The 69,210-nt window shown below is 53.6% G+C and overlaps 3 protein-coding genes and 1 long non-coding RNA gene across 9 annotated transcripts; 2 read left to right on the top strand and 2 right to left on the bottom strand.

The window, feature by feature from the left end:
* The first annotated feature begins 3,316 nt into the window (after positions 1-3,316).
* FCMR (Fc mu receptor) lies at positions 3,317-16,866 on the top strand. 6 transcript variants are annotated; one of them, XM_089311378.1, is made up of 8 exons: positions 3,317-3,497; positions 10,592-10,921; positions 11,501-11,632; positions 12,546-12,762; positions 13,929-14,059; positions 14,215-14,370; positions 14,475-14,533; positions 16,376-16,866. In XM_089311378.1, exons 1-8 carry the CDS (start codon positions 3,461-3,463, stop codon positions 16,547-16,549), a joined length of 1,236 nt encoding a protein of 411 aa, XP_089167504.1. In that variant the 5' UTR covers positions 3,317-3,460; the 3' UTR covers positions 16,550-16,866. The 6 variants fall into 6 exon arrangements, with proteins under 6 accessions (XP_089167504.1, XP_069911051.1, XP_089167503.1 ...); XM_070054950.2 differs by having other exon boundaries at positions 11,498-11,632; XM_089311377.1 differs by having other exon boundaries at positions 11,468-11,632.
* Positions 16,867-39,551: 22,685 nt separating this feature from the next.
* Positions 39,552-43,953, bottom strand: IL20 (interleukin 20). The gene is made up of 6 exons (XM_002717436.5): positions 43,853-43,953; positions 43,557-43,744; positions 43,218-43,283; positions 42,965-43,117; positions 42,254-42,328; positions 39,552-41,422 (listed from the first exon to the last, which is right to left on the bottom strand). The coding sequence occupies exons 2-6, from the start codon at positions 43,713-43,715 to the stop codon at positions 41,312-41,314; spliced, it is 564 nt and encodes a 187-aa protein (XP_002717482.1). The 5' UTR covers positions 43,716-43,744; positions 43,853-43,953; the 3' UTR covers positions 39,552-41,311.
* Positions 43,954-55,595: 11,642 nt separating this feature from the next.
* On the top strand, positions 55,596-56,513 carry LOC149122515 (uncharacterized). Its single transcript, XR_016219306.1, has 2 exons — positions 55,596-55,778; positions 56,283-56,513. It is a non-coding gene; the product is annotated as an uncharacterized LOC149122515 (long non-coding RNA).
* A 2,746-nt stretch (positions 56,514-59,259) lies between these two features.
* On the bottom strand, positions 59,260-65,348 carry IL19 (interleukin 19). Its single transcript, XM_070056205.2, has 5 exons — positions 65,083-65,348; positions 64,902-64,967; positions 62,315-62,467; positions 61,375-61,449; positions 59,260-59,501 (listed from the first exon to the last, which is right to left on the bottom strand). Exons 1-5 carry the CDS (start codon positions 65,224-65,226, stop codon positions 59,406-59,408), a joined length of 534 nt encoding a protein of 177 aa, XP_069912306.2. The 5' UTR covers positions 65,227-65,348; the 3' UTR covers positions 59,260-59,405.
* Positions 65,349-69,210: the final 3,862 nt, after the last annotated feature.

The following is a 69,210-nucleotide window of genomic DNA, read 5'->3' as shown; positions in this document are numbered from 1 at the left end:
CCCCGGTTCGTGTCCTGGCTGTTCCACATTCTGATCCAGCTCCCTGCTAATGGCCTGGGAAAAGCAGCAAAGGTTAGCCCAAGTGCTTGGGCCCCTGTCTCCCTTGTAGGAGACCCGATGGAGCTCCTGGCTCCTGGCTCCTGGCTTCTGCCTGGCCCAGCACTGATCATTGCAGTCCTCTGGGGAGTGAATCAGTGGATGGAAGATCACTCTCTCTCTCTCTCTCTCTCTCTCTCTCTCTCTCTCTTTAACTCTGGCTTTCAAAATAAATAAGTAAATTTTAAAATAAAGAAGGGAGCAGTCAACGCTTTCTCTTGAGAGCCAAAACTCTTTGTCCTAGACATGAGAACCTGAATATTCTAAAATCCAGAGTTTTGCTGATTAAGCACATTAAAATGTGTCCAAGATGCCTACCTGTGTGGGGTTTCAACCTTTGAAGACCAACAGGAATACTCCACATTCAGGAGACAGATCGTAGTCACTGACATTCTGCCATGTTTTTCTAGAAGAAAGTCATAAGCAGGCCCGTGGTGAGGGGTCCTGCTCCTATGGAGTGGCTCACTCTGGGGCAGGCAAGGCTGCGCTGAGTCCCTGGAAGGATGCCGGAGCCAGGTGCCTCTGCTAGGGCAGGAGGGGGGGCTCCTGGGCACGTCCATCAGGCGAGGGGATCCTCATGGTCTCTGCTGTATGGAGCAGGAGGGCTGCTTATGGGTGGTGGAGTCCCTCCACTTGGAAAGGCCCAGGAGGTGGCACTTTGGAGCCTGCCCACGTGGGAGCCCAAGGGAGAGAGATATAAGCATACCACACTGCCCACCAGCACACACTCACATGCTAACATCATACACATCGCCTGCTTACACATCACACATGTTGACACATCACACAACATGCCTCATGTGCTCACAACCACATCACACTGCCCACCAGCACACACTCAGGTGCTAATGTCATACACATCACATATATACTTGTGGCTGCACATCACTCACACAAAGCACAACACACATCACAGAGCACACACACACATACGTACACATTCACACCCATAGTCACACACATACATCTCATTCATTCATTCCTTCATATTTGCTCTTTCCCTCCCTCCTCCTGGGTCTCCAAGCAGAGCCCAGCTGCGGCGTGTTGAAAGCAGTATACTCAACAGGGAAAGGAGGGAGCCGACCCCACTGAGACCTCGGGCACTTGGTCCCCTGACACCTTTGGCCATTTGGCGGCTGGAAGATATTACAACTACAGCTGCTTGGCCAGTGGAGGCCCAGAGAGGGGTGGGGCAGGGCAGGCCCATCACCCCCACGCACGCTTCCTCTGCACCTGCTCTGAGCACCACGTTCAACTTCCACCCTGACCTTGTTATTTTGTGCTTTGGACAGCATGTGACAAATCTGGCACATGGGAGCAAGTGCGGGGGTGTGTGTCGCACGCTGTGCCCGTGACTGCTCAGGAGCCAGTGGCCCTGGCAGCCTCCCCCTGCTTTGCCCCACCAACCACGTGGGAACAGCCTGAATCCCCCGTGGGCACAAGAGGCGCCAGATCTGCAGGCACTCAGAACCACCATCCCGGAATGAAGCATCTGGGAACAAGGCTCTGGGGCCCCCATAGGTAACAGCCCTGCACCCCTCCACACCACACGGATCTTAAAGCACTTCCACGGTTGTGGTGTCTGCTAGGTGTTCCCAAAACTGTGGGGGGGTGGGCAAGGCAGGGGCCAGCCCTGTTTGGTCAACGACAAAAACTAAGGCCTAGGGAAGCTTACCCACAGCCAGAAAGTGCCAGGCCAGGACAAGAACTCAGGTCTCTACCCAACATCCAAAGCTGTTTGCCTGGGGCCAGCACTGTGGCGCAGTGGGTAAAGCCATCGCCTGCAGGGCCCTTATCCTATAGGGGCACCAGTTTGAGTCCCAGCTTCTGTACTTCTGACCCAGCTCCCTGCTAATGGCCTGGGAAAGCAGTGGAAGATGGCCCAAGTGTTTGGGCCCCTGCACCCGCATAGGAGACCTGGAAGAAGCTCCTGGCTCCTGACTTCGGATTAGCCCAGCTCCAGCCATTGTGGCCATCTGGGAAGTGAATCAGCAGATGGAAGACCTCTCTCCCTCCCAATCTCTCTCTCTCCCCCACCCCCACCCCCCGCCTTTCAAATAAATAAGTAAATCTTAAAAAAAATAAAAATAAAAAAGCTGTTTGCCTGATCCTGCATGGCCTTGGCAGCTCCCTCTGTCCTCCGACCCTCAAAGGGCTCCGCTCGTGGGCCCTGTGGTCCCAAAGGATGGTGGCCCTGCCAGGCCACTGAACCTCAGGCAATGCCCAGCGGTCATGGGGCAGCAGTGTGGGCCCTGCTGGCAGGCAGCACTCAGGGGACGGTTGGGTGAGGGGAGGGCTGAGGGGTGGCGAGGTGCTGAGTCAGCTTAGTGAGGCCCAGGGATGCTGTTGGCGGGGTGGGAGTGGGGGGCTCACACAGCCCCACCCCCATTTATTCCCCACATGAGAAAAGCGAGACTCACAGAAGAGCCGAGAATCGCTCAGAGTCCCTGCTCAGCATCCCCACCCGTAGATGCCCAGAGGACTTTGTCCACTGGTTTACTGGCAATGGGGTAGGGTGACAAAGAAATCATCTGACTTGAGTCCCAGGCCATGCCAGGGTGTCTCTACCAGCTGAGGCAGACTGGCGATGAAGCTCTTTCATCCTGAGGTCGGGAACAAGGCAAGGCCTGCAGCCCAAGAGTCCAGTAATATCTCCTATGGGGCAGGCACTGTGGCGGGGCAGGGCAGCCCACAGCCCACACCAGCGTGTCCGTGTTCGAATCTTGCCTCCACCTCTGATCCAGATTCCTACCAATGCACACTGGGAGGCAGCGGTTGATGGCTCCAGTACTTGGGTCCAATGCCACCCAGGTGGGAGGTCCAGATGGAATTCCCAGCTGCTGGTGTTGGCCTGGCCTAGCCCTGGAGATTGCAGGCATTTGGAGTGTGAACCAGCAAATGGAAGATGTGTGTGTGTGTGTGTGTGTGTGTGTGAGAGAGAGAGAGAGAGAGAGAGAGTCTGCCTTTCAAATAAATGAAAACAAACACTTGAAAAATACACGCTCCTAAAAAGCATGAGATGCCTGTCCAAGAAAAAGTGCCAAGGCAAAGGAAGGCCAGGCCTGCACTTGCCACCAGCCTTGAGGGTGTCTAGAGACACCTTGAACCCCGGTGACCTGTGCTCACACAACACAACATGTTTTCTCAACTCCTGACTTCCGCTGTGGTTTGATGGCATTTTCTTTTTTAGCCTAAGACAAGCTAGCAAACAAGACAGGTTGTCATTTCCTCATTTGCAAGCCTTGTTCCTCAACGAGGCCAGAGATCTCCTGGAGGCCCCGCTCTGTGGAGGACTCCGGGCGAGCAGCAGGTCTCTCTCTGCTCTCCAGCGCCTCTTGGATGGGATCCTGCCCGGGAAGGAGCCATGGACTTCCGTCTCTGGCTGCTTTGCTTCCTGCCAGGTAAGTACTTGGGGAAGCACCTGAGACTCCCCGGGAGGCTGCAACTGACCACAGGCAACCTCCAGCTCAGATGTTTCTGGACAGATTCAGATGCAACCTGGAACCGGGGCAGGACAAGGTTGGGAGCCTCCCTCTCCCCCTCTCTACTCCAGACGGTTCTCCTAGGCGCGCCAGGTGTTAACTCCTGGGCTGCAGGCGTCACCTGTCCTGCACAGTGCAGCCCACTCTTAGGGATGGAAAGGCAGGTACCTCCAAGGTTCTTTCCTTGCACCTCCACATCCTCAAACCTGAGTTTCCAAGGCGCCACTCTCAGGCAAGACTCTCTCCCCCTTTCAGTGGCTAGCACCCAGTTGCCGAATCCCGCATCTCGGCTTCCAGCTGTCATGGGGCACCCCGACTTCAACAGCATCCCCTCCCAGCACCTGAACTGCAGCACCACAACACTTTCTCTCAAATTCCTCCTTTCTCACCATCTGAACCGACTGTGTGTCTGCCCTGTCTCTGACATTAGCCACGGATGCCAGGAGGCCTCTTGACCACCTGCCCCGGCTTTGATTCACCTCACAACTGACTCACAATCTGCCCGTTTCTTAACTATCCCTCCCACGCCTCCAACTCAGCCTGCGTGCAACTCCTGATGAGTCTTCCTAAGGCTCCATGCTGATCATAGGATTCCCCTTACCCAGAACCTTCCACGGCTCCCAGCACCCACAGAGCTAATCGCACACACTTTGGACTGCCCTTTGACCCACCCAGCCTATCACACCCCCGCACTCTCCCAACCTGCAGCCAGCCTGGACTCACCCTAGGACAGGCGCCGTGCACCCCTGCCACCCGGCCCGTGCTTGCTGTGTGGCCTCCACCAGCAGCAGCACCCCTGCTCTCACCTGCACCTTTTATGGGTCCTTCAATGTTCCTCTCAAATTCCATCTTCCTCTCGTAGACTTTCTGAGCCTTCTCTTCCGAACTCCAGTCACCGATCGCGTTCTGTCTCGGGCCGTGGCTCGGCACGTGTCCATCTCACTTGGTTTATGAAATGATAAGTCGCTCGCGCCTTAAAATGGTTGCTCTTCATTAGCTTTCCGTGTGGTATCTTGAGTGTGGAAGAAACGCAAATATTTGTGGCATTCGGGATGGAAAAGTGCTAACAGTCCAAAGGAACAATGCTTTACTGGTGGGGAGAGACCAGCCCCTGGGGGCGGCACAAGGTGGAGGGCTAAGCAGCCCAAGGCCTGATAAGGAACAGGGCAGGGGTGGTGGGAGAGGAAGACCCTTAGGGGAGAGGTGTCCCTACATAGTGCCACCTCAGTCTCTCCTGAGCAGGGTCACCATCCCAGCTGGGCCCCTTCCTTCTCCAGTGATGCCCGACCCCCCGGAGGGGTGAGTTCTCAGGCCCACGGGAATGCGTCCACCCCATGCCTACATCCACAGTCCCTCAGCTCGAACTGCAGTTTGCTGTCCGGAAGACTCTGGATGCAGTTTCAAAGCTTCTATCCCGGTCTCCTTATTGAGGTTGACGCCGACGCTTGTAAAAGGGGCACAGGTGACCCTTCGGGGAGGGGTGGATGTGTGTGTACACGCATGCTGCAGACCCAGTGTGTGTGTCCCCCTGTCCCCGTGTGGGGCAGGCAAGCGTCAGGGCTGAAAGGAGAAGGAAGATGGCAGGAGATGGGGGCAGGAAGCCTGCAGAGCCGTGTTTTGGACTGGACATCCATGGAGTGTGTGGATTTGTCAAGATAGGAGAACTTTTTTTTTTTTTACAGGCAGAGTGGACAGTGAGAGAGAAAGAGAGACAGAGAGAAAGGTCCCCCCTCTGCCGTTGGTTCACCCTCCAATGGCCGCCACGGCCATCGCGCTGCGGCCGGCGCATCGCGCTGATCCATCTGAAGCCAGGAGCCAGGTGTTTCCTCCTGGTCTCCCATGCGGGTGCAGGACCCAAGGACTTGGGCCATCCTCCACTGCCCTCCCGGGCCACAGCAGAGAGCTGGACTGGAAGAGGGGCGACCCGGACAGAATCCGGCACCCCGACCGGGACTAGAATACAGTGTGCCGGCGCTGCAGGCGGAGGATTAGCCTATTGAGCCACAGTGCCAGCCAAAATAGGAGAACTTTTTAAAGGATAGGGAAATACAATTGCATTCAATAATTTATTTGCTTGATTTATTATGCATTTTTTAATTTTTTAAATTTATTTGACAGATAGAGCTAGACAGTGTGAGAGAGAGAGAGAGAGAAAGAAAGGTCTTCCTTCCATTGGTTCACCCCCAAAATGGCTGTTATGGCCGGCGCTATGCAGATCTGAAGCCAGGAGCCAGGTGCTTCCTCCTGGTCTCCTGTGCGGGTGCAGGGCCATCCTCCACTGCCTTCCCGGGCCACAGCAGAGAACTGGCCTGGAAGAGGAGCAACTGGGACTAGAATCCAGCGCCCATATGGGATGCCGGTGCTGCAGGCGGAGGATTAACCAAGTGAGCCATGGCGCCAGCCTTGTATTTTCATTTTGTTCAAAAGGTAGACAGACACAGAGTAATCTCCCATCTGCTGGTGTACCCCCCAAAATGTCCATAACAGCCCAGCCCAAGTCGGGATCCCAGACGTAATCCAGGTCTCCCACACTGAAGGCAGGGGTCCAAGTACTCAAGCCATCATTGGCTGCCTTTCCAAGCGCACAGTAGCAGCAAGCAGAATTAGAGGCAGGGGAGCCAGCACTCAACCCCGCACTCCAGCGTGGGATGTAGGCGTCCCGAGCGGCATCCTAACCATGCGCCAAGACTCCTCCTGGGTTACAACTTTAAAAGGCTCAGATACATGATATTTGGGACTTCATTTTCACTCCTCTCCCAGGTCTCAAAATGTTGGGATGAGCCTGCTCCCCAGGCATGATCCCCCACTGACTGCTCCCCAGACCCTATATGGAGTTCCATTGCAAAGCAAGGAGGCAACACAGAGTGTGGGCTTTCAAGTCTTTTTTGTCTTGACCTACAACAATAACACATGCACACACACACACACACACACACACACACGCAGCCCTAAGATGTAGTCTTGATTCTGTAATACAAGGATAGGTGTTGGCCGCCACAGTTGGATGGAGACTAGTCCTATTTTCTGAACTGGGAAGAGTGTTCAAGGAACTGTTGTGTGTTGTGAGTTCGCCATACATTTTAGGTACGCGAGTGACAACGTCCAAGAGGAAAAGCTGGTCTCTGGGATAGATACAAATTCATGTTTAGGTGATGTCTACCAAGATTTGGCACTAAAAGCCACCAGAGTCGAAAAGCTAGCAAGGGGAGAAGGGGGAGAGAACCATGACTGGGCCTACGCCTCTCCCAGCTGGGGAGAGGGACAGGGAAGGAGCACCAACGGCTGATATGGTGTCTCAGAAGCAGGAGGGGACAGTGTGAACTTGATTTCGCACCCAGGAAACGACACAGAACCGGGGTCTCAGGTGGAAGGGAGGCCAAAGGTCCACTGCAGGGTCTTCAAAGATGGGTGATGGGAGTGCACAGGGCAGGGGCTCACAGCAGTGCCGGGGGAGGAGGGGGACCAACGGTGCAGGCAGAGAAAGGGATCAATGTGGGAGAGAAGTTCTAAGCCAGGTGAGAAGGGCAGGCTCAGGATACTGGTGAAAGAATGACCTTTGATGGGAGGTGGGACTGTCAGTCATTGGACGCACCAATCACTGGGACAGGATAGGAGGTCAGCAGGGCCTGGGCACCTGAGGTTACAGTACACAGAGGAGGAGGCTGTTTCATAACCCTGGGTCCCTTCTGATAAGCAAAACCTTGGCCGGCTCTCCTCTTGCGGAGATGTTGGCCTTATCTGTGTTTGTCAGGTCCCCCTCCTTCTCCCGCTAGGAACCCTGGAGCAGAGCCCATCACCAGTGCGTCCTCAGCCACCCACGGACCTCACCTTACTACAGGGCGGTTTTGTGCTCCCCACCCACTTGCATTTCCAGCCCATCTGTAACGATACCCAGAGCCGCTCTTCAACGCACATATGTCCCCCTAGCTTTACCCCGGAAAATCAAGTCATCAGTTTAGAGATTAATGCCGCCTGCTTAGTAGCTTTCTAGAAGAGTAACACGAAATGGATTAGTGCTAGTAAACACCTTCTCCTGGGCCTCCCTTTCTTCCCTGGAATTTCTTGTGCGTGCGGTTATAACTGAGGGTACCTTCCAAAGTTCTTGGGGCCGGCACCGCGGCTCATTAGGCTAATCCTCTACCTGCGGCGCCGGCACACCGGGTTCTAGTCCCAATCGGGGCACCAGATTCTGTCCCAGTTGCCCCTCGTCCAGTCCAGTTCTCTGCTGTGGCCCGGGAGTGCAGTGGAGGATGGCCCAAGTGCTTGGGCCCTGCACCCCATGGGAGACCAGGAGAAGCACCTGGCTCCTGGCTTCGGATCAGCGCGGTGCACTGGCTGCAGTGCGCCGGCCGCGGCTGCCATTAGAGGGTGAACCAACGGCAAAAGGAAGACCTTTCTCTCTCTCTCTCTCTCTCACTGTCCGCTCTGCCTGTCAAAAAAAAAAAAAAAAAAGTTCTTGGGAAAATAGCTTATTTCAGCACAAAAAGGATTTGAAAAAAATGCGTGCAGAGATTTTTCATAATGTGCATTTTCTATGAACTTTTTGAAGACCTCGCACATCCCAGGACTGCAGAAATGCAGGGCACTTGGGACGCCTTCATATGTCCCAGCCCAGACAGATGTAATCCTTTGCCACAGGGTAGCACTAGGTGGACTGCATCTTTGAACATTCCCCTAGATGAATTGTTTTCTCTCTCTTTCTCTGGGGGAGACAGAGAGAGACACAGAGAGATCCTCTTTGCTGATTCGCTCCCCAAATGCCCCCAACAGCCGGGGCTGGATCAAGGCTGGAGCCAGGAGAGCAATGCAGGTCTCCCCCATGGATGGCAGGAACTCAATTATTCGAGCCATCACCACTGCTCCCAGGGTCAGCATTAGACAGGAGCTGGAACTGGGAGTAGAACCCAGGAGGTCCGAGGTGGGACGTGGCTGTCTTAACCTCTAAACACCTGCTCTCTCTGGTTGAAATCTTGGGCAACACTGCCGTCTTAGCATTGCAACCCAGGAGGTTACACTTATGTCCATCTTTTTCTCTTCAAAGTCTTGGGCATAGGTCAAAAAGCTACCAAAAACTCCAAGGAGAGCTTTTTCGATTTTTTTGTTTTCATTTCTCCTGGACTCTGGTCATTTTCACATCACAAACAATGTCCTTGTTGACAGGAGCTCACTGTACCCGGCAGCTTGCCCTGTGCGTCACACAGCACCCAACTGGTGTTTGCTCAGTGAGGACCCAGCAAGGCAGGGCTGCCCCAGGCGGTCAACCCTGAGCAGACTGAGCTGCCAGAGGTGTCCACACAGGCAATGACCCCCTCTCTGCCCAGGGCACCCGTTTCATAACACCTTGCTCCTGGGGAAGCGCCGCTCACGCCTCCTCTCCGGCCAGATCGGCCTCACCCAGAAACACCCATGCGCTTGCACACGGAGTGCTCAGCTTCCCACATGGGTGCAGGCCCTCCAGACGCTCAGGGCGAGCCCCTCACCCCCTCACCCGGAACATTGTGAACGGGTCACCCTTTCCTTGCCACGTTCCCGTCGTGAGACTAGCTGGGTTTTTCGTGTGAAAGTTTCCATGTCTGGTCTCGAGTTTCGGGCAGGCCCCTCTGCCTCTCCCTCCCCCGTCAGCACCCCTGCCCTCTTAGACCTCGGCGCTTGCCGTGACAGCCACCGATGCCCCTCCCATGATCCTTTCTGGCTCTTGACCCTGCTCCGCGTTCTCCCCTCCACTGGACGTCCACAGGCAGAGGCCGGAAGTCCCTCCTCTCTTCTAAAGATTCCCTTGGCGCTCTTTTGGACTGAAGTCTTCGGAGTTGCTTTTTTTTTTTTTTTCGACAGGCAGAGTTAGACAGTGAGAGAGAGAGAGAGACAGAGAGAAAAGTCTTCCTTTTTCCGTTGGTTCACCCCCCCAAGTGGCTGCTATGGCCGGCCCGCTGCGCTGATCCGAAGCCAGGAGCCAGGTGCTTCTCCTGGTCTCCCATGGGGTGCAGGGCCCAAGCACTTGGGCCATCCTCCACTGCACTCCAGGGCCACAGCAGAGAGCTGGCCTGAAAGAGGGGCAACTGGGACAGAATCTGGTGCCCTGACCGGGACTAGAACCCAGTGTGCTGGCGCCGCAAGGCAGAGGATTAGCCTAGTGAGCCGTGGCGCCAGCCCGGAGTTGCTCTTAGCACATGCTCTGTAGCTTAATCTCAGGAAGTCTGAGGACTCTCTTCTGCCCAGGTCACAACTTCCATACCACACTTCTCCCAGAAAGTCCCTCTGAGACTGACTGCACCATCCCTCTGCAAAGCCTGGGTCAGGCACCATCCCTGATCCATTCCCACAAGGATGCCTGTGCTTTTTCCATTCTGATCTTGATCATGAACTTTGTGACACTGTACTATCATGGTTGTCTACTGTGCCACTCAGTGGACCATTCATTCTGGGAGGGAGGGACACCAGCTATCTTATTAAGATATGAAAAGCAGTCAATGAACACTTGGTGAGTGATTTAATAAACAGAGCTGTGCAGCGATGCTTGGACCACTGGATCCGAGCCAAACAAGCCAGGTGAGAAAACCCGTCTGGGTGTGGCCCTGCTGTGCCTCCCAACACTGCAAGTTGCTGAAAGCATAAACAATGTTTGGAGTCACCGGGGCGTATTCTTTCCCCTTGGAGAGTGTGGTGGCTTTAGCTATATCCTCAGGGTTTGATGTTCGGGTCCCTACATAATTGGGTTTGGCAATGAGGCTGCTGCTGAGGGTTAAGTTAAGGGTTGGGCACGGGGTTAGGGATGCATGGACAACTGGCGTCAGATTGTGAAGAGAAGCTAAGAGGCTGAGAAGCAGACGTCGGGAGAGGGCGGAGGTTAAGGGCTGGCTGACGCCGGGCTCAGTGGAGCAGGGGCTGGATCTGGGAGTGAGTATCCAGCTGGGCAGGGCAAGGCTGGGGATATGGCAAGGCTGCAGTTGAGGATATGGGTTGGGACAGAGCAGGGCTGGGGCTCCCTGTACATTAACTTCCTCTCCCTGCAGTAGCTGGGGCTCTGAAGCCCCTCCCAGAAGTCCAGCTGGAGGCCGAGCTGGGTGGATCCGTGACCATCAAGTGTCCACTTCCTGAAGTCGAAGGGAGGATGTACCTGTGCCGGCAGATGGCTGAGTCTCGAGCATGTGCTACCGTGGTATCCAACCACTACACCAAGGATGAATACAAGAGCCGCGTCACTCTGACGCAGCGCTCAGAAAAGCATCAGTTCCTGGTGAAGATGACCGAGCTGACCGAAAGGGACAGCGGAATCTATGCCTGCGGAGTGGGTATTAACACAGACCGCGGCAAGACCAAGAAAGTCGCCCTCAACGTCCACAGCGGTAGGTGCCCCGGCTGCGCGGAGCCTTGGCCCGCCCAGAAAGCATTTCTAAGCGGGAAGATCGGGGCAACCGTCTGAGTGCCACAGTCCCCCGGGCTCTCAGTCCAGTAAGAACTGGGGTCCACACGGGTGAAACTGCAGGCTCCATTAGCTTCACACTCCAGGATTTTCTAGAAGGTCGTAAGTGTCCCATGTAACTGTGCCGAGAGAAACATCAGGGATGCGTGCACAGCAAAGACACAGTCATTCATAGGCCAAACACACTGCTTTAAGGGCTCGTCCTGGGTTTCCCCCGCACCCTGCCTTCCTCCTCTTTCCCACTGATGCCCACACACACTCAGCCGGGATGCCACAGCCACCTCTGATGACCAGGGCTGGGAGAAACAGGGGCATGATGAACAGGGCTGGAGAAAGAATATTTCCTTCCGGGAAAACCCCGCCTACATCCTTTTCTGCTTCTCTCGGTGGACACTGCCCTCCTTCCCCTCACTGCCATCCACCCTGGCTGGGTCAGCAGCCGCTTCCCCAGGCCCCCGTCTGCCCCTAGGGATCACCCCCGTCTTCCTCTCGCCTCCAGCAGAGTATGAGCCATTCTGGGAAGAGGAGCCGACAACCAAGCCTCCGAAGTGGCTTTATAGACTTCCCCACCTGCAGATGCCTCACGGGTTCCGGATGCCTGTACCTGGCAGTTCTTTCAGATTAACACCCAAAGGTCAGTCTGCCACCGTGGGAGTGGGAGATGCGTGTCACTGCGAAAATGGAGGGTGGGGTATGTGTTCCGTTCACAGCATGGCTGGCAGAGCAGAGATGATTCGCAGCCGTGGACTGCCCTGCCTTAGGAGCCGGTACCTGGCTGCGATCTGCCTTCCGTATCCTTCAAGCCTACCCTAGGGCCGAACAGCGAGCCCTGGTTGTAGAACTTACACATCACCACCAGGGGGCACCACAACGAAGGAAGTGCGAGCTCCATTCACAAAACCTACCTCTTTTTTATGAATGACTGCAAGAAACCAAGACCAGGCAGACGGTTCCCAGCTGGAGGATGCTTTGTCTTTGCTTCCCAAAGCGCTGACTTCTACCTGCTATTCCCTGGCGATTTTAACAACTCTATTTTTTTTTCTTCAGTAAAACGAGTAATGATCATACTGACAATACCTTTTCATTTTGGTGCCATTTTCCAATTTTAAACGCATTTGACACGTTCTATTTCCATCACACCCTCACATACATTTGGGGAGGTAGCCAGATTACACTAGGAGACCCTACTGGGAACTAAGGGGATGCTGTAACCTAGAAGATCATATAGCCAGGGTTGTGACAGATCAGGGAGGATAAAGCCCCCAAATACAGCACAAGGCAGACTGGGATCAGAACTATAAGCAAGGTTTTTCTCCCTGCTCAGAGGAGTGCAAATTCTGCCTAGGAAGTCAGAGAAGGCTTCCTGGAGGAAGTGGTATTTGCAGCAAATATAGAAAGAATTGGCTGGGTACAGATAGGAAGCATTTCAGACCACGGGTGGTCTGGGTAAAGGGAAGAGTGCACTGGGGAAGAAGGTGGTGACCCAATCCTGCTGGGCCCAGAGCCGCAGCAGGTACACAACAGCAGTTCCCCTCGCATCTCCACAGTAACCACACCGGCTCAGAGCACCGAGGCCCCTGCAGCCCACCGGCCCTCCCCGACCACCGCGCCCGCTCGCCAACCTCGAGTTTCCAGAGCGTTCTCCGGAGCAGCCGCCAGGCCCCCCACCCTCCCGCCATCTGCCTCAAAGTTCTCGGCTCAAGGGGGGCCGCTCAGGCCCTGGACGGCCAGCTACAGCCGCCACACCCGGCTGCACAGGCAGAGGTAAGAGGCCTCCTCCAGCCTGGCCCGGCGGGAACCCAGGCGAAGCAGCCGCCGCTCAGAGACGACCCACGCATCTTCCTAAGCGCCCTCTGTAGAGCCCCTCCCTGGCTTCTCTCGCCGACGCCCCCGCGGAATACCCTGCCTGGGCGGGCGCACTGCTCATGCATGCACTTCCCCAGGCTCCCGCCCCACCCTGAAGAGAGAGGGGGGACCCAGGGCGTTCAGTCACTCAGAGGATCCGATTCTGTTTTGATGGGGAAGAACCAAACAAGGAAAAAATTAAAATGGACTGCTAGCATCACTTTCGCCCACTTAGTATCGTTTTTTCAATGTGGCTACTAGGAAGTTTACTGCTACCTGTGAGGCTCCCCGTACTTACGGAAGTTCTGTAATACACCACGAGGGGGCAGCAGGATCGCAGACGCCAAAGAAAACCTAGCCTACTTGGAGAGACTTTTGCCTAAGCGAAGACCACACACGGTAGTAAGGAAGGGGCCTCCGACGTCAATGAAGTTTTGTAGGTGGGGAAACTGAGGCCACGAGCGCTAAGGGGCTTCAAAGAGAACCAGTGAGTGCTAGCTCAGTCAATCACCGACCTGCCCGCAGAGGCGGCGCTGAGTGCACCTGGCCAGCACCTTCCTGGCCCTGCTGCGTGCGCGGGGCACCCGCCGTCCCCAGGGCGTGAAAAGACCGAGCCACGCATCACCGCGGTCTCTAGAGATGCCAAGTCTGGCGAGGACAGGGGCTGCCCCCGGCACGCACGCAAGGACCGGGACCTCAGGGCGCATGGCGCCGGCTTCCCACGGGGGAGCGGGGTAGGGGAGACAGGATTCCAGCGCCCTCCCCGCAGAGGGCCCGCTGCGGGAAACTCCCGCGCTCCCGCCCACGGAGGTGCCTGGAGCATCCAGGCCTCGCTGTCCGCGGCTCCAGTCCGTCCCGCGGAGCTGCGCGGGCAGCGGCTCCGTGCGCCCACTTAAGGGAGATAAGATCCGCGGCCAGGAACGCGCAGAACCCAAATCCGCACCCGATTCCCGCCTCCACAGCCAAGTCTCTGCGGGAAGAGGACAGGGTTTTAAGCCCCCCACCCCCCAGGGGCCACGCCTCCGAGTGTCCTCCCGAAACACGGGTCCCGCCGCCGACCTCCTCTTCCTCCCTTCCCCCCGCAGGGCCCTCAGCCACGAGCCGCCGTCCGGCACGGGGGACCAGGGCCTCCACATCCTCATCCCCAGCGGCCTGGCCTTTCTCCTGCTAGCCCTGTTGGGGCTGGTGGTGAGGAGGGCCCTGGAGAGGCGGAAGGGTGAGCTGGGGGCCCGGGCGCGGGCTGGGCTGGGCGGGGGTCCCCGGGCCTTCGGCGCCGCGCGAGCCCGGCCGGGGAGCGCGGGAGACGACCCCAGCTCCTCACGCCTGCTCCTCTCTCCTCTCCTCTCCTCCCGCTGCGGCCCGGCCGCGAAGCCTTCTCCAGGCGGGTCCGCAGGCTGGCCGTGAGGATGCGCGCCCGCGACGCGGCCCGACGGCCCCGCGCGCAGCGGTCCCGCACCTCGCCGCGGCCGCGCTCTCAGAACGTCTACAGCGCCTGCCCGCGCCGCGCTCAGGGGCCGGACGCTGCGGGTAAGCAGCCGGGCGGGCGGGGCGCCGCGACCCGGGGCGCGGGGTCAGCGGCTCCTCCCCGGGAGCGCCGCCCGCTCTCACCTCGACCCTTCCGTTCCTCTTAGGGGCACCGGACGCCCTGCTCGAGGAGCCGGCAGCCTCCGGACCGCCCACCCCGCCGCAGGTAAGCCCCGCCCCTCCCTGATGGGCCACCGCGGCCCCGCAGGTGCAGGGGAGCGGGTCCCCGCTTTTCCAGCAGCTCCTGGCGCCTGGGCCGAGGCGCGTTCTGTGGGCCTCCCGACAGGGTGCGGGCGTCTGCCGCTGACTCCCCGGGACCTGTCGCGGGGCTGTGGGCGCGGCCTGGCTCGGCGATGCATGGGTGCTGGCTGCCCGTGGCTCAGCAGAGTGACAGCCGTAACTGCCATTCCTGGAAGGGCTTGCACGCGGGTGGAAGCCACGCGGTCTCACCTTGACTGCGAGAGAACGTTCCAGCAACCTCTCCAAGGCCAGGATAACCTGGCCCAGGGAGGAGTCCCTGGGCCGAGCTCCCAGAAGCTGCCTCACCATTCATCTCCCTGTCCCCAAGCTGAGAAGAGAAGGCATTTTCTCTGAAGTGGCCCGCAGTGGCTAAGAGGCTGCCTACCCCAGGGAGCCGGGAAAAACAGTGTTGTCAGGAAAGTGCCCACTGCACTAATGCAACAGACTCAAGAGCCCGGACCCAAGACATGGCAGGACAGTGGCCTCTCAAGGGAATGCTAGGGGCAGAGGGACCGGCGCAGGGGGCCTATGCCACCCGGCCTTGCAGGCACCCGCTCCCTGTCCGCCGTCCCCTGGTTGGTGCCAGGCCCAGGGTGGGTACGGAGTCACCAGCACACGCGCACACGCCCGTGCAGGGAGGGGACCGTGACCTGAGGCTCCGCACGTCGCCGCCATCCTTGGCCCTACCTTAGTCCTGTAGCCGCCCCTACCTTCCAGGGCGGCTGGACCGTTCTGCCCGTTGCTAAGGAGACGGTGGCACCCAGCAGTGAGGAGCAGCACCGCCCAGGTGCCTTGAGCTTGCCCTGAGCCACTGCCCCTGGGCGAGGTCACTGCAGCCTAGGGAAGCCTGGCAGTGCCTGTCCACCCTGCCCCTCCCAGCAGCCTCCTCTCTGGAACTGCCCTGGGACCACACAGACCCCGCACTGAGCTTGCCCCTTGCTCACTGCGCTCACCCTGCTTCCCTACTTGACACTCCCACTCCCGTGGGACTCCTGGGCAGCAAGGTGCACGTGCTTACTGAGGGAACCGTGCAGTATGTCCATTCTCTAGGTCACGGGCGTTAACCCTGAATGAGGGTCCGTAACAGGCAGTGGAAGGTGCATTTGTGGGGCGAGCCGCTGCTGCTTCCCTCTGTCAAAGCACCGCGCGTTGCCATTCCTCTGGGGGAGTGCTTCCTGAGTACCTGCGGCACTGCCGTGGACTTCCAGTGCTGAGACTTCTCGGGGTATGGTCATTGTGCTACGTGGGGGTCATCGGCACAGCCCTGTACCCCAGGATCGGACCATCGTGGTGTTGGGCGATCCCGACACTTCCAGCACTGCTGTGCCCACGTGGCCGCCTCCCCTTCCACACCCAGCCCATTCCTGGAACGCACGGCCAGGCCCAGCCACGGCCGGCCCAGCCCTGGCAGAGGGGCAGGAGGTGACTCACGCATCTTCAGAATCCCTTCCTAGGAAGAGGCATGTTTACCCCAGCCGTCATGTCACCTTGTCCCCAAGGCTATCCCCCTCTGGCAGCTGGGTCATCTCCAGGCCCCATGCTTGGGTGATGATTGTAGTCTGAGGCATTTCCTGCCCACGTTAGGTCCAAGGGTTTCCCAGCCATCCGGGGTGAGGCACCACCCTAAATATCCCCAGGACTGGCTCACCTGCGGGAGCTCAGCCACCTCTGTGCCTCCGCAACCAAGACCAGGTTCCTCGTGTCCCAGCGTGAGAGACACCCAAGTCACCCCATGCTGATCCAGTGACGCCTCTTTGGTTGCGCCCAGGTGCCTGAAACTCCCTGGCTCCAAGCTGCCACTCTGCAGACCAGCTGTGAATATGTGACCATCTGTCACCAGCCTGCTGCCAAGATGGAGGACCCTGATTCAGACGACTACGTCAATATTCCTTACCTGACTCACCTCCCCAGCTGTGCCCCGGGGCCCGGGGCCTGGTGCTAATGAGCCTTATCTGTCTGCTGATCTTCTGCACCTGCTCCCCGTGTTCTTGGAACCCGGGTCACCTCCCATGCCCCCTCTCTGGGTGCCCTGAGCGTGGCCCTGCTCCCAGCTCCTCTTGCACACCTTTGCACCCAGCCGAGGAGAAGGGCAGGCAGGGGCGTGGGGGCGTGGGCCGGAAGTGGAAGACCGAGTGGGAATCTGCTTTGCACAGGGCTCTTTAACCTACATTTGATCTTCTGTCATTTACATTTCAAACTGGTGCCCTTCATCCACCCCCAGTGCCCTGGCCCTGCACTTATAAAATGTTGTGTTCTCCAGCCCTGCGGTTCTGTCGTGTGTCCCTGCCTTCTTTGTTCCTCTCAATCCGAAGACAGGCCCAAAGTCCAGTTTATTAAGCAGTCACCGAGCGCCAGCCCCTGCCCCACTGTGTGGAAGGGCGGTGGGGAAGATTAAAGGCAAGCCCAGAACGCTGGCCCTGGCTGCCTCTGTGGAACTGGGAGCTCATGCATCATTGCAACTCTGGTTGCAACCCAGGCAGCAGTTAAAGCTGTGATCAATCCAGGATCCACTGGGCAGACGGTGTGCAGCATCCCAAGGAACCTTCCAGGCCTGTCCCTGGAATCATGGATCGTGACAGCCCTGTGGCCATCATGTGCAGTGCCCATGGCGAGGACAGCAGAGGAAGGGACATTCACGTGACATGACACAGAGGAGGGAGCAGGGGGATTACTCCAGCCAGCTCTGGAGAACCTCCACCTCCCCAAGGCTTTGATCAGATGGGAAAGGAGACTGAAGCTCAGCCATGTTCGCTCTGAGTTGTGTTCTTTCCGTGCCCAGAACAGGCCCGACTCCAGGTCATGGGCCAGATCCCCTCCGGGGAGGCCTCTCACCCTCAGCTGCCCATCCCTTGTCCCCCTCTGTGTGCATCAGAGGTGAGGACAAGCAGACCAGGGAGTAGCAGTGGTCAAGGGCAAGGGAACAGCATACAGCCCCCTAACGAGCCCACCATGGAGTGTAGCACAGGGTGAACGTGGCCCCCAGGAGTCCACCGTGCAGAGGAGAACATGAGCTCCTTCCCCGCTGGGACACGGGCCAGTGTGTGTGTCCCTAAGGCTATCGCAGTCATGTGTGGAGGGAGAGAGCTGGGGATGGAGTTTGGATTCTCTTGTCATACCTTATAGAATGGTGCTATAGCTGGCGCCGTGGCTCAATAGGCTAATCCTCTGCCTTGCGGCGCAGCACACTGGGTTCTAGTCCCGGTTGCCCCTCTTCCAGGCCAGCTCTCTGCTGTGGCCCGGGAGTGCAGTGGAGGATGGCCCAAGTGCTTGGGCCCTGCACCTGCATGGGAGACCAGGAGAAGCACCTGGCTCCTGGCTTCAGATCAGCACAATGCGTCGGCCGCAGCGGCCATTGAAGGGTGAACCAACGGCAAAAAGGAAGACCTTTCTCTCTGTCTCTCTCTCACTGTCCACTCTGTCTGTCAAAAAAAAAAAAAAAAAAGAATGGCGCTATAATTTCCATCCTTCTTTTCCCAAACTGGACAACTTGAGCATCCCGGAAAACACTGAGCGGTGTATGAAGGGGAGGTGATGTCTCCTCACTCCTCCACTCCTGCCTTCAAATTGCCCAGCTCAGGTGCCCAGGAAACCCTCCCGCAGGGAAAGTCCCTGAGAGAGAAGTCACCTTGTAGGAAAATCAAATCGCATTGGAACTGGAAAATTAGCAGAGTCTATGGGGCTTATGCAAAGCGTGTGCTCAGTGAGGAGCGTGCACCTGCGCTCCTGCTAAGTCAGGCTCGGGGGTGGCGGCCTCACCTGCAGTCACTTCTGCTTTAGGTCCCTGCAGCAGCTCCGCGTGATGCTTCAGCAAGGCTCCGAGCTCTCAGCGCCTGGTCTCACCTGTCTGAATGCTCCCCGGGACAGCAGAAAACACCTGTTCCCACTCTCACTCGTTTTCCCACTGGATAACAGAAAAGATAGAAAGTTGTGCCCTGTGTAAGTTGGGAGCAGAGGCCAAGACTGAGCCTTGTGTCCTCGAGGTGATCAGTGGCCAATTCCTAGCATATGCCTGGGGCTCCCTCCTTCAGTCCAGGGAGGAGTGACTGTCCCCACTTCACAGGGAATGAGACGGAAGCCCAGGGAACTTAAATGCATCACCAGGCGCACCTAGCTATGGGGAGGATCCACAGGGCCCACCCTTGATTCAAAATAGAGCTAAACTTGAACTCAGAACTCCAGTGTCCAGGAGTCAGGAGTAAAAGCCAGGCCCCGGGAAGAGGCGTGCACCATTCTCAAAGCCCAGAATGTCCCGTGTTCTACTCTCGATGGCTTGATGGTGACATAAGGTTGTTGGCCAGAGCAGAGAAGGACTTCAGGATCCTGAACTCACTGTTTTATTGGGGTTACTTTATGAAAACTGTATTCAAATAGAACTGCAGCGGAGTGTGGATGAGACAACAGCTCTCCGTGTCCTGGGGAGGGAGGTCTGGGCCCTCCTGGAGGAACCCACCTGGCACTTCCGGGCAGATGAGCACAGAGAGGCGGGGGCTTCTAGGAGAAGATGGTGCTTGGTAGGTTCAAAGTGGCCTTCAGGGACCAGGCGGAGCAGCCCCTGCTTCATAGGAGGAACCCAGGCCCAGAGAGGGAGGTGACCCACCTGGGTCACATGGCTGCTCAGTGGCAGGCCCAGGCCTGCTCCCAGCACTCCTGACTCCCCATCCAGCTAATAGTCTCTTTCTTCCACACCACAGCCTCTCTAGTAGCTGTGAGGAAGTGATGGGCCCTGAAAAGCACTTGAACTTGCACCTGGTGGTTGACAGTTGGCTGGAAAATGACTGGGAGATGAAAGAAAAAGAGCAGAAACTAACGGCCTCACACACAGAAATTATACTCCAGCCTCCTGGCACTTCTGAAGCTCAGTGCAGGGATCAGGGCTCAGTGCAGGGATCCGGGCTCAGTGCAGGGATCAAGGCTCAGTACCTTTGTGCTCACTGCCTGGATAAAGGATGAGAAGATGATAATCGATGGGATAAAAGGATGGGAATGGAAGAGGGTGGGTGCACTTGGTAGATGCCCTTTGGGCCCATACAGCTAAAGAGAGAAAAATTGGCAGCAACTCTGGGTAAATGTGAGAAAATGTCTTGCCAGGCTGAGTCCCATGCCCACCATGGTACCCCACCACTGCCCTGCCACTGCCAGTCTTGTCTAGGCCCAGCCCAGGGCAGAAGTAAAGGGATCCCATCACCCTCCCTAAGACCACCCCCACCCCCCAGGTAGACCAGCGTCAGGGGGTGAGGGTGGGGGTGGGGAGCCATCCTTCCCCAGGGTCTGACTTCCAAGACATTCTACAGTCTCCCTCTGCAGCGTGATGCTGTCCTGAGCTTGCTCTGGGAACACAAAGAAAAGCTTCCAGGTCAGGGATCAGCGTGGGCACACTCGCAGGTGTGTGCCGCTCCCCCAGCTCCTGAATCCACCCAGTCTGTGAGATGTCAAGGGTCAGAGAGACCAAAGGAGGAGCCAAAGGGGCTGTGCTGGCCTGGGACCTAAGCCTGGGCCCCCAGAAGCCATAGACTCCCAAGAGGGCTAGAGCCTTGACACATCCTGGATGAGGGCCCTGGGCCCACTAAGGGCAGGGTTTTGCCTCCATAGTTCCCGTGGTAAGAAGAGGTGTGGGAGGACCCAGCTGCCTCTTACCCTGGAGTGTCTCATTCCAGTCCTTGAACTTGGAGCCAGAGTCTGCCCAGGACGAAGCCTGATATGCCAGCTGTGTTCTTCATTTCCCTTGGGCTCTGTTTATCTTGCTGGAGACTGACCATATCCTTTTTTTTTTTTTTTTAAGATTTATTCATTTATTTGAAAGGCAAAGTTACACAGATAGAGAAGAAGAGGCAGAGAGAGAGGTCTTCTTCCATCCGCTGGTTCACTCCCTAGATGACCACAACGGCTGGAGCTGTGCCAATCCAAAGCCAGGAGCCAGGAGCTTCTTCCAGGTCTCCCACATGGGTGCAGGGGCCCAAGCACTTGGGCCATCTTCTACTGCTTTCCCAGGCCATAGCAGAGAGCTGGATTGGAAGTGGAACAACTGGGACTTGAACCAACGTCCATATGGGATGCTGGCACTGCAGGCAGTGGCTTTATCTGCTATGCCACGGCACCAGCCCAACCACATTCCTTTGATCCTCATGTGTCAAAACGGGGTTGGTGGAGCCTTCTGACCTCCCCCCCCAGCCCCGGTAGGAGAGGGGAGGAAGTGGGGCTGGTGTTGCGGCGCGGTGGGGGATGCCCGTGCAGCCCATGTCAGAGCGCTGGTTCCAGTCCTGGCTGCTCTGCCTTGCACCCGGCTCCCAGCGAGTGTGCCTGGGAAGGCAGCAGACGACGGCCCAAGTATTGGGGCCCCCACTACCTACGTCGGGGACCAGGATGGAGTTGCTGGCTCCTAGCTTTGGCCCAGCCCCACCCTGGTCATTGCAGCCTTTTGGGGGGAGTGCCCCAGCAGATGGAAGATCTTTGTCTCTGTCTCTCCCTCTCTCTCTGTCACTCTGGTTTTCAAATAAATCAATCCCTAAAATGGGGCTCAAGTTACTAGAAAGCAGGAAAAGCTGGGAAGAGCTGCAGGACCACAAAATTGTGTCCTCCCACCTCACAGCCTGGGCCCAGGGTCACACTCCGCTGGGGCAGGGGCGGGGGGGGAGGGTCCGCGGCAGGGCCCAGTCGGAATTCTGGGCCCCCCTCCCTGGCTCCTGGCTCCAGAAAAGCCGCATCAGACAGGGAGCAGGAGGAGGGGCCTCCATGTGCATTTCAGAGCCCAGCTGTGGCCACGGGAGGGCCCAGAACCTGCTCCTGGGTCTGCCCAGGCCAGCTGCAGGAGCACACAGAGGGCTCCGGGCCAGCACGTGGCGGGAACTGTGGCCCGGGGTGGCGCCGAGGCCCTTCTACCCCGCAGCTTCTCTCCATCTCTCCATCTGCCCGCCCCACGCACACACCCAACACCTCCTGCCGTCTCCCTTACGGTGCTCACTCAGCTCTGAGAGGCTAGTCAGAATTTGTCCAGGGACAGTGGGGAGATCGTGGGCGTGGGGCTGGGGGAGGTTCCTAACGTGTGAAGTAATGTGTGTGGGGCGCCCAGGCTCCGGAGGGCGCAGAGCCCCACCAGCCGCCAGCACACCGCGCAGGTCTCCTGCTCGTGCCCAGGGGGCGCTGTCCCGGAGCCCAGCGGTTCATCCCGGCCCGCAGGGCGGGGCACACACTCACTGGCCCCTCAGTCGAGGGATCGAGGGATCGGCTCACTCGGTCTCCAAGAACTCCCTTTTCAAGGCACTGTGCCAGAAGGAGGGATTCGGAGCCCCAGTGAATCACCTCGCAAACCTGCCCGTGAAGTGCCGGGTGGGGCGTGGCTGGGGGCCGGCTGTGGCTGGCGGGGCGGAGGTCCTGTCTCCAAGCCAAGGCTTCCGGACAATCACAGGAAAAACAGCCACAAGAGACAGGCAGCTCTGGAAACTACACTGCCTCCCCAGAGCCAGGCCCCTCCTGCCCCAGCCTGCAGAACGTCCCCTGTGGGTCCCTTGGCATTGTGCAGGGTGGGGAAAGGAGAGTCGCAAAGTCACCCAGGAAGGTGCAGCTGAGGACCTGGGGCCCATTCTGGAAGGAGCCAGATCCCATTCTCAGGCGGTGATCGGGGTCCATCTCCTAAAATAGCGCCCCCCTCCCCACCTGATCCATCTTTACAGCTACAAGGAGCCTTCCAGGTTCCCGGCCTGCGCTCCAGTGGAGGGGTGCTGGTCTCTCTCAGGCACTGACATCTCCCCCTGTGCCCTGGTTGTCCTTGTCACCAGGCTGTGAACTCCCCAGGGACCAACTCAGTTTTACCCATCTCAGAATTCCCCTCCGAACCTGGGACAGGCAGAAGCTTAGTCAGCATTCACTGGACAAGTGAATTTCCTGTGACTGCAAAGACTCCCTCCCTTTCCTAGCAAGCAACTGTTAAAACCCTAGGAATCTCCAAAATGACAAATGTCTTTTTTATGCTAATGAGCTGACCCAAGGGATGGGTTCCTGCTTGCCAATGGAACCGACCAGGTGATTGGGTGGAATGTTCAGCTCCCAGCCCTTCACCCTGGAGAGCTCCCCTGGGAGCCCTGGAGGTGCCTGGAGGGTGGGGCACCCAGAAGAGAGAATGGAAGCTCTGCGCCCCTGACCCATCACCTTGCCCTGTGTTCCTCTTCCATCTGGCTCTCCCTAGATCATATCCTTTCATAAGAAGCGGGTAATGTAGACAGTGCACTGTCGTCCTGAGTTCTGTGAGCCATTCTGGAATGTGATGGGTGAGAGAGGGGTGCTGTGGGAACCCCCAGTTTGCAGCAGGAGGGTCAGAAGCACAGATGGCGACTTGGACTTGAAAATAGTGTCTGAATTGGGGGGCATCGCATGGCCCTGAGGCCTGCAGGGCCGGCGTTGTCTCCAGGCAGACACCGGGTGGGTTCCACTAAGAACCGGAGAATTGCTTGGGGCAGAAAAGAAAAGCCTCACACATTTGGTGGCCAGAAGAACCGGTGTGAGTGGAGTCATTTCAATACTGCTGCCTAATTAGACTGGCCCCAAATCCACCTATGAACCAGGTCAACTAGCATCCTGGGCCGCTTGCTCAGAGGTCTCTGGCAAGCACACCCCCTCCCGCACCTGGAGTGGCTTCGAAGGTGCACCACATGTAGCAATAAACATCCATGAAGTCATGGTGATAACATGACAGAACCCCAGGGAAATGCTGTCTGTGACTGGGCCAGCCCAGGAGAGGGTTCCAGGCTGAAGAACGTCTCAGTCTTGTCCCTGCTGCTGCACCTGCTAGAATGCACCTGGCCTCCTTCTGTCCAAGGGAAGACGACCCCTATTTCATCTCCCTTGCAGACTCGGTTTGGAGATTCTAATAAATGCATCTTCATCCTCAGCCCCCTAATGAGGAAACTTCTCCCCTCCCTTCACTCACCCACGTTGCTCTTCTTTTCCAGTTTTGCCATTTGTATTTATTTATTGTCAGTTACTTGAAAGGCAGAGACAAACAGGGAGCGAGCCTCCATCCACTGGCTTAAAAGCCCACATCAGGAGCCAGGCCAGGCTGAAGCCAGGAGCTCCTGGCTGGGTCTCCCTCCGGGTCTCCCTCCGGGTCTCCATCATCTGCTCCCTACCAGGGCGCACATCTGGAACCAGATGCGAAGCCAGAACTCTGACCCAGGCATGCCGACACGGGATGCAGGCGCCCAAGGCTGCGTTCCAACTGCTGCCCCAGATGCACAACATCATTGTGCTTTTGTAAAGCATCTGCTTCCACGGCCGCCCATCCCCGCTGCCCGACACAAAGCCTTCTGCCTGTTAGTGTTCATTAAACATGGTTGTTCATAAATCAGTTCTTCAAAATGAGGGAAATGGAGTGCCCTTAAAGGAGCGAGGGAGGGGATGATTAAATTCCTTCTACTTCTGTGTGAGCCTCTGCTGGTTATTTCTATCCATGAAAGCCCTTGGAATGGAATGCTATTCCACCACTAAAAATAATTTACATTCACACTCTTTTAAAAGCTTTTATAATATTTTTGGCTTTAAAAAATCAAGTTACGGGTGGCACATGCTGTAAGATTTCATTTTGTTAAAAAATAACATGGGCGGGGCCGGTGCTGTGGCTTGGCGGGTTAGCGCCCTGGCCTGAAGCGCTGGCATCCCATATAGGCACCGATTCTAGTCCCAGCTGCTCCTCTTCTGATCCAGCTCTCTGCTATGGCCTGGGAAAGCAGTAGAAGATGGCCCAAGTCTTTGGGCCTCTGCACCCGCATAGGAGACCTGGAAGAAGCTCCTGGCTCCTGGCTTCGGATTGGTGCAGCTCTGGCTGTTGCGGCCAATTGGAGAGTGAACCATTGGATGGAAGACCTCTCTGTCTCTCTTTCTCTCTCTCTCTCTCTCCCTCTCTTCTCTCTGTGTAACTCTGACTTTCAAATAAATACATAAATCTTTTAAAAAAAAATAACATGGCCACATTTTGAAAATGATCAACAGATACAGAAATATTAACAGGATTATCTTCCAGTGGCGAGATAATTTGCCTTCTCTAGCACTTAGGTCTGTGTTTCCCAAGTTTGAGACAGCGTGCGAGGCTTTCTGAAAGTTCTCTAAATGTAAATACATCATCCGTTTCACCACGGCCTGCTGCGAACTGGTGAAATTCCCTGGCGCACCCTGCACGCTCCCTGAGATCTGGTTCATTGGCCTCGGCGGCTTCCTCCTCCTCCCACGCCCCCACAGAGCAGGCTGCTGGCTAGAAGCCCTCAGTCCCACCTGCTCCTCTGGTTGTCAGGATCTGGATACCCTCGCCCCCTGCTGACCGCTCACCACTCTCTGCTGCCTTGACCCGGAAACACAGGCTGTGCTGTTGACTGTCCAGGACAGATTGCACACATGCATGAGGGTGTATAAGTATGTGTGGATCTCGTCAAGAGGGCTTATGTTGAAAGATTCCAGGGCTTATTTTAGAATGATTCCAGGCTGGGCAGACTTTTCATCATTGAGTTATTTTGTATAGCTCACATAAAGACTCAGCAAACACCTACTACTTTGCAGATAGAGATTGAGGTTGCATTAAAATTTTTACCCATTCATCAAGGTCTCTCTCTTGAAGTCATTCCGCAAAGCTATAAGGAATTCCAGTCAACACCTGAACATTTGGAGCTCTTTTTTTTAAAAGATTTATTTTATTTATTTGAAAGACAGAGTTACAGAGAGAGGTAGAGACAGAGAGGTCTTCCATCCGCTGGTTCACTCCCCAGATGGCAGTAATGGCCAGAGCTGTGCTGATCCAAAGCCAGGAGTCAGAAGGTTCTTCCGGGTCTCCCACACGGGTGCAGGGGACCAAGCGCTTGGGCCATCTACTGCTTTCCCAGGCCATAGCAGAGACCTGGATCGGAAGAGGAGCAGCTGGGACTAGAACCAGCGCCCATATGGGATGCCGGCGATTCAGGCCAGGGCTTTAAACGGCTGTGCCACAGAGCCAGCCCCAGAGCTCTTTTCTCTGTAGCATTTCATCTTCTCTCAGTCTCTTTGCTCTCAGGATCCCAACAATCTAGGGGACGAAGCCTTAGCTCTGGACTGAGATCTTAGACAAAAGACAAAGGGCAGCACTTGATGGATCTTCTCACACTGCCCACCCCAGCATGGCAGGTTGTTGAACAAATAAATACTGAATAAAGCACCCAACATGGAAAGTGCCCAAATAGTTTGAAATCTGCGTTTTCCCGGGTTAATCTCATCACTGGAATCACTATGTCAAATCTGAAAGTCCTCTAGGTTGGGCATCCATCTGAAGCTATGGTAGAAACCACAAGAGCTCCCTCAATTTATAGCTTTCCTCCACTTGGAATGCAGGGGAATTGTATCTCACTGTTCCAGCGACGCTAGGCATGGCCATGGGACCAGTGACCAAGGCAAAGGCACACGTGTCAGTCCGCTGGACACATTCAAGACCCAGTGCACAGTGCCCGTGTCATCTCATCCCTGGGTGATGAGACAGCATCATAGGTGGCAGCATTCCCTTCAGCCGGGGTCCCTGCGTGTCCATGCTAAGCACAGCGCCCTGGATAGCACCTGCTGGACACGTAAACTAAGTGAGAAATAATTGTTGCTACAACAAGCCACTGAGACAGTAAGGGACTGTTTGCCACCACAGAAAAGCTTAGCTTAAACCTGACTACTACAGGGGTATGTCAGGGGAGAAGGATTTCAGCATTGTGATGTTTTTGTTTGTTTGTTTGTTTGTTTGTTTTTGACAGGCAGAGTGAACAGTGAGAGAGACAGAGAGAAAGGTCTTCCTTTTCCATTGGTTCACCCTCCAATGGCCGCTGCGGATGGCATGCTGCGGCTGGCGCACCACACTGATCCGAAGCCAGGAGCCAGGTGCTTCTCCTGGTCTCCCATGCAGGTGCAGGGCCCAAGGACTTGGGCCATCCTCCACTGCACTCCCAGCCCGCAGCAGAGAGCTGGACAGGAAGAGGAGCAACCGGGACAGAATCCGGCACCCCAACCGGAACTAGAACCTGGTGTGCCAAAGCCACAGGTGGAGGATTAGCCTAGTGAGCCGTGGTGCTGGCCATGATGTTCTTTAAAATGAATTCATGCTCTGCTATAGACAAAGGAATTTTGACTACTGTAAACAATGCTATAGATTGCTGAGACAATGTATTTGGATTCTGCCATAGACAAAGCGGTGATTCTATATGTTTTTAGTAATTTTTACAATGTAAACATTTACGTTGTCTACTTATTTGAGAGGCAGAGATAGACAGGTCACTCCCCAAATGCCCGCCACGTCTGGGACTGAGAGCTGGGAACACAAACCCAGGTCTCCCACGTGGGTGGCAGGAGCCCAATTCCTTGAGCCGTCACCACTGCCTCCCGGGGTCTGCACCAGCCAGGAGCTGCAGGCAGGAGCCAGAGACAGGAGCTGGGACGCAGGTGTCTCCGCCGCGAAGCCGAGCTGGCCCACTCTGTCTGCGCGCTTCTGGACAGCCCATCTGAGTCACGTGGAGTCCTCAGCTCCATCTTCATGGAAAGGACCACCTGCTGCTTGTGTGCATCACTTACTCCGCGCTCCACACGGCGAGGGCAGCGTAGAGCAGGGTGGGACTGGCAGCGGCCGGCAGTTCTCTCAGGGACCTGTGTGGGCAGCAGCTCCAGTATGGAGGACGGCCGAAGCCTTGAAGCCCGTCGGTAGAGGAGGGCCCACTGCTCTGGGGGGTGAAGCAGAGGCCCTTGGACTTCCAAGAGCCCAGGACGCCAGTATATGTGTAGAATACACAACTGCCGTACACACCACAAAACACCCTAGCACATACACACCTACACCACACACACACACCACTCACACCACACACACCACACACACACCATGCACACTCACACTACATATGCACCTATACCACACACACAGCCCATACAACATACAGGTCTATGCTACACACACACACACACACACACACCATTCACACCACTCACACCACACACACCATGCACACTCACACTACTTACACACCTATACCACACACACAGCATGTACAACATACACATCTATACCACATACACACACCACTCACACACACACAACCATGCACACTCACACTACATATACACTTTTCCACACACACCATACAGGTTTATGCTACATACACACACCACTCACACACACACACCATGCACACTAATACTACATATACACCTATACCACACACACACACCACATACAACATACACATCTATACTACATACACACACACCACGCATATCACACACACCATGCACACTCACACTACATTTGCACCTTTACCACATACACAGCACATACAACATACAGGTCTATGCTACATACACACATACCACTCACACACACACACACCATGCATACTCACACTACATACACACCTATACCACACACAGAGCACATACAACATATGCATCTGTACTACATACACACACACCATACACATACTACACACACACACCATGCACATTCACACTACATATACACCTACACCACACACACACCCCACATACAACATACAGGTCTACACTACATACACACACACCACTCATATCACACACACACACCTACACCATGCACACTCACACCACATACATACCTATACCACACACACACCGCATATACACCTATACCACACACACACACCACTTACAACATACACGTCTATGCCACACATACACACCACATACACTCACACCACACACACCCAACCATGCACACTCACACTACATACACACCTACACCACACACTCACTCACCACATAGAGTAGACACGTCCATACCACCTACACACACACTACTCACACCACACGCCCACACCACACACATTCACATCATCACACTCGCACCTCCTACGTGGATTCTACAACTGGCTGGGAAAGGCAAGTGAAGGCGTGGCAGATCTGAGCCTGCCCGAGAAACAGGCCTGTGTTCCTGCAAAGACTTACAGAGATGCCTGAAATGGAGATAGATGACCTGGGTGCTTCCACCAGATCCGCTTTTCCGTTTGGCTCCTCATCGGCAGCCTTTGCCCGGGGCTCGGTGATGAGACCCAGGGAATCACCAAAAGTCAAAGGAATGCGGAAGCCCAGAAGCCGCTTCCAGCAAGGGTGGGTGAGGCTCTCCCCATTCAGGCTCTGCCTTCAATTTCTGAAAAATATCCTCCTGGGAAAAGCCGTGACTCATGACTTCACCGAGTGCATCCTTTTCATCGCAGGAGTATTTCCTGCCTTGCAAAGTCACCTTCCGTCTTCCCACGGCAGAGAGCTGGCCCCTCCAGAAAGTGGCTCTTGCTTCATTCTGGTTGAGTGAATTCTGTTTGCCCAGCACAAAATATTCTTTAAAAACAGTTTTGAGGCATAACCTCAATGCCCATGTTTCTGTAGCCTATGACTAAAACCTTAGAGCTGGAAGGTTTTGGGGTTCTGTGGTCCCAGCTGCCCTGGAGACAAAGCAGGCTCTTGCAGAATTCCCCTCCCTGCAGGATTGTGAACATTCCCGGTGGCGTCTTTCTCTTAAGTTCCTGAGCACACTGGCCTCCAGGACTGGACAGGGCAGCCAGTACAACCTCTGCCTGCTGCCCATGCGACCGCTGAGTATGGGACCATCCTCTCCTGCTTCTCAGTGCCAACTGGCTCCTGCCAAGAACTGCCAAGAACTGCCACATTCCCCGCAATAGGCTATGTGGGCCCAGAGCTTTCTAGGGTTCGGGTCAGCATTCTCAATGTACACATGCCCTAGGATGCCCACGTACCTCCAGAGTGGGTGGTTTGGGAGCGCTTCTGGTGGCATGAGACCTGATTTCACCACTCTCAACGGTGGTACCAAGCCCAGTCTGCCATGCCAGACTCCATCCTTTCTCAAGGTAAACCTTGGAGGGGCATGGGCTGCCATCAACCCCCTTGCAATCCAGCTTCTCAATGCGCCGGTCCATCACCGGCATTTATGATTGTCTGAGCCCCAGGTGTGAACAGAGCTCAAGGCTTTTCTCCAGAACGTTCTTCAAACCAGTGTAATTCAATGGAGGCAAGTAAGCATTTATGGAGAGAGACATTGGCTCCTTCCCCTGGCTTGGTTTGGGCGAGTGGAGGCAAGGAATGAATAGAGAGGTTAAGTCTCCACTCTCATCCAAGAAGCCAGCCCATGGTGTTATGCATGACAAAGCACTTCAGCGATGTGGTACACGCAAAAACCCTGAGCTAGGTAGACCAGATACTGATATCGGTATCTTGATTTCATGGATGAAAAAAAAAAAAAGAGAGAGAGAGAAGCACAGTGATTTGCCTAAGCTCAGACAGCTAGAAAATAGAACTACCAAGAACTGAGCCCGGGTCTCCAACCCCAAGTCCAGGAAGCCTGGAGACAGAGCCGTGACCGTGATATTAGCAGCATTTTAATAGCAACCCCCTTCTAGTACTTACTATTGTGTCAAGCACTCTTTTGTGTGTTTGCCCTATATTTTCTCTCTCTCTCTCTCTCTCTCTCTCTCTCTCTCATTTTAAATATTTTTTTATTTATTTGAAAGTCCGAGTTACACACAGAGAGAAGGAGAGACAGAGAGAAACAGAGGTCTTCCATCCACTGGTTCACTCCCCAATGGCTGCAATGGCCGGAGCTATGCCTACCCAAAGCCAGGAGCCAGGTGCTTCCTCCGGGTCTCCCACACAGGAGGTGCAGGGGCCCAAGGACTTGGGCCATCTTCTACTGCTTTCCCAGGCCATAGCAGAGAGCTGGATCAGAAGAGGAGCAGCTGGGACTCGAACCAGCACCCATATAGGATGCCAGCACTGCAGGCAGAGGATTAACCTACTGCGCCACTGCGCTGGCCCCAACTGTATGATTTTGAAAAGGACAATTATCTGATAAAGTGTCCCTAACAATACCCCCTGTTAGAAACAAAATACACTGTGGTGAATCCCAGTTTTTATCAGCCTCTTTCCTACAAAGCTGCTTTAAAATGGGAAGACTTTGGCCCCAAAACAAGTCATACGAGGATATGATGTGAAATTTCAGGACCAGAACTCACTGAGCCGGCTTTCTTTTTGATTAACAATGTTAATAAAGTTAAATGAAAACGGCCTCACTTCCTAACGAGCCAAGTCGTTTTGTTCTAAAATCATGATGCATTAAATGACTATTTCTGCTTCCCCCTGATGTTTGACATCTGCAAGTGTTTTTATTCTATCTTCATTTTTAATACTAGCTTAATGAGAGAGAATCCACATTCCATAAAATGAACCCTTTCAAAGTACACAGCTCGGTGTTTTTCAACATATTCTCAGAGTTGTGCAACCAGCACCACTAACTGATTTCAGGACATTTCCGTCATCCTGAAAAGACACTTGGTACCTGTTCACAGTCACTCCCCGCTGTCCGTGGTCCCTGGACACTTTCCTCTGGTTTCCTTTCTATCCCGATGGCTTTGTCTGGTCTGAAAGTTTCCTATCAGTGGAATCACACCACAGACGTTTTCTAGAAGTTCACCCAGACAGCATGTGAGTCTCTGTGGTGTCTCCTTTCACTTAGCATCCTGTTTTCTAAGTGCCTGCATGTAGCACACGTCAGCACTTCATTCTTTCAGGTGCCGAGTTCTGGTTCTTTGGATGCACAGACCACATTTTGTTCATCCACTTTATCAACTGATGGATATTTGCATTGTTTTCACTCTTTGACGATTATGAATAACACTGCAATGATGTTCACATGCAAATTTTTGTCTGGGCATGGTCTTCAGTTCTTTTTCAATTCCTAGGAGTGAAATTGCCACGTCATGTGGTAACTATGGTAAACATTTTAAGGATTACCACACTGTCCTCCAAAGTTCCTGCGCCATTTTCCAATTCCACAGCTATACGTGAGGGCTCCAGCTTCCTCACATCCTCATTAACACTTATCATCTTCTATCCTTCTTTATTTTTTCCATTCCAGTGAATGTTTATGGCTATTGCACGGTGATTTTGATTTGGACTTCCTTAATGACTAAGCATATTTGTCATGTTTCCAGGTGTTTGTTGGCTATTCCTACATCTTTTCTGGTGAAATGTCTATTCCGTCTGGGTTATGTTTTTAGCATTGAATTTTAGGAGTTCTTTAGACACGCTGGATACCAAGTTCCTTATCTGATATGCTATTTCTATTCTATGTTGTTTTTTTTTCATTTTCTTTAGAACAAAACAGTTTTTAATTTTGATGAGGTCCAACTTGTTCATTTTTTGTGTGTGTTTGTTCTTTCAGTATCATGTCTAAGAAACTCTTGCCTAATCCAAGGCCAGGAAGATTTACTATCTTCTTTTATAAATTTTATAGTTCTAGCTCTTACTTTTACGACATTCACCCATTTTGAATTAATTTTTGTTATGTTAATAGGTGTCCAACCTAATTCTTTTGCATGTGGATACGCAGCTGTCCCAGCACCAGCACCGCTTGCTGGAATGGCCATCATCATCGCACCTTTGTGGAAAATCAAATGACCATTCACTTCTTTCGGAATTCTCCATGCCGGATTACTCACCTGTACCAGACGCTCTTAGTTCCTGCAGCTTTGGAGGAGGTTTGAAATCGAGAAGTAAGAGTCCTCGACTTCGTTTATCCTTTTCAAATTTATTTAGGCTTTTCTGCAATCCCCTGAATTTCTATATAAATCTAGGATCATATGGTGCTTAATTTTATGAGTCAACTTTTCTGAGCCACAGGCTACACAGAAATTTGGTTAGACATGACTCCGGGTGTGTCTGAGAGAGTGTTTCTGGATGACGTTAACATTTGGATCAGTAGACTGACAAGACAGGCTGCCCTCCCGACTGTGGGTGAGCCTCAGCCAGTGCAGAGTAAAAAGGCTGAGTAGGGAGAATTCCTGTCGGAACCTCCTTAACCTGGGACACTGCTTTTCTCTTGCCTTCACACTTGGAATTGGACTGGAAGTCAGAGAACTGGCTCCCCAGGTCCTCAGGCCTTCATAGTTGGAACAGAACCATGTCACTGGCTCTGAGGTTTCCCAGCTGGCCAGCTGCAGATCTAGGGGATTCTTGGCCTTGTAATCCATATATACTTGTGGTTCTGCTTCTTGGAAAATCCTGACCATTGATAGATCAGCTTAGCCATCTCTGCACAGAAACCAGTTGAGATTTAGACAGGGAGCACAATCTGTATTGGCCGTCATTTATTTATGAAGAATATTTTCTCCGATTATAGAATTCCCGTTCGGTAGTTTGTTTTCATTGTTTGTTGCCCCACTTCCCTCACCCCCCAAAAAAGACAACTGTCAACCTCAGAGTCATTTGGAAGTAGTTTTTTTTTTTTTCCTGATTGTTTCTTGGTATGGCCAGTTTTCAACTCTAGCTGTTCTAAGAGATCTGAGGTAAGATTTCCTGTGGCTTTGATTCACATCTATGCAATGACAAACGATACTGAGATTTTTTACCCTTGGCATATATTAATCTTCTTTGGTGTCTGTTCAAGTCTTTTGCCCATTTTTAAGGATTGCATTGTTTTATTTTAATTGTAATTAACTCACCTGTTAGGTGAGTTTTGAGCATTCTTTCCGTTTTCTGGACACGTGAACTCTATCATAAGGAGGATTTACAAGTATCTCTCTCATGCCAAGTTCATTCTTTTGGGTATCTTTTTGTTTGTTTGTTTGTTTGTTTGTTTTTTGACAGGCAGAGTAGACAGTGAGAGAGAGAGAGACAGAGAGAAAGGTCTTCATTTGCCGTTGGTTCACCCTCCAATGGCCGCCGTGGCCGGCGCACCGCGCTGATCTGATGGCAGGAGCCAGGAGCCAGGTGCTTTTCCTGGTCTCCCATGGGGTGCAGGACCCAAGCACCTGGGCCATCCTCCACTGCACTCCCTGGCCACAGCAGAGGGCTGGCCTGGAAGAGGGGCAACCGGGACAGAATCCGGCGCCCCAACCGGGACTAGAACCCGGTGTGCCGGCGCCGCTAGGCGGAGGATTAGCCTAGTGAGCCGCGGCGCCGGCCCTGGGTATCTTTTTATTATTATTATTTGATAGAGCTAGACAGTGAGAGAGAGAGAGAAAGGTCTTCCATCCGGTGGTTCACCCCCCAAATGACCGCTACAGCCAGAACTACACCAATCCGAAGCCAGGAGCCAGGTGCTTCTTCCTGGTCTCCCATGCAGGTGCAGGGCCCAAGCACTTGGGCCATCCTCCATTGCCTTCCGGGCCACAGCAGAGAGCTGGACTGGAAGAGGAGCAACAGGGACTAGAACCCTACACCCATATGGGATGCCAGCACCGCATGCGGAGGATTAACCAAGTGAACCACGGCACTGGCCCTCTTTTGGTTATCTTTTGAGGAGCAGTTCTTTACGTCATTGAGTTTTATGGTTGTAGGGTGTACATTGGGATTTAAGCTCAACTTTTAGTTAGGTTTTAATTATGGAGTAAGGTATAAGCCCAAGCTCTTTTTTTTGGTATGAATATCCAATTTTTTTTATTTTTTAAATATTTATTTATTTATTTGAAAGTCAGAGTTACACACAGAGAGAAAAAGAAGCAGAGAGAGAGAGATTTTTTTTTTTTTTTTTTACAGGCAGAGTGGACAGTGAGAGAGAGAGAGACAGAGAGAAAGGTCTTCGTTTGCCGTTGGTTCACCCTCCAATGGCCGCCGCGGTCGGTGTGCTGCGGCCGGCGCACCGCACTGATCCGATGGCAGGAGCCAGGTGCTTCTCCTGGTCTCCCATGGGGTGCAGGGCCCAGGTACCTGGGCCATCCTGCACTGCACTCCCTGGCCACAGCCGAGCACTGGCCTGGAAGAGGGGCAACCGGGACAGAATCCGGTGCCCCAACCGGGACTAGAACCCGGTGTGCTGGCGCCACAAGGCGGAGGATTAGCCTAGTGAGCCGCGGCGCCGGCCTGAATATCCAATTATTAAAGCACCATTTCTTGAAAAGATTATTTCTATCTCCAATGAGTTGCCTTTGTATCTTTGTCAAACTTCATTTACACATTTTACAGGTGAGCTCCTTTGTGAAGTTTCTGTTCTGTTCCATCAATTCGTTTGTTTATTTTTCCACCAATATTACACGGTCCTAATTGCCATAGATTTATATAAATTGGAAATCGAATAGTATTAATCCATTGTATTTTTCCTTTTCTCAAAATTGCTTTGGCTATTTAAGATGCATTTTATTTTCATACAAACTTTTAAAATTAGTTTATCAACTTCTACCTAAGGAATTTTGCTTGTGATTGCATTGAATTGGGGAGAATTGACATCTTAATAATACTGGGTGTTTTAACCCATAATACAGTAGAAATCTCCACTTAGATCATCTTTAATTTCCCCCAGCAATAGTTTGCAATTTTCAGTAAAGAGATATGTGAAGTCTTTTTTCTCTAGTTTACCTCCATGTATTTCAACCTTTTTAATGCTGTTACAATTAACAATTTAAAAAGTCAAGTCCCAGTAGTGCATTGCTGGCTTATGGAAATAGACTTGACTTTGTATATTGATCTTGTATTCTGCAGCCCCACTAAACTCTCTTAGTCCTGGAAGCTTCCTATAGATTCCATTGACTGCTTCTGTGTAAACAAGTGTGTCATCTAGAAATCAACACATTTTCCACTTCTGATCTCTCTCCTTGAACCAGACTGAAGATCAGTGTTCCTGGATGTGCAGGGACCTGAATGTCAATGCCAACTCAGCCGTAATTTACTGTGCCAACTTTTCCAACCCCTTTCCCTCTCTGTCTGCAGTCACCATCTAAAATAAGCTACGGGTTCTCTGTGATCTAATATTTGGTAAAACTAAGAATGTGTCCTGAAGGGCGTGAGCACTCTTGCAGTCTGCAGCTTCCTGCCTCCAGGCCTCTGTGTCCTACCCTCTTCCTGTTAGGTGATTGACTCACTGAGCTAACAAAGTTGGGCCGAACTGGCACATGTCACCTTTTGTCCTCCCAACCTTCCAGTGAAATTTAGGAGTGGTTGTGTTCATTTTTTTATAATTTCAAAATCTGTTTTTATTATATTGGTTTTTTTGAGAGATAGACAGACCTCCCATCTGCCGGTTCTCTCCTTCCCCCAAAACAACCAGGGCTGGACCAGGAACTCAACCTGGGCCTCCCATGTGGGTGGCAGAGGGCCAACCACTTAACCCTCCCCATCTGTGCCTCCCAGGTGCACACCAGTAGGAAGCTGGAATTGGGAACAGAGCTGGGATTTGAACCCAGGCGCCCCAATATGGGATGCAAGTTTCTTAAGCACTAGGCCAAACACCCAGCCCCTTTTACCATTTATTGTACTACCTCCTATAAGCAAGGCCCAGTCTGCAAAACAGGGTGAGTGACCTAGATCAAATGTTGCTGACTCATGGGAAACTTAGCTAGGGACCACTTACGAACACAAAGCAATTTAACTTTTAAATTTTTTAAAAGATTTTTTTATTTATTTGAAAGTCAGAGTTACACAGAGAGGAGAGAGGCAGAGAGAGAAAGAGAGAGAGAGAGAGGTCTTCCATCCGATGGTTCACTCCCCAGATGCCACAACGGCCAGAGCTGAGCCAATCTGAAGCTAGGAGCCAGGAGCTTTCTCCGGGTCTCCCACACAGGTGCTGGGCCCAAGCACTTGGGCCATCTTCTACTGCTTTCCCAGGCCATAGCTGAGAGCTGGATTGAAAGTGGAGCAACCGGATCTCCAACCGGAGCCCATATGGGATGCCAGCGCTTCAGGCCAAGGTGTTAACCTGCTGCACCACAGCACCGGCCCCTAAATATTTTTTTCTTTAAACACTTTACATTCTCTTACTCTTTTTTTTTTTTTTTTTTTTTTTGACAGGCCGAGTAGACAGTGAGAGAGAGAGACAAAGAGAAAGGTCTTCCTTTTGCCGTTGGTTCACCCTTCAATGACCGCCGCGGCCAGCACGGTGCGCTGATCCAATGGCAGGAGCCAGGTACTTATCCTGGTCTCCCATGGGGTGCAGGGCCCAAGCACTTGGGCCATCCTCCACTGCACTCCCTGGCCACAGCAGAGAGCTGGCCTGGAAGAGGGGCAACCGGGACAGAATCCAGCGCCCTGACCAGGACTAGAACCCGGTGTGCCAGCGCCGCAAGGCGGAGGATTAGCCTAGTGAGCCGCGGCGCCGGCCCATTCTCTTACTCTTGAATTCAGTTCTTTGTTATTGACAAAGTGTTTTACTGAGCTGAGACGAAGTGGGGTGGAGAAAGCTAAAAGCTGAACGAAACACAGTCATGTGGCTCAGGAACATAAGCATCTGGTGGGAGAATTGTCCCTTTGCCCTCCCTATACACGGAGACGGACGGCAACCACAGTTACAAAGGACAATGTTGGGAAAGGCCTGGATCCACCAAAGTAGGGAATTTGGGAAAATCCCCATCAGATGCACTCACCTCAAAGTCTGAATCCAATGTTGGTTGCACATCCGGTTTCTAGAATCCAGAATCACCTGTTCTAATCCTCGTGTTTCACAACTGCAATGTAGGAAAGTGAGAAATAGAATGAATTTTTTTCTGTTCTTTCATGTCACCCACACTTGGATCTCATTCCGAGAAAGATCTCATCTCCCATCAGACGGAAGGCTTGTCCAGCCTCCCTGGCAGCCAGAGCTTGGCTCAGCTAGGCCTGCCCAATCAGATGCACTCACCTAAGCTCTGATTCAAGGTCGGTGATACAGGAACGAGGCCGACTCCTTTCTGAAGGCAGTGATGGCAACAGCTACATCTGGAGCCCTGAGTCAGTGGAGCACATCTGGCCTCTAGAATCCAGAATCACCCATCCTTTCATTACAAATGCAGTGTGGAAAGAAGCGGAGACCAACCCAATGCAAGCAGAGAAAGGCTATTGTGTGCAGAGCTTGCTGTAACAAGGAAGTCAGCCTCCATCACCTGCATTTTGGAAGGCAGGGGAGTGGGAAAGCTTTTTAGTGGGAAAAGCGAAAGTTCCAGGTACACCCTGAAGGGAGGTGTTGGCCTGGGGAGGTGTGCTGGGCTAACTAGAGGAGGGACATCCTAGGTGATTGGTTAGAGGCACATACACAGCTTTCTCTGGTTGGTCCTAAGCTGAAGCAAGGACAAATACTGGAGAGCCTGCCAATTATTGATCCTGTCTTGGGTCTTGGCCATCTGGGGCCAATTGCTACAGGGTTCGTAGCAGATAGTGGTGGCCTTCAAGTCAGTAGGCTGTAGAGAGTGGGCTGGGCACCTGGGCTGGTTGTTGCAGACTGGGGGTCAGAGTTCTATCCTTATTTGCAGTCTGGCCATTGTCTGCTTGTTGAGATCTCTCAACTGAGGCCGAGAAAGGAGGAGTGACCTACCCCCGGTGTCACCACCATAGTCACCCGAGCAGCTAGGTCAGTCCGAGGTTTAGCATGCTTATCTAGTGATCTCCAAAGGAAGTGGCATACTGCCTGCTGAGGGGACAAGGTTTAGACCCTTGGGAAGACAAAACTCCAAGCAGTTGTCATAGAGACGCATCACACCAGGAAGCTGATGGTTCACACTTCCTGCGCTCTAACCAGGACTGCTACTGGTCAAGTGTTCTCTCTGCGGTGGGCTTTCCAGCCAGCCAGTGTCACCAGGGACTAACAGCACGGTTCTCCAGTTTGCCCACCTGCACTCATGTTAGAACAAGGCTCTACCCTCCGGTCTGCAGTTTCTCGTCTGTAAAATGAGAATGCCAAGGTCGCCATCTCGTCACGCTCCTGGGTAAATTCGGTGAGACGACACGTGCAGCATGTCTCAGGTCTTTCCATAAATCAGCTGTGACAGTCTTGTTTAGGCCTCCTGCCTACGCAGTGTGGGAGGAAGGCAAGCCTGGTCTGCAGGTGCAAAGACTAAATAAAGGTGGTTGTGTCACTTGTCCAGGCTCTCGAAGGTCCGGGTCAGAATCCTCCCACATGCTCGTTAGGTGTTTCTCCTATGCTTCTGAATAAGAGACGCCAGTGCTGGGAAAGCAGGCAGTAGGGTGGGCAAGTGTCCGGCCAGCTATCAGTCGCCTGCATTCAAACCTTGGTTCTGCTCTCCATGAGCTGTAAAACCTTACACAAATCACCGACCGTCTCTGAGCACATTATCCCTTGCAAACTGGTGATGATCCCACCTAGCTCACAGGACTAGTTTAAGGATTAAATAATGTGTGTATCTAGCACATGGTAAGTATTTAACCAATGAGAGCAGTCATCTGCATTATTGTAATTGGAAATGTTGGAGTCTGAAAAAGCCCACCGCCCGAGGAACGACTCCAAGAGACTTTTCTCTCATGCAACCAGCAAAGGGTTAAAGATTTATTGATTATCCAGCATGCTGGGGCTGTCTGATCATACATGAACAGAGCAGCCCCGAATAACCAAAGGTTAGGGTTTATAAAGGCAAAAACCGCAAAACCGGGAAGGGGGGAATACATGGTTGTTATGCACGGTTACTATACACAGTTGCTAAAATCAAAAGAGAGTACATAAAATCAAGAGAGAGTATATGGTTACTGGGGTCAACATAACCTAAAACCTAAGTGAAATTAATATTCATCATAATCTTGACAATACCAGTTACAATCTTACAATTAGGACTTGACATTAATGTAAGGCACAGACAAATCACATCTTTATTATTAGCCCAGGTAACCCAGGTGCAACCTTTCTACTTTTAAGCTTGAGCAATCATGCTAGGGGGTTTTTGTGCTCTGCCAAGGGTGATGTAGTGCACTGCTGTTGTCCGACTATTTGAGATCATGGTTGCAAACCAGAGTCTCACGGTGGGGGGGTGCTTTCCCAGAATGGAGTCTCAAGTGCTCCAAAATGGAGTCCCTACTGTCAAGGTGCTACTTTACTGTCTTATTTTTACAGCTGTACCAGGAAGGTTTAAACCTGTAAGCTTAAGCTTAACTTTTTACACCTGCACATACACAATTTTAACTCTTCAGAAACAAGTACCATAAACCATTCTTTTGTTCTTATTTTTTTATTTAAGGTATACAAACTTCATGCATTTCATAAATACAAACTTAGGAACGTAGTGATTCTTCCCACTCCACCCTCCCTCCCCCCCCCACACTCCCACCATAAACTTTTCTTTAGGAGCCTGTCCCTCCTGAACCACCTTCAGTGAGGTTTTCCTTTAACCCTCAGTCTGGTTTGCCTCCATCATCAGTACTACGGCGAGTCAAGCAGAGAAGAGACAATTGCCCTGGACAGGGAGGTGGGTCCCGCAGCGTCGGTTGGAGACCCGGCTGCTCCACTTCTGAGTCAGTTCTCTGCTATGGCCTGGGAAGGCAGTAGAAGATGGCCCAAGTCCTTGTGCCCTGCACCCAAGTAGGAGACCCAGAAGAAGTTCCTGGCTCCTGGCTTCTAATTTTTTTTGCTGCTGTATTTTCCAAATTTTCCCCATTGGGCACTTGTTATTGGTATAATGGGGCGGGGGGAGAACCATAAAGTTACTCAACCATGTCAGGGCCCAGGCCACGGATGGAGACGGAAGTTGGAGGCGGTAAGGAGAGCCACTCAGGAGCAAGCTGAGGCTGGGCAAGCCACGGAGCTGGTGGTGCAGTTTGCAGTTTGGTGGGGAGGGAGGAAGGAGGAGGCCGGCCAGGCCCGAACTCTGGCCCCTCAGAGTCCAAGGAAGCTCCACCTGGAGCGAGCCTGAAAGCACACACTGCCTTCATAGGCGCCACAGACAAAGCCTTGATCTAGCAACAACCTAACCTCTGGGGCCGGACAGACTCTCAAACGGGAGCGCCCCAAAAGTGGGCTCATACTCCTCCCTTGGCGAGGCCACAGAGCAACTGCGTGTCCTTAAGCCTCTGAGCATTGTCACGTGTGTGGCACTCAAGACACCAACACAGGGACATGGGAACTTGGGGTGAGGAAGAAAACAGGGGTGCAGGGAGGACAGCGCTCCAAGCCAGAGAGGGAAAAGTGGGCCCAGCTGAGGCCGCTCACTCAGTCGGTCCTTCATGCCAAGGGCCGTCGTGGGCCCAGGGCTATGAGCGAATGAGGGCAGAGCCCAGGCTCTCGCTTGCACTGCTTCTCCAGGAGGCCAAGAGGCCCCTGGGCGACATGAGATTCAAGCTCCTGGTCCACACTATTTTTTGCTCCTGAGACATTTTCAAACTCCAAGCAGACATTTTGCAAAGCACACTTTATTTGTAGAAAGATGTGTTGGCCATGCAGGTGGAGGTGTACAGTAGAGGGCTGGGGAGTTGAACAGGGGTGGCCAGAGACTGTAAGTCAGGTCTCTCACCCCACATTGGACTTCTTCATCCGTGACCCACACTTAGGAGGCAATGGTTTGATTTTAAGTAGCTCACAGAGCAGTAGTGGTGAGTGAGGCATCCTTAACAAAAGTGACTGACTAACCCCTCTAGCCACTCTTTTCTAATTTAGAGGTTTTTTCTTTTTACTATATGCAAATACATCATCCAGTCTGTTATAAACATAATCTGGGAATGTTTAAAGGTCTCATGTTAAAGTACAAAAATAAATAAGGTCGATAGCAAAATAAATAAATATATTAGCTAATAAATATAATCCAAGAGGATAAGCGGTATTAGAAAAATCTTATTGAAGAATGAACCGAAGTAAGACTGGGAGCACAGAAAGACAACCATATAAGGAGACAAACAATAAATAAATACGATACATTGTGACCAGCACTGAGTGAATCGGAAGAGGGTGGTTCGGGCCCGGTTCTGCCTCCGCGGGGCCTGGGCAGGGACCCTCGGCCAGGCATCAGTGCCTCTCTGCTTCACTGTCTCCTCCGTCCATCACTGTCTCCTCCATCCACTGCAGCAGGATGTCCAGTTCCCCCAGGGCCTTCACGACGGCTGCCTGGGGCTCCAGCTGCAAGAGAAAGACGTTCACGGCCGTGAGTGGGTCTGGAAGTGCTGACGTGTGCTTCAGGGCTGATCCGTTCCCCCATGGGGGTGGGGGTCTGCTGGGGACTGGGAGCAGAGCAGTTTTCAGGAAGAGGAGGTAGAGAACGGGGCCATCACCCTGGTTTGATGCAGGGAAATTCATGCCTGCAGGGGTAGTAGATTGGGGCCCACCACCTAAGCCTCTCAAATCCCAGAGATCAAAGTATCAGGCTGCTTTCTTTCAGTGGTGTGCGTGTGGGGGGTGCCTCCTGTGCCCACCACAACTGAACTAATATTGATTGTGCCGACCGCTGGGCTGATGGCAGGGGATCCAGGGTGAGTGGCACAATCTCTATCCCCAAGGCATTTACAGCCGGCTGGGGGAGTCAGGCAGAAGAGGCGACTGCAAGGTAGCATGGGAAAGGGTGGGCGCCCATGGGACCACCAGGGCCTTCCAGTAAGTGAAGGGCTGAGCAGGGCTTCGCCGGTGAGGAGTGGACTGCAGGCCTTGCCGGCAGGTGTGCTGTGATGCCCACCGAGCTGGAGGAAGGCACGAGAGTGTGCGTGAAATTGTGGTTGCTGCTGAAGGAATGTGTACGTGCGGGGGTAGGACAATGACCGCCTCCTGTCTCTGCTGCTGGAAGATCCAGACGTCCCCTGAGTGACATTCTCTCCCCGCTCTTCTAGAGCCCCGAGGGTGCCCCCTGGGTTAAGGGGTGGTCTGGGGGAGCTCAGCGGGTTCCCAGACAAGCATGATCCCACCCATCCACAAGCCCTGGAAGCACACCCATCCCATCAGTGCCAAAATCGCAGATACCTGTTCGAACTGACGCAGAATCTGATTGTATTTCTCCATTGCTTCCTTCCCACAATGGCATTTTTTGTTGGCATGCTGGAAAGGAGCCAGTGAATAACAGCATTGGTTAAGGATCCTGATTTCTCTGCCCTGGCCGTGGACAGGCAGGTGGACAGTCTGCCCCACGAAGCACAGCCCTGTGGCCACTCACTCCTGTAGAAAATTCCCTTCCGATTTCAGCGGTTGGGGTCATTACCTGGCCATCAGCTTTCTGTACTCAAATACGGAGCTCACTTGTGGCCACTAGGCCCCAGCTGACCCCCCTACCCCACCTACCCCACCCCGGCTCTCATCCAGTTGTTCCAGCACTTTCTGAGAAGAAGGAATTGGTAAGACCATGCTCTGAAGTCAAGTTCAACACTTGATGGTACAATGCTGTTAATTGCCTACCCAGACATAGGATACATTAGGACACAACAGACTAGTATCATTGCTATCAAATAGCTAGCATCATATAGTTCTTTGGGCTTTACGAAGTACTCTATGCATACAATGTAGAACCAGAAGTCAATACAACGGAGTTCTTATCACCTAGGAACTAACACAACATAGGTTCCTAGAACTCCCGGGCTCAGTTTCTCTATCCATTAAATGGGGGAAGATGGGAGCTTGGCTGCTGAAGCCTTGAAGCCATGCACTAGGATGCACCTGTCACCCACGCCCCTCACTCACGCAGAGCCGAAGGTCCTTCTTGATGGTGAGAAGGGAGTTGGCGAGCCTGCTGATCTTCCGGAGGGTCTGATGGTCAGGGGCCGGGTAGTTATTGAACACTCTCTCCATATAGAGTCTCAGCAAACGGCGGAGGAGACAGCATCGGCCCTTGGGCTGCAAAGAGAAGTGTGTTAGTTCAGAGATCAGACCCAAGTGGTGGAGAGGCCACCACTTCTAGTCTTGCTCCCAGAGCCCGCCTGGGCCACGCTCGTACCTTTGTGTCCTGCAAAGACTCCGTCCTCCTTAAGATTCTGATGTCAGTGATGTCATCTTTGGCCTGCTAAACAGAGGAAGGGGAGGCAAGAAGGGACAGGTCCGTGGCCGCCCTCATGGTCTTCCACTTCAAGTCCTCCTTCCCCGCCCTGCCAAGGCCTAGGGGGAGGCAGCCCTCTCCAACATCTGTCTAAGTCATTAATGCCAGATGTTTCTTGAGACCACATCCCCCGAGCAAGGAGTCCCCGGCCTGCCTCTCTGGTGATCGCCCAGCCAGGGCTGCCTGGAGAGCAGTCAGAGCAGCGGGGAAGATGAAGGCGACAGGGACCTCCTGACATACCACGCTGTGCCGAAGCTCAGAAAATACACTCTGTATCTCCTGGAGGTCTGTGGTGACCACACAGCTTCCCAGTTGCAGTGTCCTGAGCCCCGTGGAAGGAGCCCAGAGGAGATGGAACACAGCACAGAGAAAGCCCAAGGCAAGTCCCGCGGCTCTCATCGTACGGCTGCGGGCTGGAGTCACGGGAGCTGGGAATTCAAAGGAAAGAGCACGACTTACTGATCCCTCGTCCTCAGCTTCGAGAGGAGCTGGCCAGCCACCAGGGACTTGCCTGCCCCCGGTGTCTCCCAACTTACTAACACACTGCTGCTCCTCTCCTGGAGAGAACCCGCCTGGTGCCTGCAGCGGGGACTGAGTGAGCTGGTGCTACAGATCCCGGCTCCTTTATGCTGTCCCCGGCCCCGGCTGCCCGTCATTGCCCAGCAGGGACGGCCTGGAGCAGCAGGCGCTTGCGGTGCACGCATGCAGGATGACATTTCCGGAGCAATGTCAAAACTTGTTTTGGGGATTGACGCATCCAGCCTTCCCTTGCAGAGTGCCAACGTCGTTTGTGCTCTGGTCCCCGTAGACTCACAGGGGGACCAGGGAAAAACAGAATTTCACAGAAGCGGTGGCTGGGCCACCAAAACACCTGGGGAAAATTGTGCAGATGTTATGGCCACCCATGGGGCAAAGGAGTTGAGTTCTGTAAGGCAGTTGTCTGAGATCAGAGTGGTTATCTGAGGATAGTAGATTCACATCAGCCCCAAAGGCAAATAGAAAGTCAATGATTTCATAACCGTCCAACTGCCAGAGAAAGACAACACCAGGTGGGCGGTGTGCCAGATTCGCGCCTGAATCTGGGACTCCACAGCGCCCTCTGCAGGAAGGTTGCAGTCAGGCATTCATGGGGTGAATCTGAGAGCAGACTGTTCCCTGTCCTGAACCGAGGCCTGGGACCAAGTGAGGGATCCCAAGAGAGAAGTGAGGAAACCCAGGGGGAGGCTGTGGTCCACAGGGTGGTGTGTAGGGTCTGCTGAGTTTCAACATGAAAGGCTAAGGGGCTGAGGTTAGGGTGAGGAGAGTCTGGGTGCAGAACACCAAATAGCGCCATCATCAAGACGAACATTTTCACAGAACACCAGGATGATGGACAGAAGCTGTGGTGAACAAAATGTCAATGTTCTAAATCAGGACAGAATCCAATGTGACAGGGCCGTGTAGAACAAAAAGGAGGCCGGTGCCGTGGTTCACTAGGCTAATCCTCTGCCTGCGGCACCAGCACCCCGGGTTCTAGTCCTGGTTGGGGCACCGGATTCTGTCCCAGTTGCTCCTCTTCCACTCCAGCTCTCTGCTGTGGCCAGGGAGTGCAGTGGAGGATGGCCCAAGTGCTTGGGCCCTGTACCCACATGGGAGACCAGGAGGAAGCACCTGGCTCCTGGCTTCGGATCGGCACAGAGCCAGCCGTGGCGGCCATTGGGGGAGTGAGCCAACTGAAGGAAGACCTTTCTCTCTGTCTCTCTCTCACTGCCTATAACTCTACTTGTCAAAAAAAAAAAAAAAAAAAAAAAGGAGAAGAGGCGCCCTCTGGATCAGTTTTTATGTATTTGTAATGTAATATAATTTGTAATGTATTTGTAATGCTTAATTCTTTTCTCAAAGGCCTTTGATGAATATGGCATTGCTGAGTTTTCTTCCCTTACAACCAGGAAAGTAAAAAGTATAAGAAATTTTGTTCAGGGCCTAGATAAAGCATGTGAGCTTAAAACAAGGCTGTGCTTTGTCATAAACCTGCTTCGGGTTTGCAGCGTTTCTCAGTTACTTGACGAGTTTGAGGGGAAATGCGTTCACCGCATACGCAATAGTATAGGTGCATAGGGACGCATGTCTCCCGTTGGCTTGGCTCTGCTCTGACTGTCATCACCCCACACTGGATTTTTCCTGTGTGACACAGCCACCGGAGACCCTGCCAACCACAGGGATTGGGGATAAGCACACCAAACCCCAAAGTCTCCCAGAGGACTCTGGGTAGGGAGACAAGAGAACTGGGCCCGATCCAATCCGCACTGAACACGCGCCTATCTATGTGGACGTGGGAGTCGTTCCTGTTTTCCTGGAATGGAGGAGGCTTCCTGAGAAACAGGGACCTCAGTTTTAACACTGGAAAAGTCGCAGGTAAGTCAGAATGAAATCCAGGTGACCTTGAACGGGTCAACTCACATCTCTGCATTTCACATTTTCTTTGCTCCAAAATGATGATGATTAAACTTAGCCCAGAAATCTGTTTTAGCCTTTCAATATGGTAACCTATGACTTGTACCCAGAGCTCACCGCGAGAGATCAACTCCGTGTAAGTAGTTTGCTCACTGCCTCGAGCTGAGTGGCTGCATGGTAAATCTATCTTGAATTCACTACTTCGATCGGCATCTATTGAACACCCACAGTCCTCAGTGTTGTGCCAGGTCCTGCAGAGCAAAAATAGATGTGGCAAGTCCTTGTCCTCCAAGAGATTCATCCTCGTGGAAAAGGCTCCTTCATACCTGGGAAACTGATGGGGAGGACCCGGCTGGCCCAGAACCACGTGCGCTGTGTCAACAGAGGGGAAGGACTCTTAGCTGAGCTCAGGAAGGGCTGCGCCTCTGGTCTCCCAGGAGCCTGGTCCCGCTGGGGGGCTTCCAGTTACGTATCTGGATGTTACATAAGGAAGTGAGCCTGCACAGGCGAGGGCCGGAACGCCCTTGGAATTTCTCCAGTGGCGTTGCACTTCCTCAAGTCCTAAGACAGCTTGACTGCAGGTTGCCCCAACACCTTCCTCCTCTGGAAACGACTGCCCATGGCGATTACTGGTTGTAGCTATGGATAAACAGCGTGCTTCCTGCTGGCTCCACCTTCCTGCTTGGTAAAATGGGAGCTAAGACAGGGAAGAGGTGAATTACTGGAAACAGTTCTGCGTGGGGCTCTTGCCCTCCCCTGTAAATTCAGTTCTCCTTAACCAGGTTCCTCCCAGACTGCAGATGCTGTGAGCTTATCCCCGCTGTTTCTCCCTCGTTCTGTTGTTCTTGTCTGCACCCTCCACATGGCCACCTCATTACCCCTCCCTTTGTCATCAGAGACCCAGATCCTTTGCTGGTGCCGTCCCCGTTTCATGGGCCATAGTCTTTTCTCCCTGGCAACACTGGAAGATTCCAAAGACAGGGAGCAGTCCACCATGTAGGATGACAGCAAGGTTAAGTTCAAAGCCCGCAGAAGGGGTTACAGACAATGTTTTGAAAACTATCAATATGGCAGAGACTAGAACATACTCCTTGGAAACTTTTCTCCCTCACTGTCTGAAACTCTGAAGTCGGACATTGTATCGAGTCCAGAGATTCCGTAGTTCACAGGATGACTTGGCTATAGCATCTCGTCTTTCCGGATTTCACTCGATGACTCTGTAAATGAGAACGCACGTTATCTTTGCGTGACGCACGACTATCTTTGCAGCTCCGACACTCAGCAGCCTTTGCTCTGCTACCTTAGGAGTCAGGTGCTCTTTGTAACCTCTTTCAGTGTCTTCCAAACGGCCCCGGGAAGTGAAGACCACGTCTCCTCTTTGTAACGCTGGAAATATGCGTGACTAGTTAATACAAATAGCACTGAAAACATGTGAGCTCAAGCCTGTTTTCCCATCACTGGTGCTAAGTAAACAATTTCTCATCATCGTTCAGAAGTGTGATGAAAGTAAAACTGGGAAATGTGGTCTGATGGGAACATTTGAAAGGAAGATTTTCAGTCAATCTTGTTGAATAGGTTGTACTCATGTCAGTTAGTTCTTCTCTTAACAAGAACTCAATTGCTTTGATTTAACTAATAATTAACTAAGCTTTGTAATTCACACACAATCCAAATTTTAATAATCAAGTTTCCCATTTTCTTGTATCAAAATATTTTATTATTTTAAAATCTACCAACCAAGTTCCATATCACACTCAGTACAGACAACAATTCGACCTGTCTTCTCTACTAAACTCCCCCCATCTCACCCTAACTTCTCTCAGCCCCACATCCCAAGGAAAAACTGATCCCTCCCCATGGTGTCACCTCCACTTGCACTTGTGGGTAGCCCCCCCATATACTCATCACTGCCAGGTGCAGGCGCCTGGTCACATGCCTGTACCTTCCGCTGGCCTGAGAGCTCCTTGTTCATCTTCTCATGGTCCCAACACCCAGAAGCCTCTGGTGGGTACCCAGCCAACCCTGATGCCTCTCCAATAAATGGATTGATTTGCCTCGTTTTATAAATGGGGAAGCTATGGTTCAGAGAGGTTAAGTAACCAACCCAAGGACATTCAGCTGGTGAAAGGCAGACCTGGAAGTTGAACGCATTCCCCTCCTTCACAATCTCTCCGCCCATTATGAACTCCTCTTCCGCAGTAAGTGACCCCTTAAAAATCCCACTGAGGGGCAGGTGTTTGGTGCAGGGGTCAAGACACTGCATGGGACACCCGCATCCCTCTTCAGAGCGCCTGGGTTTGAGTCCCGCTGTATTCCTATTCCAGCTTCCTATAATGTGCACTCTGGAAGATGGCAGGTGAGGGCCCGGATGATTAAGTCCCTGCCACCCATATGTGAGACCCAGATTGACTTCTTGCCTGCTGGCTTTGGTCTGGCCCAGCCCCGCTGCTGCAGGCATTTTTGGGAGAGAACCAGCAGATGAGACATATCTCTCTCTCTTTCTCTCTCTCTCTCTCAAATAAAAAATAAATACATAGACATTTAAAATAATAAAACTTGTTGATTTGTTTTAAAACTATGTACAAAAAGCCATTAAATAAAAAATAGACTGAAAAAGACGCTTCCTACCCCCCAATTCTGCCTGGAGAAGCAGGTGTCCCGTGGGAAGAATGAAGAGGGTGTTAGCACTGCATCCAGATCGCACGCAGCTGAGAGCCAGGAGACCCAGTTCTGCTACTCACCTGCTCCCTTGCAGGATGACCCAGGGTGGCCCAAGAGCAGCCTCCCCACCCCCTCGGGCTCTCAGTGCTCCATCAACAATGCGGAGCTGGCAGCTGCCTTGGCCATCTGGCCCGCTGAGTTGGCAGGAAGAATGTGTGTATGGCATCTTCACGCAACCTTTAAACTGGCAAAGTGGCTTGTTTCACTTGGAGTATCTGCTAGGATGGATCCTGGAAGCCTAGAATTCTAGACTTCAGTGAGCATTTGCCAAAGGCTTACAGTGTGCAAGTGCCTGTGCTGACCTCTGTGAGTCCAGAGACGGCCCCGTCAGCTGTCTGCCCTGGTCCCTGGCTGCTCGGGCGATGACGGCTGTGCCTGCAGAGCCACCAGGAAAGCCACTGTGAGTGGAGTATCTTCCATCTGAAACGGCTGGATTTCAGATTTCTCTTGGGTTTTGGAATTTTTTAAGATTTATTTATTTATTTGAAAGAGTTACAGAGAGGGAGATGCAGAGAGAGAGAGAGAGAGCGCTCTTCCATCTGCTGGCTCACTCCCCAAATGGTCACAATGGCTGGAGCTGGGCCAATCCGAAGCCAGGAGTCAGGAGCTTCTTCCAGGTCTCCTACTTGGGTGCAGGGGTCCAAGGTCTTGGACCATCTTCTGCTGCTTTCCCAAGCGCATTAGCAGGGTGCTAGATTGGAAGTAAAGCATCCGGAACTTGAACCAGTGCCCATAGGGGATGCCAGTCTTGCAGGCCAGTGGCTCTACATACTACGCCCCAGGGTTGGCCCCAGATTATGAAATATTTACATATACATAAAGAGATAGCTTGAGGATGGGACCCATGCCTAAACATAAAATTTGTTTGTTACATACACATCTCATTTATTTAACCTGCAGTTAATTTTACCCAGTATTTTCAGTGTGTCTGCACTTGGACTTTGAGCTGTCATCTGAGGTTACTGCAGAATACTCTGCTTTTGGCATCATGTCAGCGCTCAAAAAGTGTCCAATTCTGGAGGCTCTCAGAGGTCTGACTTCCGGATTAGTGACGCTCAGAGTGCACAGACAGGAAGGACTCAGGGTCGGTGGCCATGCAGAGCCCAGTTCCAGCTGAGCCTTCACAGATGGGCAGAGACGCTGGGACGGGGAGGGGGCAGTGCTCAGTACAGGAGGCGTGAGGGCTGCAAATCCCTCCTGTCTGCCCGTAAGGACTGACAAGGGCTTCTGGGCTGGAGCCGGGTTTCCTGCCGAAGAGCAGTGAGAGAGTGCGTCGGAGATATGGCCAGATCATCCATGACCAGGAAGATCCAAGCTGAGATTCGGACTGGATTCTGGAAAGCTAAGCTCTACCTTCACCTGGCGGTGCTGTCGGGAAAAATCGCATCCCTGCTTCACTTGTGGACTGTGGGAGAACAAATTAAATGATTTCTGAAGTCTCTTTCAGCTTGGCCTTCTTGATTCTATAATCCTTTCTTTTCCTCCTAAGGCAACAGGGCGCCATTGAAGGCTCTTTACCTTTGGGGAGAGACAGGATGGTGGCTGTGTGTGAGCCAAGAGACCCCCAAGGACAGCAAGGGCCTGGCACGTGGTGAGCACACGATGCAATGGAAGAGGGTGCCGCTGTGGGGGAGAAGTGGGGTGCATTCTGTGGACACACCAAGCCAACAGGAAAAGCAAGGCTTCAGAGCTGGGGCCAGCCTCTAAGTGCAGCATCACCCTAAAAACAAGATGAGCAGAGGGAAGACGAGAATCCTTTGTAGGAAACAATCTTAGTTTCCTAAAAAGGCCATCTTGGAGCAGGAAACCGTCTTCTAGATACCACAAAGCAAGCCCAGCCACTCCCCCCGCCGGCAAGTCCCGCGTGTGCAGCCCGGGGTTTCGCCTGCCTGCGGCGTCATCGTGGCTGACATCTGGGCCTCGTGCCCAGTTGCATCACTTCCCAGGGAAGCAGACGGGCCTTCGGGGGCAGCTCCCAGGTGGGCAGGCGGGCGGGCAGGCAGACGCCTCTGCCACTCCCAGGCTGGCCCGGCTGGGAATTGTGCCTGGGGCTTGGGCTGCCTTCCTTGGAGGGGCAGGGTGGGGAGGAGAGGAGCAGCTGACGATCTGAAGCGAACGTTTTCAGTTCCCTCTCGGCAAAGCTGCCGTGCGAGTGACGGCGTTCCCCTTTCCTGCATTCTTCCATCACGCTCTGCTTAACCAGCCCGGCTGGCTGCTCGCCTTTCCCCCCAGAATTCCGCTGACGTAGCTGGGGTCCCCAAACTAACCCGTCCTGTCCCTGCCTGCAGAGTAGGAGCCACGGGCAGATCCTGCTCTGGACAGGGGGCCAGGAATTCAAGACTGTAGATTTGAATCCCGTTTCCTCACCTGGGAGAACAGGTGTGCGATCCATTGTTTTCCTTTTAGCTTCACAAACAAGCGTGGAGACGTCCCCATGGGCGGGCTCTGAGCTGGGGGGACCCAAGATATGCCAAAGTGGAGAAGACCTGGTCTCTTGGGTCCCCTCGGGGCCTCGGAGCATCGTGGAAAAGGCAGACCTTCCAATGCAGGAGCTCTTGAGCTGGGAGATGGTAGACAAGAGGCAGCTACATCTCTGCTTCCACTAACCTCTAACCAACACTGAGCATTTTCTTCCCTTGTGGGGACAGGCAGGGGACACAAGCTGCTGTGCACGAGCTGCTTGGTCACAGAGAGGAACTCCAAGTAGTTTCGCATCACGTCACGGGCTTCAGACTTCTCAGCGCGTGGCTTACACTCACTCTTGCTAGAGCACGTTAATTAATGCATCAATAAAGAAAAATCTACATAACCGAGTTGTCATGCCCATGCTTTGATAACATATTTTATTTTAGATTAATTTATTTATTTGAAAGGCAGAGTTAGAGAGAGAAAGATCTTCCATCCACTGGTTTACTCTCCAAATGGCCACAATGGCTAGGGCTGGGCCAATCTGAAGTCAGGAGCCAGGAGCTTCTTCAGGGTCTCCCATGTGGGTGCAGGGGCCTAAGGACTTGGGTCATCTTCTACTGCTTTCCCAGGCCATTAGCGGGGAGCTGGATCGGAAGTGGAGCAGCCGGGACTTGAACCGGCACTCATATGGGATGCCAGTTCTGCAGGCGGTGGCTTTACCTGCTACGCCACAGTGCCAGCCCCACTGAAAATATTGTTTTTTAGATTTTTATTTTTATTTATCTGAGTGGTAGAATTACAGGCAGAAAGGGAGAGAGACAGAGAAAGGTCTTCCATCCACTGGTTCACTCCCCAAATGACAGCAACAGCCGAAGCTGGGCTGATCTGAAGCCAGGAGCTTCCTCCAGGTTGTGGGTGCAGGGACTCAAGCACTTGAGCCATCTTCCACTGCTTTCCCAGGCCGCCAATAGGAAGCTGGGGCCGGCGCCGCAGCTCACTAGGCTAATCCTCAGCCTGCGGCTCCGGCACACCAGGTTCTAGTCCCGGTCGGGGCGCCGGATTCTGTCCCGGTTGCCCCTCTTCCAGGCCAGCTCTCTGCTGTGGCCAGAGAGTGCAGTGGAGGATGGCCCAAGTGCTTAGGCCCTGCACCCCATGGGAGACCAGGAAAAGCACCTGGCTCCTGGCTCCTGCCTTCGGATAGGCGCGGTGCGCCGGCCTCAGCACACCGGCTGCAGCGGCCATTGGAGGGTGAACCAACGGTAAAGGAAGACTTTTCTCTCTGTCTCTCTCTCTCTCACTGTCCACTCTGCCTGTCAAAAAAAAAAAAAAATAGGAAGCTGGATTGATAAAGGGGCACCCAGAACTTGAACCAGCACCCGTATGGGATGCCAGTGCCACAAGCAGAGGCTTAGTCTACTATCTCATAGCACCGGCCCCAACATTTTTTTTTTTTCTGGTACGAGCAAGGCCTTGAAGGACGAATGGCTCCGTGAGCCTGGGGAGTGGAGAGACCACGGCGGGTGAGCAGGAACACAACTCCCAGAGCAGAGAGCACCTCTGCCCGCTGAGAGTCTTGGGCGGGGCTCCGGGGTAGGTGTTGACACTGGTAGAACATGAGCCAAACTACAATGAGCTGTTAACGTCAGAATCACACTCAGACTTTTCATTTCTTTTAATTAATTAATGTATTTATTTATTTTTATTCCAAAGCCAGAGCAACAGAAAGAGAAAGAGAATCTTCCATCTGCTGCTTCACTCCCCAAATGTATGCAAGAGCCAGGGCTGGACTAGGTCAAAGCCAGAAACACAGAAAGCCATCCAAGTTTGCCATGTGGGTGGCAGGGACCCAAGTACTTAAGCCATCTTGTGCTGCCTCCCAGGACCTGCACTGGCCGGAAGCTCGACTGGAAGCAGAGCAGGGACTTGAACCAAGGCACTCCAATATGGCATGCAGGTGTCAACTGCAGAGCCAAATGCCCGCCCCAGACTTTTCATATCTAAGAATCAATGACTGTTTTCCTTTGTCAACCTACTCAGACTCCAGCTCAACCTTGCCCACATCCCAGAAGCTCAACAGACTTGCTTACTGATGCGTTTTTCTAACTTACTTCAAAGCTTTCTGTCCCAGATTCCCTGCAGAGAGACTAAGCTCACTAATTTCCAGTAACTTCCACAGTGCACACCATTTGTAGCCTTATGGTTGATGGAACAAAGACATAAGCCTCAGCCATTCTGGCCCACTGGTCAAAAGATAGACATTGGAATGTATTCATTGCCCATGGATCTCAACTGAGACTCACGCCCTATTGCCTTCATACCCCACCCCTACAGCCGCTTGAAAGACCAGTTGCCAGAACACCTGAAAGACCAGTTCCAGGAATTCCCCTCGCCTGCCTGCTGCCCCCTACCCCCACCCCCATCCCTAGCCCTCCTAAATATAAAAAGGCCCAGACCCCAGGGGGTCGGGACCTTCTGCCATGTGCTCCATCAGTGTGCACACGGGCAGCTGGTCACCCACCTCTAGGAATTTATTTTCTCTGAATAAATTCAGTCTGGCTGTAAATTCGTACACTGCCTCCTCTATTCTGCACCTCTTTTTCTAACACTTATTGTGCCCTGTGTGAGGAAGCACAAATCTTCAACTCTTTTCCTAACAATGGTGGTCACAGAGTGACCGCCGCAGGGCCTTCCACAGGGACACTGTCTGCACTAGGTCTCAGGGACATCTGCAGTTGCACCTTGCTCTTTCTGGATGAGATGTGGGACACGGGGACACTGTCTGCACTAGGTCTCAGGGACATCTGCAGTTGCACCTTGCTCTTTCTGGATGAGATGTGGGACACATTTTGGAGGGAGGTGAGCAAGAAGCGAAGTCAGTCCGTCTGGAGCTCTTTCTCCCCACGCACGGGGCTGCTGGTCTGAAAAAGTTGAGCATGCCCTGCCCAAGAAGGAAAGTGCCGCTGCCGCCCTATTGGGACGTCTGCATCACTCCCTGGAGAGCACGGCCCGGTTAGCATGATGACCCAGGGTCTGGCCAGCCCAGGAGTCAGGTGGGAAGCCCTGACACCCAGGCTCCAGGATATGGGATTAAGGAGTCTAGGACAACAATCAGCGGCAAATTTTACTCCAAGCCGAGCAGGCCAGGCACAGGGGAGATGGATTCTTTGCTCTGGGCTATGGAAATGGAACAAGTACAGGTTCGAAGTGGATAGAAGGATAAGAGGAAGCCGGAGAGAGTCCCAAAGCCGAGAGACAAAGCCACAGGCTTCCTCTTGCGGCTTCCTCCAAGAGGGCCTGGCCTGCACAGCTGGGGTTGTCTGCGTCAGGCATGCGTGCACTCAATGGGCATTTACTTACTGGGTTCTGCTGTTCACAGATTAGCAGTGCGCCCAGGGACTTGGATTCTGCAGAGACAGATGCTGAGCTATCTCCGGCTTGTCAAGAACAAAAAGGCCACTGAGAATCCCAAGGAGCAAAGATGGGGAAGAGAGGTGAAGAGGAAAAGGAAGAAGATTGTCCTCTGCCCTGGGAGCAGGTCCTGGTTCTCAGGGAGCCAACCACTGGCTGCGCACAGAGCCACGGTGCACCAGAAGGTGACCACTGTCTGACTGTTGCAGCTTTGTAGCACTTACTGGGTGCCAGGTGGTGGGTAATTCTTAAATTATTAATTCCTTTTATCTGCCTGCAACCTCATCAGGCAAGCACGGTTATTCTCTTCATCGTTCAAATAAGGAAACTGAGGCACAGACTCTTTTCCCGTGTCCAGGAAGGTGACCAGATGGAGGCATCCAGACTGGGGCACAGGAACCAAACTGAGCTCCTGGTGTGCCAGCTGCACCCTGAGCCCTCTCCCAGGCCCCGGAACGGCCCTTCCGGGGATCAGGTGCCGGCAGCCAGCTTCGCACCTGCGCAGAGAGGCCTCTGTACAGCACGCACATCTTTCCATGGTAGTCCTGCAGCAGAGGCGAGGCTGGGCTGAGTGTGTTTCAACGACAGGCCGTGGCCTACAGACCCTCTCTAGAATGCTTCGGGGTTCTCAGCGATCTTCTGAGAATGTATCTCCCCATCCCTTACCTCCCCCCAGAAAGCTCCATCACCAAACCTGCAGCGCTGAGCCCTGCTGTGAACCCACCTCCAGGAGTGGAGCCTTCGCTCTGCCACCCCCAGACAGGCACTGGCTCACGGCTGCAGGGGACACCAAGGGGCGGCATGCAATGTGGTGCAGGTGTGACAGTGCGTGTTTCTCTGATAGAGACACAGGAAGAGTCGGCAGTGGGTGAGCACTGCCCGGCTGCAGGGGCGATGCCCCAGCAACAGGGAGAACCAGGAAGGCTGTCTGGAGCCCGGCCAGGAGTGCAGCTCTGCCAGCTCCCACTGCAGGGGCTCTGTGTCGGGGGCGCCACCCCTGGGCCACTGCCTCTCGCCTTGTCTCCCTAGCTAATTTTAAAGATGTTCTCAAACAGCCACATTTCATAGGAAATAAGATCTGAAAAGTCGTGCATCAAATAGTCACCACGGTTATTTGAAGGGAGCTCCTGTTCCATCCCTGGGGATCCCCTGCAGAACGGGGATCTTGAATCCACAAGGCAGCAGGTGTCTCCTTTATTATACAAACAGGAAACTGAGGCTCAGCCCTAGGAGACCGCCCAAGGTCACACAGCAAGTGGCAGGGCCAACATTTGACACAAAAGCCTAGCCTCTTGCTCACTTGGCCTCGACTCCACAGCTGCCCTGAGTGCGCATGGCCGTCAGCAATGCTCCCTGGAGGATGACAGGATTCCATGCCCCGCCACAGGAGGAGTCCAGACTGCCAGCGGCCCCGGGCCATTGCGACACATTCAGAAACCGGCCTCTGATCATTCACCCGGCTTCAGTCCACAACTCCAGACACTGGCTGGGGTAAGTCCAGGCCCGCTGGATTTAATACATGCATTGCTGGCCCTGGTAAGGCCCTGGGCACTAGGTTATTATAATGCGCCAGAGGCCCTTGTCTTTTAATTCATCCTGTTTCTAACTGGCATGATGCAAGTTGTGGCAGAAGCCTTCCCAAGGTCAGAAGAAAAGAGAGAGAGGCATCTGGTACCTGCTTGCCTATGAATGCCTCATTGTGTCATTCATTGTGTAGTTACTCTCTGCTTATATGTAACCAGGTCCAGGTTCTGCTTGCGAGTACAAAGCAATGGTGTTAACCTTTGGCAGACAGCTTACAGCTCTGCATGTGTGTGGAAAAAATTATCAGTAACTGTGTACACATGTGCAGTATTGTATCCATTCCTGTGGCCACCATTAGAATATCCAAGCAGGGGGCTGGTGCTGTGGTGTAGCGGGTAAAGTTGCCGCCTGCAGAGCCGGCATCCCGAGTGAGCACCAGTTTGAGTCCCTGCTGCTCCATTTCCAATCCAGCTCTCTGCTGTGGCCTGAGAGGGCAGTGGAAGATGGCCCAAGTCCTTGGGTCCCTGCACCCACATGGGAGACCCAGAGGAGGTTCCTGGCTCCTGGCTTCTGATCGGCTCAGCTCCAGTTGTTGTGGCCATTTGGGGAGTGAACCAGCAGATGGAAGACCTCTCTGTCTCTACCTCTCTCTGTAACTCTGTCTTTCAAATAAGTAAAATAAATCTTTTAAAAATGATAAAAGACTACTTCCTACTCAAAGGCCTTGTCTACATGACTCCTGCTCCAATCAGCCTTGGACAAAGCAAAATAACTTCTCCCCAGAGGCAGGGAGCACCGATTCCAGGAAATGAGGCCTGGGTTTGCTTTCTGGGTTCTGCCATCCCTTAGCTGCAGGGCCTTGGGCAAGGCCCCCGCCCCCACTTCCCCACCCCCACTTCTGGGAGCATCAGATACTTTCCCTGACCATGGAGGGACAAAACCTCCCAATCCCTGGGCCCCCGAGGCGGAGGCTTGGATGAGATCCCAAATGTACAGTGCCTGGCTTGGCCCCAGCATGTGAAGGGAGCTCCCTCCCCTGTGCCTGAGCAATTGAAGGGGCGCCCTGGGGTGCTCAGGGGCACCTTCCAGGGCTCAATTAAGGACTTGGAAGGTAACATCTGGAGGCAGATGTTATATCCGGGTCCTTAGCAAGTATTTCTTAAGCACCAGCTCTGTGAAGGGAAAAAACGCAACCCGATGCCCGATCCACTGTGGGGGGAAAAGGAGTCGGCACACAGCCTTCAAGTCTGAAAGGAGAGAAAGGACAGGCGGACAAGCAAAGCAAGCAGAGACGGAGCTGGACGGAGCTGAGTTCAGAACGGAGAGCTCTCCCCCTTCAGCGTCTCGTCCTACTCCTCCCCCAGCGCTGCGGCCGTCACTGGGAGAGACACTCCATCTTCTAAGTACATCTCATTACGCGGGCGTCCCAGTGCAGCCGCAAAAGAGCAGAAATCCCTGCCATCCTGCAGCCTGCTCAGCACGGAGGTCCACCCAAGGTCACCTTGGAAAGGTCAGGTCCTCCACAAACCACCTTACTCCCGCCCTAATAGCTCACTAATCCCAGTCAAGCACAATGTGTGAATTTTTTTTTTTTTTAAACTCGACCTCAGTTTACAAATGTGCAAAGTGCACAGGTTCTAAGGTGAGGCCATGCCTGGTGTTGTCTGCAGAAGCGCTGCCTGGTGGAGTTGAGGTGAGCCTGGGCAAGCAGTAGGGGAGCTGGGGAGAGGCATGTGTGCAGGTACCGTGGCTCTGCCTGTGACGTCATCAACACGAGTAGAGTCCAGGGCAGTCAGGACCCACCTGACAACAGCTAAGACCCAAGAGGCTCCGTGGCTGCCCTGAGCAATTCAAGGCAGGAGGAGCCCTAGGCGCAGAGCGTGGCTCCTGCCTCAGTGACCTTTGCCCTGCTCCGTGTAGCCCCCCACTGCACCGAGGTTCCTGGAGGCGCTCTACCGCACTCGGCTCACAGCAACCCTTGGAGACTGCCACTGATATCTCCATTTACGGAGGAGACACTGAGACTTAGAGACGGTAAGACCTTGCTCCAAGCCCTGTAGGATCGGAAGCAGCTCGGCTGTGTCTCCGGAGATCTTGTTCCGCCCTCGAAGGCATGACCGTGCACCCTCTTTCTCCGGTCGCTGCTTCCAGCCAGTTACGGTACAGATACCCGCCCAGGACGTGGCGGGGTAAGTGCTTCCTCCACACCCAGTACCTGGCAGGTACTCAGCAAACATCAGTTGTTCAAGATTCAAGCTCAGTGTTTGTGCCCTGTATCGTCTACGGGGTGTCCATCTAGACATCTGGCTGTGTCCACAGGAGCCTGGGCCCTGGGCCTCTTCCCAGGGTTCCCCGTGCCTGTGGGCTGCCCTTGTTAAAGCCTCATCACCATGACAACTTGCCCTCTTTCAGAAACAGGCATGCACTCGTGGTGGATGGATTAGGGTTGGGGAGACATAGCTAGGCTGGGAACAGTAAGAAAGAGATAACAGAGATGGACAAATACAGAGAAAATCAGAGAAGTGGAAAGAGAAGAAAGACATCAGCCGTGGGGTGCTGTGGAGGAGGAGCAGTGGCCAGAAGCCTTCTGTCCTGGCTTCCTGACGCTCAGGTGGTGCTGGGAAGAGAACCTGAAGACCTAGTGCCACAGTGTGGGTCTGGTCTAGAGTGTTCTCCCGCAAGGGCTCACATGATGGCTGCGTGGTCCTGAGTGTGGCCGTGTAACAGGTGGAGGGACCCGTAGGAGGGGGAGCTGAGTGGAAAGTCCTGGGACCCCAAGTTAATTCTCAAGAAAGTGAGCTGCTTTTCCAAATCGCTATCTGGCTTCCTGTCTGGAGATCCGATCTCTTCCCCCACCAGGAGCTTCTGCCATGGTGAAGCCATCTACTGTGTGATCTGGGTGTGACTCCCCCCACCACGAGCCAGAGCCGGAGCCAGTGCAGGTGCCGAGCCCTTAAACCTCCAGAACTGTGAGCTAAATAAGCCTCTTCTCTTTCTGAAGTCACCCGGCCTCAGGGACTTTGTCCTGGAGATGGAAACAGACAAAGACACTGAGCTTAGAGCCTTTGCTGCAGGAACCAGCTCTGGGGCCTCAGTCTCCCCCTCTGCCTGTGTTCTTTCGTGTCTGATAGGCTGCATTTAGGATTCCTTGACCGAATCGCCCTGGGTCAGAAGACACTCCCACTCACAGGCAAAGCACAGAGTTTATTCCAATCAGGACAAGGTGCGTTGCAGGAGAGCGCGCAGCCCACATCGCAGACATGGGATAAACAACCTCACAATAAATTATGGGCCAGCGGACCTTTCCCTCCCAGGCCGGCTCACCACACCAGACCATTTGGCCGGTCTCAACGGGGATCAGGCAGGCTGGGACCAGCCAGGAGGGCTTTCAGCTGCAGAGCGAGATCTGCCCAGACCCAGATTTTCCCCTACAGCTTCCAAGCGGCAGAGATGAGCGCACCAAGTCCACAGGAGGTCAACACCAGGAGACACACAGGGGTTTTTCCCGTGTCCCTCCCCCTTCAAAGTCAGCTGTGTCCCCCAGGAAGCCTCACGGGGGTGTTCTGGCCTGGGTGATTAAGCTGGCTCCTGGTGTCAGGCAGCAGAGCCGTCTTGGTAATTCTCGCTGATCCAGGCCAGAAAGACATTGAGCTCTCCCAAGGACTTGACGGCAGCCACGCGGGCCTCCAACTGAAACCAAGGAAGCCACAGTCAGCCCATGCCTCCCCAGACCCTGCACCCCTTCTCAAACCACTCGCCCCGTAGTTCATCATCCAATGTATTTGCATAGCATCATCCTATAGGCAACGCCAATTTTTGTGCACAAATCATGTTGGCTTCTTCTAATAAAAATTAACTTCTTTGCTGGCCAGTCATTGGCTTGTCTTCTTTCTCACATTGGCTTCTCTTGTCCCAGAAAGTCTTTTTTTTTTTTTTTTTTTTTTTTTGACAGGCAGAGTGGACAGTGAGAGAGAGAGACAGAGAGAAAGGTCTTCCTTTTGCCGTTTGTTCACCCTCCAATGGCCGCCACTGCCGGTGCGCTGATCCGAAGCCAGGAGCCAGGTGCTTCTCCTGGTCTCCCATGCGGGTGCAGGGCCCAAGCACTTGGGTCATCCTCCACTGCACTCCCGGGCCACAGCAGAGAGCTGGACTGGAAGAGGGGCAACCGGGAAAGAATCCGGCGCCCCGACCGGGACTAGAACCCAGTGTGCCGGCGCCGCTAGGTGGAGGATTGGCCTATTGAGCCACGGCGCCGGCCCCCAGAAAGTCTTAATCCCCATGGTGCTGGGACAGTCTGGGGTCCCCATCTGATACAGTAAAGCACCAGGGCCTGAGGGCGAGTGTCCTGTCCGAGCTCACCCTGCAGGAGAACCCCGGAGCTGGAACTGGAACCGCAGTGTCCTAGCGTACTCCACCGCCTTCCTCTGCAGACCGGAAGGAGGCAGTGGGCTCTTCAGGCACAGCTTGTGGAGCCAGCCAGCGTGGGAGCAAACCCTGTGTTCACCATTCAGGTGCAGTATGAACTTAGTTTGCTCACCCGACTTGTGCCTCGTTTCCTAACTTATCCAATGCAGGCAATGACTCACCGCCTTGCCGTGAAGAGTAAGTGTGAATGCTTGTAGAGTGTTGAGAGCAGCACCTGGCCTACAGGGACAGCTAGCAACTTTTTGCTGTTGCCATAACAATATCCCAACCTCCCCACAAAGAAACAGAGCCCTGCACAAGCACCCCTACCCCCTTCCACATCCGAGCATTGGCTCATTTGGGAGAGAACTCGGGCCTCAGTACTGAGCTACCAAGCCAGAGATCTGCACTGTAGCAAGATCTGCAGACGCCGCAGGAGACACACTGCTTCTGCACTGCCATCCACAGGAGAAGCGCTGTGTCTGCAGCACGCGGGCCGGGACCTGACGGCAGGTGCAGACCACAGGGGCACCTCCCGGACCCACACCTTGAGCGTAGCAGCCTGGGATTCCTGCTGCTCTTTGCTCCCTCTGCATCATCTCCACCTTAAGCAGCGTGCACTTTCCGCAAGTTATAACACAGGTCAGGGCTGCTATGTGAGGCTGTGGTGTGCAGGGTGGGCATTCAGCCTAGCAGTTTAGATGCTGGTTAAGCTACAGCCTACATCAGTGTACCTGGGTTCGGTTCCCAGCTACAGCTCCGGACTCTGGCTTCCTGCCAACACAGATCCCGGGAAGCAGCAGGCACTGACTCAAATAACTGGGTTCCTACCACTCACACAAGAGACCTGAATGGAGTTGCCAGCTCCTGGCTTCCATTTGGCCCAGCCCTGGCCACTGCAGGCATTGGGAGAGTGAACTAGTAGGTGGGAGCCCTCTCTCTCTCCCTCTCTTAGTGGAGGAATGATGAAGGAGAGGAGCCCAGGGAAGTAGCCAGTTCAGTAAGACCAACGAGCCCTTTGCACTCACACTCAAGCAGCAAGGTCCTCCCTTGAAACTTGTTTAGCAAACGAATGAATTTGAGTCCAGAGGAGGCTGCAGGGCTGCTGCCCTCTCGATCAAGCTTCTACTCTCAGTTCCCACCTTCCTCATGACCTTACCTGATTATAGTTGTTGTGAATGATTTGGGTCACGTTGGTGGCTTCCTCCCTGCAGTGACACCGTCCCTGCACCTGCTGTGATGGAGGAGGGGCAGCACCCATCAGAGGACCTTTCCGCCCGCCATCTCCCCCATGTGAGCTGTACCACTTCTCCCCCTCCCAGGGTGAGAGCCAGGGGAGTAAACTCAGGTAGGGTGGCCAGCGGGGAGTGCAGCCAGTGTGTAGACTCTGCCTGCTTGGGACCATTGGCTTTTGCTTTTTCTGGATCTACACCCCCGAGTCTGTTAGCACCGGGACAGCAGACACCACCTCTATCTTGCACTCTCTGAATGCAACATCCCACAAGGTAGGCACTCAGCAAAAAAATTTACTGAGATAATGAATTAAATAATTGGCTATATGAATCCATTGAAGTTCATGGTCATGCTAATGCAAGTAGGACAGGGGCCTATAACAATTTGAGACTCTGAGCCCCAGAGAGATGAAGTCCTTCCCACACAGTCACATAGGAAATCATCTGCAGGAATGGAGCTAGGACTTGTGCTCCAAGTTTTTGTTTATTTCGTTTTCCTTTCCAATGCTGGATTTTAATAGCTCGTAGTGGATTCATGGGTGACCCTTAGGGCTAGGCTAAACCAAGAGACTAGACGTGGTTTGGAAACAAAAGGCCAGAAACAACTGGTGAGACTGGGTTCCAGGACACATCTCTCTCCCAGGCCTGGAGGGGCCACTTCAGGAACACTGGACATGAGCCAGTCCCCCCAGGAGGTCTGATGGGCCATCAGGGGGCCCTGGGAGAAGAGTGACCCCTGGAAGAGGCCGCCTGCCTGCCAGTGACGGGGCAGGGGATTTCCTTAGCCTCCAGCTGGGGCCAGCGCATCCTGGGCCCTCCCGGGGCAGACGCCAAGCAGATGCTTGGGATCCTGACACTGTGACTCACACACTGCTGCACGGTCTTCTGCATGTAGAGGAAGGAGTTGGCAATGCTGCTGATTCGCCTCAAGATGTGCGGGTCCGGCTCCTGGTGGTCCTTGAACACCCTGTCCATGTAGAACGCCAGGAGGCTCCTGGTCACGCAGCACACATCTAACGGCTGCAGACACAAAGCAGAGAAGCCGCACAGGCCCCCAGTTCTTCCATCTGACAGACCTGGGAGAGCTCAGTGGGGGCGGCAAGAAGGCAGAGAACTGAAAGTCATTTTTCAAAATTCCTAACGGTCTCAGAGTGTTCCTCTCCTCTCGCCACATCAAAGCCGCCCAGGACACAAGCAATGAGCAGAGATCCCAGTTTACCCGCCTCTTGCCATATGGCCAAGAGATAGGCTAACAAAGAACGTGGCTGGAAGCCAGTCGGGGACCAGAATTCTCCATCCAGCAGCTACAGCACAGCGTCCCCGACTTCTGCTCACGTCCTTCCAGGAACCGGGCGTCTCCCTCTGCGGAGGGCTGATGGCCAAGCAGCTTTCTTGGAAAACACTCTCCTACATCCAGAAGCTGAAGCCGGCTTCTCTGTGGTGCCTCGAGGCCACCTCCACTCCATGATTGTGGCATGCCAGGCGCCCAACAGTCCCTCCTCCCACCATGAGGACAGCGAGCCTGCCTCAGTGCCCCCCACTGGATTCCCTTCCCATGTGGCCTTTTTAGACTCCACAGATGACTAGAATGGGCTGAAATTTCCAAGAGAGCAGACTGACACCTGCCAGGATGGGTACATCCGGGGAGAGGGGAGGTACACTGCCTGCAGGGTGCAGAACTGAGAAGGCACCACCCAGACAAGCTGGCTACACAGTTTCTCTCTGATAGTTTGCACTGCAGAGAGAGCCGGTGAATGATGCCGCAGAAGATTTACCGTTCAGCCTAAGTAGGGAGTGGTTCAGGGACGGGACAGGGCATCCATCATCATTAGTGGTAAAGGAGCACCATCGCTTTGGCCCCAAGACAGCTGTTCCTAGATGGCCTCAAACTCTATTCGCAACACAAAACCCATCTCCTCCTCTGCCGCTGCTGGTTCCCTTAACCCGCCTCTGAGATACCAAACTCTGTGGCTCTACAAATAGGAACAGGGTAGAAAACAGGAAGGGAGGAAGGGCAGGAGGGAGAGAGGGATGATGATGAAGATCTGAATCCCCGTTAGCTCCTTTCCTTGCTCCAGAGCTCCGGGATCCAGGAGAAGGAAGCTGGAGATGGAGGCGCATGCATGGGGCTCCACAGCTGGCTTAGCCACCAGCGAGTCCTTCTCCCTCCCAAGGGCTCAGTGTCCTTATCTGAAAGTGTTGGCCTAAGAATAGATGGCGTTCCTCCCAGCCATGCCGTCTAAGGAGTCTCTTATGCAGTTGGTTAGAATATGATTTACTAAGTAGGTACATCTACCCTCCACAAATGAGTCACTGCCTGGAAGAATTATGGAGGTCTCCCTGACCTATGTGGAGACGGTGAGGAAATCGCTCATTACAGAGACCTTGCACTCTGTCACATAAATTCCTGAAAAGCCAGATCTTTCTAGAATGTTCTCAAGGACTGGAGGAGCTCACTCTTGGGGTAGGTGTTGTGGTGCAGTGAGTTAAATCATCACTTGGGACACAGGCACCCCATATTGGAGTGCCAGTTTGAATCCTGGTTATTCCACTTCCAATCTAGCTCCCTGCTAGTGCACCTGGGAGGCAGTGGGTGACGGCTCAAGTGCCTGGGTCCCTGCCACCCACATGGGAGATCCAGAATGAGTTCTGGGCTCCTGGCTTCAGCCCAGACTAGCCCTGGTTGTTATGGACATTTGGGGAGTGAATCAGCAGATGAAAGATCTCCCCCTCTCACTCCTTCTCCCTCTCTTTGTTGCTAATAAAATAAAAATAAATGAAAGCACCACTCATGGCCCCTTTTGTAGAGTGAATTATCCCCGGCAAGGTACAGTACACTCAGCACCGCTTGCCTGGACAGCTGCACCGGAGTCCTCCCTGGCAACCTCACCAGGCAGTCTTTCTAAAACATGTTGTGGCCATAGAGTTTTGGGCTCAAAAATACCAAGCAACCATTGCCTTGATTACAGGACTAGAGCTCAGCCTGCTTTTCAAATCCCTTGCCTCCAGGAGATTTCTCTTCCTCGGTCCTTACCACTCCCCTCGACGCTCTGTGTATCACAAACCTGCCACCTCACTGTCCCTGGTGCAGGTTTTGCCCTCACTGACTTTACACCCATGCCCCGTGCCAATCCACTAATCTAGACTGTCCTTAGCTTTTAAGTCACGGTTCATTTTCTCAGCTCCCCCTTCTTTCAAAAACCACTCCCAAGCCACCACATCCTGTGCCCTCGGAGCACCGGCATTTCCGTGAGCTCAAGGGCAGTGGCACTGCTCAGACTGCCAGGGACCACAGTATTCCCCAACTCCTACCCTGCACATAAGACGCCTGTGCACAGAGGACAGCCCGGAGAATAGGGGTGAGAAGGGGACAGAGTGGGGACTTCTTTTTCAGCCAAGGGGCCCTTTGACCATGAAGATGAGCATGCAGCAAAGAGCAGACACAGGCCAGTACCTTAATGCCCTGCAGGCTGTCCAGTGCAGACAGGATGGTGATGTTTTGGAAGGTGTCATTGGCTTGCTGTGGAGGGAAACAAGAGCAGACGCAAGTGCTGAGCACGCCCGTGTTCAGAGCAGGACCCTGCCCTTCAAGGTAGCACGCCCCCGGCCCAGCCCTCACCCCGGCCCGTACTCACTATGGCTCTTTGGATGTCTTGGAAACTCTCTTGCAGGTGGCGCATGTCCATGGAGATCGGACATCTCCTGAGACCACGGAGGTGCCCTGAGCACAGGACAAACGTGATGCCCAGGAGCCAGAGGGGGACACCCTGCACCTTCATATCCTGCACACAGGGGTGCACGTCAGCTGCCCAGCCTGCGTAGAGAGTGATGAAGAGAAGACTCCTGACCCACACCCCCTGGGGACCAGGCAGGGCAGGCCAAGAGAGAACAAGACTCAAGACCTCAGCCAGTGGAGTCTCAGGGGTGTGTGTCTCCTCCTTCTTCCGTGAGTCAGTCAAATATGAGCCCTCTCCTCCCCACACACCCCCACTCCCTCCTCAACTGCCCCCCCAGGGCACGATGCAGCTCTCTCTTGGGTCCCAGCGTGGAGATCTGTGTGTATATCACTCTTCTATGACTCAACACAGCTCACTTTGTCAACAGGAGTGAAGAGCATTGTTTTTAATAAGTCAAATCGGAAAAATGCCCTAGGAATTAGGCAACAGATCTGAAAAACCATGAAAGCACATTTGGTTTTTAATGTTTGCCCCCAAAATAGAAGACACCCTTTTCTTATATAATCTCCTAATGTGCCTCTGCTTAAAGTCAGTGCTGTGCCAGCTCTGCAGATTTCACCTCCTGCAAAATGATGCCCCCTCCTCCTAACTCCCGGTGAGGAGCTAGGGAGCGCAAGCCCCCCGGGAGTCCTAGCTGGAGGCTTCTCGTCTGTTCCTCCTGGAGCCAGCGAATGACAGGGACGCGTCTGCAGCCAGCTCATTCCTAGGCAGAGCAGTTGCCTCTTCTAACCCTCTCGCCTTCCTTGCCTCTGTCCCTCTGCGTCTTCCCTTACCCACCCTAAATCGCATCCTACGATGCGCAGAGAAAAGTGCATAATCCACCGTGGCACAGCTCGCTGTGTTCTCTTTCTCTGATCTTCCTTCCACCCTCCGGGTGGCACAAGCATCACAGGCAGAGCCCAGCCTTCAACGTGGGTCTGATGTCCACACACGTGACGAGACCAGCCCCTGCCCGGCACCCTCCATGCTTGCAGCCGTGTGTGCTGGGGTCAGGATGGTGAGTGTGGACATGGAAGAGAGGAGGACACTCACACAATTAGCTGAGGGGCTGCACAGGCCCTCCTCCCACCTCCCACCCCCGGCCACAGTCACAGCGGCTGTGACTCTGAAGAGCTGTTCCTGCTCCTCCCCCACGACCCATCGTGGGCCCTGGGCCCCTGCTCTAGAAAGAAACAGAATCCTCGTCCTGCCCTAGCTGGATCTGCTTCCCAGTGAGCACACAGGTGTGTACCGGGAGTCTGCCACAAGGCAGCCATCACACCGGAGGCCCTTCTTCCATTGTCTCAACCTCTTTCTGGCCAAGCAAGGACAGAAACCCCACTGGCAGGGGCGTGTGTGGGGCACCCCCAAAGCTCTGCCCCTCTAAAGGCAACTCCGGCACCCTGAGCCAGTTAGAGGGTGCACGGGCCAGACATACCACCGGTGCCAGGCACCTGCCAAACATCTTACCAAGTGTCTCATCCAGGGTTCACAGGCCCCCCATTCCAGTCCCATTTCAACAAGAAGAGAACAGAGACAGAGGCGGGAAGGCGCCCTACGCCAGCCAGGACTTGAAGGAAGGCAGATGGGTCCTGGGGCCCGTTCTCTTCTCTGCTGCCTTGCCCCACTGACAACCCTTACCCCCAGTCAGACAGGCACCTGCTCCTGATCGGGTCCCACAGAACCAGCAGCATGCCTTACATTTAAAGAGATAGTTGATACTGCAAGAAAGAAGGTGGCACATTAAAGTGCCCAGTGCAGTTCCTGGAACAAAAGCATGATAGGAAAGATGTCAGGTGCCTGCCCTGCCCTCCCTGCCGGCTGTCTGCTCAGGCCCCAGGAGGTGCACCCTGTGCAGGGTCTCCGTCCCCTCTCCACAAAGCAGCCAGTGCCCCAGCATGGTCGCAACTGCCCATCTCCCCCCGGCACCTTGAAGGAGGCGGCCTCGGGGGAGCAGGACTCGCAGCCGCTCGGGGGTGGACGATCAGCTTCGGCTCTCGCTTCGGCTCTCGCCGCGCCGGGCAACTGTTCCCCGCGTCTTGTCGCCCTGCTCTTTCCCATGTGGGAAGGGCTGGTCACTTTTATGAAGGTGCATCAGCGGAAATGCTGTCAGCGTCGACTGGGTGGAAGTGATTTCTCTCCTCATTTCTTCAGCACCTCTTTTCCCTAATTGTTTTCATGTCTTCTTTTCATCCGTCTTTGTGATGGAGCTGATTAATCGTTATTAAGAAATGCCTCTTTCTCCCGGGTCCTGGCATGCAGTTTCTGGGGAAAATAAAAAAAATCACCATGCAAATGAGACTGTCTGACAAGCCTGTGTCCACACAGAGAAACCCCAGTGAGGTCACTTTCCTGAGAGCCGTGGCTTGCCACCAGCCGTGCCCTGCAGGCAAAGTCATGAAAGCATTCTTCAGAAGGCAACGCCCTGCCTGCCAGCTACCAGTCCCATGGGACTCTGCAGGTGCCCCTGGCTCCCGCTCAATCCATCTCCCAGAAGCTGCACAGAGCTACTAAGCACCTACTGTGTGCCAGGCACATGCTGGGTGCTCTCCACACGTCATTTTGTGTCACTTCACAGGGAATGTTTTCTTCTCTCCTGAATGCAAGATTTCTTTGCTTCTCCTCCATCTCCTCCCCTGAGCAGTGCTTCCGCTCTTTTTTTTTTTTTTTGGCCGGGCAGAGTTAGACAGTGAGAGAGGGAGAGACCAAGAGAAAGGTCTTCCTTCCATTGGTTCACTCCCCTAATGGCCGCTACGGCCGGCGCTGTGTCAATCCAAAGCCAGGAGCCAGGTACTTCCTCTCAGTCTCCCATGCGGGTGCAGGGACCTAAGCACTTGGGCCATCCTCCACTGCCCTCCCAGGCCACAGCAGAGAGCTGGCCTGGAAGAAGAGCAACCAGGACTAGAACCCGGCACCCCGACCAGGACTAGAACCCGGGATGCCAGCGCCGCAGAGTGCTTCCACTCTTGATCAGTGCAGAGAGAGAAGGCGAGACTGGAAAGTAGAGGTGCCGAAGACAGCCAGCGGCAGTGCTGGGAGCAGAACCTGGAATCCTTGCTCTTGGGCCAGAAGGTGCATTATTTAACTTTTTTTTTTTTTTAAAGATTGATTGATTCATTTGAAAGGCAGAGAGTTACAGAGAGAGGAGCGACACAGAGAGATCTTCCATCTGCTGGTTCACTCCCCGAATGGCCGCAACAGCAGGACTGAGCCAGGCCGAAGCCAGGAGCCAGGAGCTTTATCCAGGTCTCCCACGTAGGGGCAGGGACCCAAGCATTTGAGCCATCTTCTGTTGCTTTCCCAGGTGCACTATGGGGGAACTGGATCAGAAGAGGAGCAGGCAGGTTTTGAAGTGGCCGCTTAAGCTTTTTATACACACTTGACCACGAAATCCAAGGGTCAGGGTTTAGGGCAATGTAAAGACAGGAAATGAACAGCTTCCTCCCCAAACACAGCTTCCTGGAATAAACACAGCTCTTGGGGCCAGCGTTGTGGTGAAGTGGATAAAGCCATCATCTGCCATGCTGGCATCTCTTATGGGCCACTTGTTTGAGTCCCAGCTGCTCCACTTCTACTCCAGCTCCCTGCTGATGGTCTGGGAAAAGCAGCAGAAGAAGAGCCCAAGTGCTTGGACCCCTGCCACCCACGTGGGAGACCTGGATGAAGCTCTTGGCTCTGGCTTCTGCTTGGTCCAGCCCTGGCTGTTGTTGCCATCTGGGAAGTGAACCAGCAGATAGAAGATCTCTCTCTCTCTAATTCTTCTTTTCAAATAAGTAAATAAATAAGTCTTTAAAATTTTAAATAAACCCTGGATCCCTTTTCTGAGATACTGGATAAGCTACTTAAGACCTTTCTGAAGGCCGGCACTGCGGCTCACTAGGCTAATCCTCAGCCTGCGGCGCCCGCACCCTAGTCCCAGTCGGGGCGCCGGATTCTGTTCCTGGTTGCTCCTCTTCCAGGCCAGCTCTCTGCTGTGGCCCGGGAGTGCAGTGGAGGATGGCCCAAGTGCTTGGGCCCTGCACCCCATGGGAGACCAGGAGAAGCACC

This window comes from Oryctolagus cuniculus, chromosome 13 (assembly GCF_051225735.1).
Source record: "Oryctolagus cuniculus isolate XC-2025 breed Fujian yellow rabbit chromosome 13, ASM5122573v1, whole genome shotgun sequence".
Classification (NCBI taxonomy): Eukaryota; Metazoa; Chordata; class Mammalia; order Lagomorpha; family Leporidae; genus Oryctolagus; species Oryctolagus cuniculus.
Note: the sequence above shows the minus strand (reverse complement) of the source record. Positions and strands in the feature narration are given on the sequence as shown.

Coding starts and splice junctions, on each gene's coding strand:
- IL20 (XM_002717436.5), bottom strand. CDS start 43,715: ATGAGAGCCGCGGGACTTGCCTTGGGCTTTCTCTGTGCTGTGTTCCAT. Junction 43,284..43,556: donor CTGAGCTTCGGCACAGCGTG/GTATGTCAGGAG, acceptor TCCTCTGTTTAG/CAGGCCAAAGATGACATCAC. Junction 42,329..42,964: donor AGAAGGACCTTCGGCTCTGC/GTGAGTGAGGGG, acceptor GCTCCTTTCCAG/CATGCCAACAAAAAATGCCA.
- FCMR (XM_089311376.1), top strand. CDS start 3,461: ATGGACTTCCGTCTCTGGCTGCTTTGCTTCCTGCCAG. Junction 3,498..10,588: donor GCTGCTTTGCTTCCTGCCAG/GTAAGTACTTGG, acceptor CTCTCCCTGCAG/TAGCTGGGGCTCTGAAGCCC. Junction 10,922..11,467: donor CGCCCTCAACGTCCACAGCG/GTAGGTGCCCCG, acceptor GTCTGCCCCTAG/GGATCACCCCCGTCTTCCTC.
- IL19 (XM_070056205.2), bottom strand. CDS start 65,226: ATGAAGGTGCAGGGTGTCCCCCTCTGGCTCCTGGGCATCACGTTTGTC. Junction 64,968..65,082: donor AAGACATCCAAAGAGCCATA/GTGAGTACGGGC, acceptor TTCCCTCCACAG/CAAGCCAATGACACCTTCCA. Junction 61,450..62,314: donor AGAAGACCGTGCAGCAGTGT/GTGAGTCACAGT, acceptor CCTCCATCACAG/CAGGTGCAGGGACGGTGTCA.